Source organism: Dermacentor silvarum, chromosome 5 (genome assembly GCF_013339745.2).
Source record: "Dermacentor silvarum isolate Dsil-2018 chromosome 5, BIME_Dsil_1.4, whole genome shotgun sequence".
NCBI classification, from domain to species: Eukaryota; Metazoa; Arthropoda; class Arachnida; order Ixodida; family Ixodidae; genus Dermacentor; species Dermacentor silvarum.
Genome location: NC_051158.1, coordinates 98,079,998 through 98,152,086, shown reverse-complemented (window position 1 = coordinate 98,152,086; position 72,089 = coordinate 98,079,998). Strand labels below are relative to the sequence as shown.

Genomic DNA, 72,089 nt, shown 5'->3' with positions numbered 1-72,089 from the left:
CTCGTTCCCAGTGCTCTTTCGGTCTAGTTTTTGTTTGTCTATTGCTGATTTGTATCTTTGAAACCGTGGAGAATAGTGCGACGAACTGGACACATGTTCAAAATGTGCACCCAGATGGTTCGCTTGGTCCTCCAGGTTGTCTCGCTGCGTGTGTACCAGGGGAGGTGGATGCGTTTGTCGTCCTCTTTCTCTAATGACCCTGTTCCAAACCTTGGCCTCATCCGTATATGAATTGATACTTGATATGAATTTTTGCCAGCTGTCTCTCCTGGCTTGTCTGCGCGTTCTCCTACCTTGAGACTTAATTTTCTTGAAATTGACAAGGTTTTCAGCAGTAGGAGAATCACGAAGCTGCCTCCATGATTTGTGTTCTGCTGCCTACGTGCGTTCTGACATTGTTCATTCCACCATGGAACACGGTGTTTGCTAGGAAGTCCACTTGTTTGGGGAATGCACTTGGATGCTGCATCAATTAGGAACCTAGGAAAATACTCGACGGCACCGTCAACTCCCGAGCAAAGACATGTCAGCCCACGAGATCGTACTGGTAAGTGTTCGGAATTTCTCCCAGTTCGCTGCATCGCCCTTCCACCGGGGGGGGGGGGGGGGGGGGGGGCATGTGGTGGAGATACGTATTATCTTTGTGCGCTCAGCAGTATCGGGAAAATGGTCGCTCCCATAAGGGTTTTTTATAACTTCCCATTCAAGGTCAGGTAGTATGGATGGAGAAGCTATGCTGAGATAGATGGAGAAAAAGGTTTTGTTTGCGAGACAATAATATGTAGCTTCTTTGTTTAGCAGACACGCACCGGATGAGAAAAGAAAGTCCTTAGTTAGACGGCCTCGTGCATCGATGCGAGTCGCCCCACAGACCGCTGTGCGTATTGAAATCGCCAAGAACAAGATAAGGTTCTGGCAATTCGTCTATTAATGACTGAAATTCATGTTTGTGTAGTTGGTAATAGAGGGGTATGTAAAGCGAGCAAATAGTGATGAGTCTGGGAGACCAAGTCGAACTGCCACTGCTTCAAGGGGCGTTTGTAGCTGCAACGTTGACATGCTATGCTTTTGTGAATTACAATGGCGACACCGCCTGATGATGCGAGCATCACGATCTTTACGAAATGTAACATACTGTCGGAGAAAGTTTGTATGTGTCGATCACGGCCGCTGGATAAAAAAAAGGAGCACCTTTTTTTTTATCCAGCGGCCGTGTGTCGATTTTAAGTGCGTTTCCTGTACACACAGCACTTTTGGATTGTGTTCGTGGAGAAGTTCGAGGTTCTTAAGAAGGCCTCTGATGTTCCAGTGTATGATTTGTGTATCCATACTGAAATTAAATAGGTGCTGTGTGTACTAAAAAAGGAAGTGTTGCCTTAGATTACAGAGCCCTTTCCAGGCGCTGTAACGCAGGATTTGTCCTTTCTGAAGCGGTCGAGGGAACCTCGCCGCTCGGTGCGCCGTCGGGATGGGTGTGGTGTCCATTGCTTCTTGTGAGGCGCCGAACACGCGCTCTTGCCACCCAAAAGTTTCGCGTGAAAGTCTCCCCGCGAAGGACGAGCCATTCGCGCCCACCACCCCTGAGGCTGCCTTTGGGCCTGAGCTGCGCCGGCTGTCGCTAGCGCCAGCAGGGGCCGGTGAGGGTGAGGCAGCCTTGCACTCACCGTGGGAGCTGCTGGCGGGCCCTGCGGGTTCGCTACGCGTAGCGCAGGCTGCCACTGAGGACTGTTGTGGTGCCGGCAACCCTAGGGTAACCTGGCCTGTTTGCTAGTTGGGTGGAGTAGGCTTAGCTCCTTCCACCCTGGGGGCAGGAGCCACAAGCGACAGCTCGCTGTGGGCGGGCTGTGCAGGTGGCAGTAGCCGCTGCGACGCTGCCCCTTGACGTGCCGCATCAGCGTAAGTAGTCGTGTGGAATGCTGAGCACCTTTTGTGTGCTTCCCTTAACGATACGTTTTCACGGACTTTCAGTGTTATTTCTTTTTTCCAGCGTGGACAAGATCGGGAGTACGCTGGATGGTCAATATTGCAATTAACGCAGTGAGGTGTGGCCTCGCAATTGTCTGATGCATGACCTTTTAATCCACTCTGAGCACAGGTGAGACGACCACGGCAGCTCTGCGAGCCATGGCCGAATCTTTGACATTGGTAGCATCGCCTAGTATTATTTATTGTCTTATGGCTACAATGGTTTGTGGCAATACGCTCAATTCAAAGGTAAGTATCAGATGTTTCGTGGGGATTTCTTTGTTGTCCCGTCTCAAAACAATGCGCTGCACATTCGTGACGTTTTGCTGCTTCCATCAGTCCGGTTTCAGATAGGTCGATGAGGTCTGCTTCTGATACTACCCCCCGTACTGTGTGCATGGACCGATGCGGTGAAAAGGTAACTGGGACATCACCAAAAGTAAAAAGTTTGCCGAGTCTATTGTATCGTTCTTTATCACGTAGTTCAAGAAGGTCCCCACTTGGCATTTTGGTGACCTTGTAGCCAGGGCCTAGCGTGTTGGTCAAGCTTTTTGCAACTACAAATGGTGTATATGGTCTCATCGGTGCGTCCCCACTTCTTAGGGAGACGATGAAGCTGTGGAAAAGCGGGTGTTCCCACAACAATTTGGTGTAGTTCGGCGGAAATGGCAGCCACCCACCACGGAGTCAAACAAGGGGACGCTACTTCACGCGTAAGGCTGCAGGCGCCAGCCGTACATTACCGCTATAACCTTATATATAAACCCAAGAGACGGCACCTACACATGGCTAACCCAAGCCGCCTATGAAAAGTGTGGAAGTAACAGAAGAGAAGCGGTGACAGGACAGTGAGGACAGAAAAATGGAGAAGAAAAAGATCGGAGAGGGGGACAGGAAAGGGCGACCGCCGATTTCCCCCGGGTGGGTCAGTCCGGGGGTGCCGTCTATGTGAAGCAGAGGCCAAAGGACACCCGACATTAGCTCAACCTCCAGGATCCCCCTTTCCCCAGACCCGGCTAAGCCGCGCACGGCTACACGCCAGAGGGTCCAACCCTCATGTGCTCGGGTACGTGGTGTCGCAACACACCTAACGCCTGCTTACACAGACGCCCCTGCGGGGCACCAGTTCTTGGCACAGTCGAGTGGGGTATTAGTGGTTTTCAGATACATCGCCACTTCAATGGTGACGCGACCATGCTACGTCATTTCAGCACAACCCTGGTCACCAAAATGATGCCATCGGCTCCGCGTTGCTCTTGCTGCCTGCTCGAGTTACAAGCCTACCACACATAGCGATTGCCCCGTCTCATCCACGCGCAGCAATCGTTCTGCTGGCTCATGTGCTTAAGCTAGGCGGACCTTTAAAAAAATCAAGTTTGCTAAGCTGGGCAATTCGGAACGGTTGCATTCTTCAGATCTGTGCAGTTGCAAACGAAACGAGTGCAAGAGTACTGTGGAGCGCACGGAAAATGATTCATTCAAAACAAACGTGCGCAGTTTTCAAGAATGCTTGGAGAATGCATGAGCTTGTGGACTTCCAAGCCATAAATCACAAGCGAAGGCTGCCTTCACGAGACATCGCAAACCCATCATATATACCGCAGGTGTTACCAAGCAACACGCTAAATTCGCCCGCTGACCCAAGGAGAGATCGGCTAAGCGCGATGTGCGTTCCCGCTCCAATGATCAGAGAGCGTTGTTGCGCCAGCGGAAACGCTGCAATAACATGCCACTTCGCGTCCGTCGCCAAGCGAAAGGCTTGCGCACACTACGCAATATTTCCATTTTCCATGACATTCACGCTATTGCGGGGAAAATAGAGCGTCAGATGTGGAATTTAATGTTGGCAGTAAATTATGTAAGAGTGGTTTGTTGATGATGTGTTAAATGTAGATAGCGAGAGGAGCCTGCTCCTTATAAACAAATTCCTTATAATATTGCATTTCGCAAAAAATTCCCTTAAAAAAAGTACGGACGCAAGGGTGAACAGATTCTCTCAAATGACAACTGGCGATTACAAAGAACCTGTATTTTATAAAGGCCGCAATTGACTTGCTCACGATCTAACGTTGAACGCAACATGAAATTTTTGCCTTGGTTTGGGTTTACATAATACGCAAAACAAGTCAGGCGAATAATCAAAAGTACAAATCAAACGGACCAGGTAGGAAAGACCAAACAAAGGCATACTCATCACAAAGTTTACTAGAAGTCAATCACACAAAAAACCGTACAGCAAATTAGATGAGTCAGTACAACTACACAACCCTACATCTAGAACAAATGAGAAGACCACACAAGCGCGAAATCACTGAAAGTTTATTGAAATTGTATCACATAAAAAAAGACGTTCGAGAAGTTTACATAAAAATGTCAGTTTCGTCCTAAGGGCGAAGCAATGAATGCGATAGCAACACAGCAATGTCATACGAAGTAAGGTGAGCGGCTTTGGTAGCAACACGCAGAACTGTTGTCGACGCCATCGGCGTTTTGCCCGCGTTAGCTCAAAATGCGTGCGGCGTTGGTGACTGTTGCCGGAGCCTCTGATATAAATAGGCACTTTGTGCCGCAGCTAAACGTCGCCTCCCTTCCCTCCCCCACGGCCTCTCGCGCGTCTGAAGAAGGCGCGTTTGCTCTACATATATGGTGATTGTAAAGGAGAAAAGAGACGCCTACTTCAGCAGGCCTTAAGCGAGCACGGCGCAGAACGCGCGTTTGTTCTCCGCCGTGTGTTCACTCCCCGTGAAAGACGCGCCCCTCGCGCCCTTTCACTCGCACATACAGCGTTCCGCGCGGCGACGATTTCATCTCCAAATGACGTCATACGGAACCTCACGGCGACGGCAGAAATCTGCTTTTGAGTGTCCACATAATTGCTATCGCAATAAAACGGAAAGAAAGCACGAAGAATCGGTACAACTGCGCGTGAACGTACAGCGAGAACAAAAACGGAACACGAACACGAAGAGAAAAAACGAGACCACACGAGCACGAAAACACGACTGAAAATTTACTGGTAGTGGATCACATTTTCTGCGGCTTGACACACAACGTATTCTTGAATGCCTCCATGTCCGTGACGTATTTTCAGTGCATTTACAATCTTTACTAGTTTTATACGTGCCTGCACTTCGCCTCTTCCATATCCACAGTGCGTAGCAGCTAAGGCGTTTCGGCAGCGCGGCGTATTCATTCCACTTCAGCACGGCGCAAAACTCTTGCGAATCCCACTCACACGGGCCGACTCCTGCTTGGAAGTCTAGACTACACACGATGAACCTTCGCCGCATCGGCCGCACGTCAAATTCGTTCTCCGACCGATGCGTCCGTCAGTCTCTTCTCAGGGCAACCATTGTGGCAACGGCAGCAGCTACTGCGCACAGCGTCGGTGCAACACCGCCGAACCCAAACGGGGAACTGACGGCGCGGCGAACGCCGTCAGAGCGGGGAGAGCAGAGGCGACCACGCCAGCCGCCGCAGCCAATGGTGACCCGGCGTTCGTCATCACGCCACACCACCGCAGCAAATCGCGAACCACCAACCGCGCTCGCCCAAATCCGGTCGCATCCGGTAAGCGCCGGCGTCGCCCCCCCTCTCGGTGGATTCAGGAAGCTTCCGGATTCGGTTTCGGGCGCTCGCATTTTGAACGTTAACTGGCACGCGGTACGCCTGCTGCGCCCATGGGCCGTATTCTGAAACGTTCGCCTAGGCGAACGTCGCGTTCAATAAGTCTAATTGGCTGCTCACCCGTGACGTCAGCATGCACTACCAAGACGCGCACTCGAACGTCTCGCAAAGCACACGTGAGGGCGCACCGTGCGAGTGCAGAGCTGCTCGGGTGTGTTGTATTGGAATGTATTTGCCGCAGTACGGCTTTGTGCATTGACTATGATTGGCTACGGCTGTTTTAGTTAACATAAATTGAAAAACAAATTGTGAAAAGCAATATTTTAACAAATAAATTGGTCTGCAACTAACGGGGTTACAAATCAATTCGGGTACAAGTGTAAAGCAACACGTTTTGGTTATGCGTCTGCGAATGTCGGGTGTCGGCCATCGGCTACCGCGAGAGGGGCATCGTGTAAACATGGCTCCTTATTTTGAAATGGGGCGGGCTGAGCAGAGACGAAACCAAACGGCGTAGCGTTTGTGCGGGCTTAGTGTGTGCGTTTGCTTTTTGTTTTTTATTGAGAATCAGTGCCTACAATGCTTTCACGGCCCATCAATACATGGAAAAAATTACAAACCCTGAGCCGGGACCTTAAAGAAGAAGCCGTCAAACGTCGCCGTAAAGTCGTCTGCTTTTCTTCTGCTGCCGTCGGAAAATTGGTGAGTTTGCGTTGCATGCGTTGGGTTGTAAACAGACGGCACGAATAGTGATTGTTTTTTTCAACTGAATTGCAGGTTTGTGCAAGAAGAAACACCGTACGACTACTTATTTGTAGGAAATAAAGGCTGTAATGAAAAAAAAAAACAAAAAAAGTGTTCCATTCCTTGGTCATCTTGCTCGCAGACGGCCAGTTTGCGTCCTGTACACATGTACGGAGAGCACCACACCACCATGCCCGGATACCAAATTACAATTCGGCAGGAGGAAATTCTTATAAATTTTATGGAACGGCACCCCCGGCTTGTTAGTAAGTCAGGGGAATTGGATGGGGACTTCACGGTCGCCAAAAGGAATGATTTGTGGGGGGAATTGGCGGCCCTGCTCAATTCAGAAGGGCCGCCAACCAAGACGGAGTCCCAATGGAAGGTGTGGTGGTCGAAGTACCTGTACAAGGTGAGGCGCGAAGCCGCTGTGGTGGCTGGCGAGATGAGGTGAGTGAAAAGAAGCTAATAATGATAAAGTTTCACCTTCTTACGAGACCACTAATGTTTTTTTCTTGTAGGGCGACTGACGGCGGCCGACTGGGCGGCAACAAGGGCAGAGTATTGGCGCTCGTGGGGAGGGGAAGTGGCGGCGGCCTGGGGCCGGCGTACTTTATGTCTGACGATTCCGAAGTGAGTATATATTAATCGCAAGTGTGCTATATTGTTGTTTTTTGTTTGTTTGATGAAGGCAGTGTGAGTGCGCTAAATAAATTGGCAAGTGTATTGTCATAGCAAACAGCAGCAAGTACTGATGAGCTTGAAATGTGAACATAATGCAATCATTGTGGACGGCCTGAGTAGTTCCATCTAGACCCTGAGAATAAATCGAAAAATGAAGTGGTCATGAAAGGATAAAACAACGTGAAGTTGAGCTTCAATTGAAAATGTGGTGGCTTTAACTGTACAGTGTCCAAAAGAAAGTGAAGGTGTGGTGTCATGCAAGGTAATAGCACAACGCATTGTTTGCATATGTTATAACGCCTCGTTGATTATGTCTGCATTTTTGCAGGAAAGCCACTCGGAATCGTCAGGTCAGGCCATCGCAGCCACGTCCGAGCCGGGCACGAGTGGTACAGGTGGGGCAAGTCGCCCAGCCGAGTCACCTGCACCACGTGCCGTGCCGGCTGCCGAACCACGAGTGCAGGCACGTCCAAGGCGAGGCCCGGGTAAGGAACTATGCATTACACTCGTGAGCATTTGTAATGAGTAGAAGAAGCACATGTGCAAGTCTCATTTGTCATGTGATGATATACTTTGCTTGCATGACCGAAGTATGCAAACATCCCAGTACAGGTTGTTGATGCATCTCATACGTTGCATTCAACATTACGGTTAGCTCTTGCAATGTACTTACAGTTTGCCTGTTGTCGATTGAACAATGTCTGCCGGTGCTGCAACTGCATAGGGACCTCAGTTGTCATGAATGTGTGCAATGTCACTATAGAAGGCAAGCAGTGAGATAGTTGGTAAGATAAAGGACTAGTACTCTTGAATCGGGATCATGCTGGGAATGCATAGCAATTGTGTACAAAATGCAGTAATGGTTACTCAGCAATGCAGTGTTATCGCACGGTTTATCGTACAATTTGTTCGAATGCGAAACAAAATATGCGCAGTATACATGTTAGCTGGAGAATTCGGTTGCACACTTTCTCTCAGCACCGATGTGATCCGACAGGTATGCAAACAAGGAAATCAAAAGAGCTCTGGACTGTGGTGGCACATGAGTTAAAATGCCCACTGTCAGCAGATTGACCAAAGTGCAGCGCATCATGTAATGATTTTAGCACGCTGATACATGTGAACACTTTGTATTGCTGTTTTTAATAAGTGTGTGCACCTAGCGTGACAGATGTTGTTATTCCCCGACGACGTATGCCGTGATAATTTTGTGGCAAAGTTTTGTTCAAGGACATCTGCATACATCGTATGTAGGTGTGTTAGCAACACCAGGTAGAAGCTGGCAGTTATGACGGCTTAGAAGTTACACCATCATCCGAGAAGCACAACACAGAAAGAATGTGCACAATCGCATAGTTGAGCAAGCAGTTCTTTATGAAGCTATACATAACCTTTAGCTGCATGCCTTGCAGAGAAAACCTGAAAGGTAGTTATTGTTTAGTAATGAAAATTGTAATGTAGGAACATTTTTGTGTGTAAATGTGATAAGTTATTCTGCAATGGTCCAGAAGTGTAACACACAACCCAAGAATGGTGTCAACATGGAAACTTGAAACCTAAAAAAAATGAAAACTAGCGCAGGCATGATGGTGCAGGCTATGCCGCAACATTCCAGCAAATGCAAAAATGTGCTCTTGGCCGAAGAGTGTATCGCTTTAATGTGGAGTACGTTTTTTAGGAAATTAATGCCATAACATTTACTTCTTTCACATACGCGGTTTAAATTATGTGTATTTACAGAGACACGGTTACACATGTCCTGTCAGTGTGTGTACCTGCCATTTAGCTTGCATGTTTATCGTTCGCTTCTCTGCATACACTGACCGAACATTACCTTATCTGTTACTACAGCCACCTCAAGGAGGCAGCCGCCACGACAGCGGAGCGAGGAAGAGCTGCTTGAGCAGGTAGTGCTGGATGGTGGCCGTTTTGTAAATGTTTTACAGAGCCAAGTCACCATCCAGCGGGACATACTCGCTCAAGTGACAAGGGTATGTGTCTCGCTTGGTTCACAATATATGCAATCTACTGCACTACCAGAACCCATGAACTTGTTGAGTACGTGGGAAAGGCGTGCCAGAAATAAGAAATGTCATCACCTGTCAGCATAGCAGATGTTGTTGGGAATGAGCGGAAGCAGTGCCATGGGAATAAGTTGCTGAAGTGATCCATAGGTTTCAGTGGCAGTGGGTAAGCACTACAACACGATGATAGTAGCTGCATGTGTTGCGATAGTTATAGAGCATAGTACTTTGATGAAATATTTTAAATGTACATGTACTATTGGTGTGTGTAAAGACATTCAAGAGGGGTTGTCAGTAATTAGTGCAATTTGAGGGCAACACTGTTTCGTTGTAACATGTAATGGATGTGTGAGTAGGGCAAAAACTACCAGCATTTCTTTGTGTTCCTTTCTTGTAAGCTGCAAACTGAAGATCTGTAAGAATGTTGTGTACATAGCAGAACATTTATGAATACAGTACCTGTAAGTTGTTTTGCAGTGTAATACTGGCATTTCAATCATTGGAGCATATTTTGAGCGGCATTTTCACCACCGACACAATTGCAGTAACAATAACTGGATGATAGTGTTAGTTCATCATGAAGGTTGATTTTATAAACCGAAAAAATGAACGAAGGATTGCAGACATGCATACAACTAGCATCGACACATTGGGTCTTACATGCGTCTGCACATTTGAAATAGTGAGGTGCAGGTGTGCCTGTGTTTTATGAAAAAACTTGCATGAGAATTGGTAGGTTCACCTACGTACCATATGATGAAATGCATTGGTAGTCGTGGCACAAAAGAACGGCTGCACAAATAGTATAGCCGAAGTGGCAAGTGAACCCAGCAATGCATGTGTAACATAACTGTGTGTCTGCAAGCATGAACAGTGCAAGTTGGTTCTCGTTATGGACGCTACAAATCAGAAATGTGTGTTTTATGTGTAATCTGCATGACACAAAGTTGCTTATGTTCTTCAAGAACATATGTAACTATGCATATGCGCATGCATCATATTTGATATGTCTGTATTGCACTCCTCTAACAGCTGGCCGAAGCCTCCGAGCGGACAGCCAGCGCCCTCGAACACCTTAGCATTTTTTTTCCTGGTAGCATTTTTTTTCGAGAACTCGCAGTACGATGCGTTCAAATATCGAGTGATTTGAGAGGTGAGGAACGCACTCGTACGTGGCCCCAATACTTTACTAGGGCACTGAAGTAAAACTGAAGAGTGTCGCCGCAGGAAGAGTCACTGGCCTGCATTAATTAGGAGTGTTTGTGCGAGCGCAGCCAAATCAGCGGTAAGCAAATTTTTGAGGTCTTAAGGGAGAGAATACCCAATTCTGACAGAGCGTAATGTGTAGTTAGAGGTAAGAGTACGAAGAGATCACTCACCGTATTACAAATTATTATACAAATAAATTTCACTACTTGCTCATTGAGAGATTGTGGAGGAGATATCGGGTTACACAAACCTATATGTAAATCGCTAGTGTTACGCTCAAAACCTAAAGCGACCGCATATTCTAAATACCGAAAGCATGTTTAGAGAAGTTGCATTTGCACACGGCTTAAATATTTGATTGCATCCTTGTATCTGTGTTTCATGCAAAAGACGCAAGCTCAATGTCCCGAGAAAGAGTGAACACACACACGCAAACATCCCAATCCCCAAAAACCCACTCAGAGAGAAGGCAGAAGGATACAGACAAACAGGAGACAGTAGTATGTGTTTGCATGCGTTTCCTTACTGAGTAAATCAAGCGTAAACGAGGCTATCCACAAGCTATTTTAAAGGGCACCTCTGTTCCCTGGTATTTTCTCCATGGCTCGGCGAATGAGACCAATGTCAGATGCTGTCTCAAGCTTCGACTCTTTAGACTTTATGGCACGTCACAACTATGTCTTCCGTACCCACGACACCTTTCGATGGCAAAGATATGAAAAGCCAGGTAACAGATTTCTCATGAACAAATTGACATTCCATCCCCGATACCTCCTCAGCCGGCTATGTTCGCCGATAGCGAGGCAATCGAATATTGCTTTGCCGGATTCGTGCCTTATTTTACAAGTTCAATAAACTAAAATTAGTCTCATGATGTCACAAAGTTGGCGTTCCGACGCACCGCATCCCAGACTGCGAAGGAGTCTTGAAACATTCTCTTATCTAGGTACGTGCACGTGCCTATGCTCACCAAAAAGTAGTTCACCGCGATGCCAAAACAGAGGCGCCGAATAAAGTCCTTGCTGATCACCGCAAGGTCGGAGTTGAAGGACTCTCTTCATATGCTCCGACTCGTGTTGATGGCGTCAGCCAGCAGGTCCACTCCACGGTCGTGCAGAGGGTTTGGGCCCCGCATGCTGTGTTCCAAGTCTACTCGCTGCTTTTTTATGCTGCTTGTGCTTGAAGCGAGCGGGTCGAAAATTTATGTCCATGCTCTGCACGTCTGTGCATGATGTCGGGGACAGTGCAAGAAAATCTGAGCCGCCGACTTTCAAGAACTGAGGCTTTCCTAATGTGTTGTGCGATACCCGACCACAGCTCGGCGTCGCTGGACTCAACGTACAAACCTAGGCTCTTAATTTGGGGGGGGGGGGGGGATGCAGCACAGCAAGGCTAGCACTTCCCCTCGATCAGCATTGGGACGACTGAAGTTGACATCGGCAAATGACTTGGATTCGAGCAAATCCAAGTTAGACATTCTCAAGAGTGCCGAGAGAGACTTTTGTTTCAGCGCCACTTTCCTTAAGCGCTTTGCAGAATCCTGGCAAATACCTGTACTTATAATTATAGTTATTATGTATGTGTGCAGTAAGCCTTTGGAAGCACAGCTTACTCGAAACAGTCCAGAAGAACTGGAACCACTGTGTCGCCTCCAGGAATGATAAAGGAAGCACGAGTCTTTCCAATGTGTCGTTCTTAGTGAGCGCCGTGTGCAAACAGCCAATATCGAGAAGAACTGCTAGTTCTGCGTCATCGCACACCATGGTGAAGTTGCGTATTACGTTGTTTTCTGTGAGCATCTTCGCTTGCTAGCTGGGCAGTGCTGGCATCAAGCGCAATGCCGTTAAGACTGAGGTTCTGAATGGTCTTGCTTACAATAAAGCCGGCCGCCATCCACCTGAAACACTTCCGCCTGCTTCGGGGGCCTGCTTCAACACTTAGTGTGATATGTGATTGGGTAGTCATGGGGTATTCGAAGTTTTCATGGCCAGCGTGACATATGACGGAACCGTGCATGCCCAGCTGTCGGAGAGTTTCATTCTCTTTTAAGGCGTCAACAAATAACCTGGCGCTCTTGTATGAATTCTCAAAGTGCTCAGCCCTAAAAGCATCACAACTGTCGGTGCAAAGTTTCGGCCGGTCATTATGTAGTTGACGCATTCGAACTCTTCCAGGTTTCTGAGGAAGCCTATGATTATGTAGTTGACGCAATTGAACTCTTCCAGGTTTCTGAGGAAGCCCATGGCCGCGTGGAGGTCCATGATCCTCAACTGGAAGATGCCGATCTTCATAGTCTTAATAGACGGGTTGGTTTTCAGACCATCACACAGAAGCGCTCCATACCAATGCAAACCGCAATTTGTATGAAGAGATGTGTAGCAGCCAGTGCATAAGCTGAGTAGCGTGATACAACTCCATGTCTGGAACGACTGGGAAGTAGATCCCCCCCCTTCTTCCAAGCCCCTAAGGTACAGCTGGCCAGATCTTCCTTTCATTTCCTGAAGTTCCAGTTGGGTGTGTGTACTTTGGCATTCAAGTGTCACGTTATGCCTGCATTGGACAAGTTTAGCTGCACAATATATGATGCACCCTCGTTAACTAGTTCACGCCGTGCGGGCGAATCGTAATAACTCATCTCCTGTAGCGCACTGTACTGTAATATATTGTTAAATATTTCTTTACCTTTCGTGTTTTTTACATCAAGCTTCTTGAGGAACCTCCCTACCCTTGCCACAAAGTGCACTCCTCGACGAAAAGACACCAACCATCAGGCGGTTTGCGGAGCAGGTCTCCAGAAGACAATTTCCAGGCGGCCGAAACTAGTAACGACTACTCGCACACCTGATAAAGCGCTTGGTGTCATCCGCACTGCTATCACAGACGAAAGGTTTCAGCTGCTAAATAGCCATGCTAAGCTTAAATAAAAAGGCAAGGACAGTTTGCCCATTGGGTGAAAAAACTTCCACCACAATTTCATTTTCGTGGGTCATTTGCGTGTCGGTATGTCTTCATTTGTAACTTTGCCCACTTACGCTCTATCAGGACGTGGCTCTCTAAGTGAAAACGAAAGCTGGAATAATTCTGGGAATTATGACATCCATCTCATTGGCAACTAGATGGTGGTGTGAGTGTGACCGTGTCCACGAATATTGGACGAAATGATGCTGACAAACTTTGAGCATGATACAACCCAACGTCTTGCACAAAGATTCAGTGACAATGCTGTTGAGCGCACTTCAATCATCGCAGGCCGAGCCGCGGTAGTTCTACTCTATGGGACTGCTATAAGACGGATTCAGCAAGTTGCCTACATAATTGACCATGGATCAACACCATGTCAGCACTGTGCTAACTGATATTATCCGATTTTAAACAGCAAAGGAGATCTATACTTAGCCAAACAGCTGGGGCGTCTGTGGTGCACCGTTTTTCACTGTTGGTGATCTTTTTTTTATCTTTGATGTAGCACATATTGTGAAAACAACACCAAACAGCTGGCTAATGCGCAAGCTGCACATCGAAAATGAGGTTAACTAGGCGCATATAACCGAGTTGTACCATTCGCCACATAAGTTGTGCTTAGGTTGGCGCCAAAGTTAACAGAGACAAATCAGAAACCATTTAACATTATGAAATTGATACAGGCAACGCAGGTCTTGAGCGCATCAGTTTCCATCGCCATTATGGCACAAGCCAAAGTACCGGACACCCCCGCCTTGCACAGCGAAATTGAGTGAAAGAATGGATAAACTTTTCTATGTCTTGAACAGCTCCAGCCCAAACATAATCAAAACTGCGGTATGCAATTCGGGAACGACAATCTGAGGTAGCGGCTTCATGAGGCCGCCATTCCTTGAGCTGCAGCTTCGAAGTTTGAAGAGAGACGGCAATCACAATTACTGGCTGGAAATTGACTATAAAAGCATTCCTTTTGCTATGGGATGAGCTTTCAAAGTACGTTTTAAGCTTCCTCCTTACGAGGCGGCTACAACAGGACCCTTTGGAAAATATCTTTAGTTTTATTAGGTAGTGTGACAGGGTTGACAACACGACTGCTGTCCCCTACTTCGTATTGGTCTAAAGCAAATTACGGAAAAATAATCATGAAACTAAGACAAGACAAATATTAAAGGGGACAAGTATGAACTTCCTCAAGAGTTCTCACTTTCATTGCGGAGGCCTTCGCTCGCCCTTCATGTCCAGCCTTCTTGTCCGGACGACTTTACTTCAGGATAAACACGCACTTGCCTCACTGGAGGAGTCTCACACTGTTGATGATTCGGCTTTGTACTATGTCGCTGAATTCCACGCAACAATGTTTCTTGAAAACCGTGAGAAGGGCCGTAATTTTGCTCATCCGTAAGGATGAGCAAAACAACACAGCACAACCACATATTACGTTTTGTTATTGGAGTATTTCATGTCCGTGGTAAATTGTATGGTAATGTAACTGTTCCATCTGACAGAGACTTTGAAATGTTGGAGATGGAATCTTTTTTAACACACCTGAAAGTGTAAGCACACTAGCATAGCGCTTGCTTTCTATCCTACATAATGTTGCAATTCTGATGATTGCCGACAAAAATATCTAAGCACGTTCTGCCGCATATGTTTGCATGCCTGTTTCATTATAAGCAACCTGGATAAACTTTGATCCTTACTCTCCGGTTTGCAGCTTGACAATTTTGAAGCATAATTCTTGATTACAGGCATTGTGCTTGCACTGCAGTCGTGAGGCAGATTTCTTTCATCATTATTGTTCCGTACGCTGTGCAAATGGGTGTCATACAAGTTGAAAAGCTCCGCTGGCCAACGGTAACTTCACAAAATGTCAGAGTAGAAAAAAAATCCCATGAGCGTCACAGTCTAGGGCGGAATTGCATGCCTGGAGAACACGCTCATTTTTGTGCCTACAGGGGTCAAAGTCAATGCCGATACCTACCACGAGCTGATTTTGGAAGGCACTGGCATTTCCTGTGGTCAAGGGAAAGCAGAAAACTGATTGGTTGCTGCAGCAAACTGGGCCCCTGTGCACAGAGCGATGAGGACTTGACTGTTGTGAGGATGGCCCGATCTCAATTCGATGGATCTCGCTGTTAGATTTATCCTGGAGCAAAAAGCGTGCTCTTTCAAGCACAAACCCATCGAATCGCTGAAACGGGCTCTGGAGAAGGCCTAGGAGGAAATCACTCTAGAAGACGTCATAGCTATTATAACTTTGCGGATCTTCTTCACCGGAGAAGTTTCACATCGTTTGCAATTTTTGTTCTGGGACATGCTAGGTGAAAAGTGCACAACGATGTAAATTTCTTTTTTCCGCAATTGTGCTTGTTCGTATTGTCAGTTGTGATGTTAGCTGTGATCATGACTGTGATATAGCCACAACATAAGGTTGCACGTGTACAAAAAGGTATGGAGTCAGCAAATCGGTTGTGGCAACCACTTTGTCCCACTAGATGCATCTCGACAGGGTCATATTACACACGCAAACACATACGCACAACACTGTTCGTGTGACTTATTTTCTGCCATGGCAAGTTCCTATTACAAAAACTGGCATTGCCCCACCGGAAAGCGTCCAGAGAGAAATGCATTACTGTATTGAGAAAGCTATTAAACATACTTTGTTAAAAAATTGCGCAGTCTGTTCCTTATGTCTATGTTTTTGTAGAAAATCTTGCATGAATCAAGCCCTTGTCATTTCTCTCCATACATCTTAGTTTCCTCATAAACAATGCAACGTTTCATGCCATACACATATGTATTACAACTTTAGCATTAGCGTCTCCGAGTTGTCACCTTTGCTGCCAAGAGAGTTTACAAAATGCAAAGTTGAATGAAATAGGAAGTTCTAATTTTGCGCAACGAACTTTAACGCTTCAGTGAAGCATGCTTTATTGCAGTTGAAGCGGAACGCACAATGGAATGCATTGTTTGTAACGTCCCTGCTGCCATCTTATTTACAACAGCTGTAGTGATTCACTTTTTCTCTTCGTTTCCTCCAATCGTCTTTGTCTGTTTTTGAAGCCACCAGGTGGTACATTACATGGGCGAAATTTTTTTTTTGCAAGCAGCCTTCGATTATGTTGCACAACATTCCGAGCTGAATCATTTCATAGGACATCATTGCGCGTGGTGTACCGAACTGTCTGCAATGTATGTTGCGGTCCGCTTGTATTGACACGCATGCGTTGTCCTACGAAAGCAATCTACTCTTTAACCCCCTGTGTCACACCACACGATGAATTCCGACTTTAGTGGCAGGGGTCGTCGGTCAGTGAATGACGGCGGTCATAGGTAAGTGAATTTAGTAGACAACGTGCACTTCTTCGCCTGCATTAACGTTTACTTCATTTCTTGCAACAGTGCTACTTGCAATACACAAGATCATCCAGCCCTCGTAGTAAATTCCCATGCTGAACAAAATATGCATTGCAGCCCTGCTGCATTACTGGGAAGTTGGTTGTGGTCATATACGTGGCCTGCAATGCGCATTTCCGGTCACCCACAAGGTTTGGGTAACAGACGTTACGAGTACATTTCGTTGATGCTGTTATGGTGCTGTGAATCGTAATGAAATGTTCATTACGTGATGTTGCTTTGGAGTATGTGTATTACGACACAAAAACAAACGCAGGTCTTCCCTTTAGCACTGTGACATGAAGGAGACGAGTTACATATCCATTGAGGCATCCAGCTGCAACGCTGGTTTGCAACGATGCATCCTGGTACAACAAACGTTTGCCAATGTAGCGTGAAGGACTGCGACGTATCAAAGTTATTACACTTGCCTGTGCAGTATTCCGGCTGTACAAGGGACTGTACGTTAAGCACACCAATGCAACATCCACATATATGAACGCTGAGAAAGCGGCACGTTCGCAAGCTTTTGTACACATTTACAGCAACCTATTTCCAATAAAACACCGAAACAGGCACGAGTCAATGCAGCATAAAATTATTAAAAATGGCGGAAGCACTACTGAAGCAAGAGTATCAGTATCACTTACCCAACTCAGTAACGTTGCGACTTGGTTGCGTAGGAATAACATGTTGAAAATAAATACGTTTTTGTGTCGTGTAGCGCAGAATTCTGCGGCACATGTAAAACATAAAACGCCTTTCGCTGTGGTGTCTATCGAACTCTTGGTTTAGCAAAGCGTAAACAGATGCGTGCATTAGCCAACATGCCACAATGTGTTATGCGTGCTACCTGGCTTTGACACAGGTATTACGTGACAGCAGACGACAGTGGGATGACGACGCTGCAAAAACCGGCCACTCACCAGTAAACCGGCAACGTGGCGGGGCGGTCTAGGCACACATCAAGCGCTTTAAGTGGCAAATGATACTTCGCACTCATCAGTTCCCTGTCTCATACGCTCTCGCTATTTGTTCCATGCGTACCTTGTTGCTGGAAGACACAAGAACAATCCTGGGGTGCGATCGCGCAAACAGCTCGCTTTCTGCACGTTCGGTTTGACTGCTACGTCACAAAGTGGAAAATCTGCGGTACCGCCCCGCTGTCTGACGACCGCTGACGCAATCACAATTCTGATCAATCCAGAGAGGGCAAGCGAAGGAACAGAAAGCGAGCTGTTTGCGCGATCGCACCCCTGGCAACTGAGCTAACTACCCAGGTCAGGTGCTTGGATCATTCGCATCACCCACTTCGTAACGAAGCCCCCGGTTAACTAGGTGTGTGTGGGACCGTTGCGGTACGCCTATACAATTTTTGCATGGCTCCACAATTCATGCGACCCCTTGGCGCCATGCGCTACTACTTCCAATTTCATAACTGGGGTTCATTTTGTATGAGAAAAAATTAGCACATCGCATCTGCGACACGCATTGTCAACACAAGTTTCAAACGGCATCTGCGGAAATTCTTCGCAGTTCCTAAAAATATAACCGCCTTTCTATGAATTGTCAGATAAAGTGTCACATTGTCACGTGTACTTATCTTTCACCGGTGGTCGCTTCTCGAACGTTATCCATGCCTCTATCCGTTATGTAATCTGACTGTATAAGCGACGCGAACTGTCTAGTACTTTGCGAAGACACGCAGGCACCAGGGATTACTCTGGAACCTTCGCCGACTCATGTATGAAAGCCGACGCGTTTTGCCGCTGATCAGATTTCGACGATCGTTGTGCGTGAACTGTGTGAAATTCCACGTAGCACAGTTTCGATGGGACTTGACATGATCGTTCGCAATCATTTTTACCAAATAATAAACCGATTCCACAGGAAGACCATGCGCGGTCGGGCAAAAAAAAAAGCGCAGCCGGCGTGCTAGCTAGCGTTCGAACTGCGCTCGTCCAAATCCGAAAGTGATTGATGCAATGGAATTTCGCGTTGTATTTCGGCCGCAAACAAGTATGAGGGGTTGCAATAGCGCAATCTGCAGGTGCAAGTTGGAACCAGCTAGCTGAAGACAGGGGTAATTGGAGATCCCAGGGAGAGGCCTTCGCCCTGCAGTGGACATAAACAGCTGATGATGATGATAAATGGTGAATTGTTTTCAGCAAGCTCGAATGCATCGTTCCGAGAGAGCATTACGTCATACATATCCTCTACAGTGGGGAATAGTGCTCTCAAAATGTGTCATATTCATGCACGTATCATGTGTTCACCAATGCTGTCATCTGCTCACGTTAATCATTTTCTAAATGGGTCGCACGAACTAGTGCAGCTCTTCATGTATCATGGTGGCTTAGGTATGTTACATGCTTTACGAGTCCATGCAATGATTTCCAGTACAAAATTTACGGCGAAATCTGGGAATTCGTCCGCTTCTTTGAAGTTGCGAATGTACAAGTTAGTCCACAAATGCCTGTCAGGGGATGCAGGCCTCGCGTGTTCTATATATGGAAAGTGTAACATTGTGAAATGGAGTGCCAGTCATGTTTCTCCAATCTTCCTTATTTAGAACTTCTTTTAAAATAGAATATGCGCAACCATACGAGTTTTAGTTGGTTCGCAGTAAGTGTAGTAGTAAACCCATCGAATGCTGTTCTAAGTTTTTCCTACCGCACTTGTGCTGTCTGGGCTAGAACAAAACGTCGGGTTACGCCCATTCTCTTGATGTTGCCGAAAACGTATCATGTAATGGCACGTTTCCTTTTCCGCGGTACAGGCAAACTATGCAGAACTACGTAACGTAGTTTTGGTTCGCATGTGACCGCCTTGTCATGGAAACAGAAGCCCATTTGCCAGCTCTCCATGTTGCGTTATGTCTTGGTTGGCTCGTACGTACTCCTTGTAGCGCACCGAGTATTACATGTTTACTCCAAGCAACGATGCCCACATGATTCCCTAATGGAAGCAGCTTTTATCTCGTGAAAGCTGCTGTCTTTTTGTCCGGGATAACTGCCGCTCTGCATTGACTTGATTAGCAGCAGACGCAGTTCTTTACTTAAGTTACGCGCCAAGTTCCTGTGGATCACACACGAGGCAGGTTTCGTGACAACCACGTGTGAAATTGAATTGCTAGCAATGCAAGTTCACCATGAAGTACCCAGAACCCAAGAATTTCGTTTTCCGATGAACTGTGAAAACGTAATTATAGAAATGTGGTAATGCTATATAGTAGTGCTGATGTAACACAGTCGCGTGTTCCGTCACATGCCGCTTGCAAGGCGAATCATCGCTGGTGCTTAAGCGAACAGTACAGTACAACGTAACAGAATGTACGATACAAGAGCTGAGAACGCAGTCTCTACAACCCTTGCGTAATGACGAGCAAATGGTTAAAACTAGTATGACCATTCGTTTTGAAGAATGAGCAAAGGTGAGCATCGCAATTGTTGTAGCGCGCAATCATGGTGTAAGATATATACTCTTTAGGTGAGGACACTCGCCAGACTCGATCGACCAGATAAAGTAGCAAAGGCGCGCGGTGACGGCAGCGGATACCTATCGGCAGTACGACGCAACTTGAACACAGAAAGCTTTTTATTGGTTTAATCTCCCGTTGTTATAGCAACCGGCGGTTCGCGGGAAATCCGAAATGATTGAGTGACGCACGAAAGTAGGTCACCGGGAAGAGGGCATGCACGCGTTCCTTGTCGGCGCACGCTCTCGCCTGCGTTCTAACTGAAGTTGCGTCGTTCCGCCGATAGGTATCCGCTGCCGTCACCGCCCCGATAGACGCGCGCCCTTGCTACTTTATCTGGTCCATCGCGTCTAGCAAGCAAGCCGAGAAGTGTCCCCACCTAAAGAGTATATATGTTACACCGTGCAGGCAATGCAGCACATGAAGCAGCTGTGACCCGACGAAAGGTGCGAAATAGCTGTTGCAGTTGCGCGATATTGTTGCCAGGACCCTGCAGACAACGATATTGCAACGGTGCGATGTAATGCAACGTCCACGACGGCGACATTGCCGAAATCACTACTATCTACTCACACCTACGACACGCTGTGGACGTGACGTGCAAGCATAAACTGAACACCTGCCACAGTGCGCTGCCCCTAGTTTTACTGTATGTTTTTTGGTCCTATGTTGTAGCCAGAGCTAGCAAGAATGCTAGTGGCACCCATGACCTTCATTTGTCCCTTGCATTTGGGAAGGCCTACCCTGCAATACAGCAGGCAGCAGACGCCAATGCCTGGAAAGTGCAAAAGAAGCTTCACTTTAAAGCACGCCCAGCAACATGACGGCATAGCTCTCTCCCATAAGGAAGGATAAGGTGGCAGGTGCGAGCACATGACGGCACCAAGCAGGCAGCATCTCCCACAAAACGGCGTACACATCAAGAACGTGGAAAATGCGGATTCCAAGGTACGGCAGAATCTGCCACAAAACGACACACACCTTTAGCAATAAGCACAAGGCTGCAAGTAAGTGACAGTACTCGCAAAGCAACGTCGCGCACAAAACCACACACACAGCGAAGGTCAAGGCGGCACGTGACACCAGACAGCAGCAGCACATGTATCACAGAAGGGCAAGGCGGCAGGTGTGAGTAAATGGCAGCAGCAAGGAGGCTCGTGGAACCAACGCGAAGGTATCGCCCACCAGTTCTTGGCACAGTCGAGTGGGGTCTTAGTCGTTTTCAGATACATCGCCACTCCAATGGTGACGCGACCATGCTCCGTCGTTTACACCACACCCCAGTCGCCAAATGATGCCATCGGCTCCGCGGTGCTCTTGCTGCCTTCACCAGTTCAGCTCTTACAAGCCTACCACACATAGCGATTGCCCCGTCTCATCCACGCGCAGCAATCGTTCTGCTGGCTCATGTATAAACTTAAGCTAGGCGGAGCTTTAAAAAAGTGGTCGCAGTTTCACCTGAAAGGCGAAGCATCAATTGCGATAGCAAACTTGTAGAGAGCTATACAGAGTAATGATATTAGCTTTATCAGCTGTATAAACTTGGACATGCAGCAGCATCGGCAACACGCAGAACTGTTGTCGACGCCATCGGCGTTTTGCCCGGGTTCGCTCAAAATGCGTGCGGCGTTGGTGACTGTTGCCGATGATAAATGGTTCTTGAGGGAAAGGGCAAGGTTGGCGCTTTCTTCTGCAGCCCTTGAGGGAGCACGGCTCAGCGCCAACTGGGGGGTAGCGACGCTACTCGCTCAACGTAGACGTGCCTTCGCATCGCTCCGGAGGAAAGACCTGAATGCCAAATTATTCAACAAGGTCCAGCTCTCAGACACAGGTCAGCTCGTCTAGTACGTTATCCGAACCTCCTGGCCAATTTCTGTTCTGCTCGGACCAACATATTGTGAGTTTCAGTAGTTTTGTCACGGACCTGGCAGGGCGCCCAGCTAGCCCTAAACGCTGGGAGTGTACGCCTTCCGTCAAGTAAGCCAAAGGCCCGGACTCCTGCAGGCAACAATGGCTCCAAAATTTGTCACCGACGCTGATGGATGACTACCCGAGCATCAAAACGTTCCCAAGGTACGCAGCACGTTGCAACGCTTATTTTGCGTCCACCAACTGGCCTTTTCCTACCTCAATGGAGCCCACGAAACGCTTCACGACGCGCTGAGCGTCTCAGCGGCCCTGACCGCTGCAGAGGCTCGCGCCGCTACAGTAGACATCAAAAATGAAAAGAACTTGGCTATAATAAGCAGTGATGACCCTTCGGCGACGGAAAAGCTCCAGCGTATTAACGAAACCACCCTTAATGGCAAAACGTACCCAGTCCACATCTATATCGCATCGCCCCACAACTCGTGCAGAGGAGTAATTCACAACGTGGAACTGAACACCCCAACCGAAGAACTGATGCGAGAACTCCGAGCCCCCAATTATGAAATTATTGCGGCTCGTATGATGGGTAAAACATCCACTGCAATCATAACTTTCAAGGGCTCGCATGTACCACGCCAGGTCATCTTCGGCGGAGGTGTATACCGCTGCGTCCCTCACCGACCCAAGGCGCAATTTTGCTCAACATGCTTTGCTATAGGCCACAGATCAGACGTCTGCCGTGACAGTGGAAAATCAAGGTGCAGAACATGTGGAAAAACGGTCGGGGATCCTGTAGATGATCATGACTGCAAACCCGGCTGCCCTAATTGTGGCAAGGACCACAAGGCCGACGACCCGACTTGTGAAGTGCGACAAGCAGCTGATAAAGCGGTCAGAGAGGCGGCCTACCTGAAGCGTTTACAACAACGTGAGGACGACAAACAAACGAACACAGTCACCATCGCAAGCCGAAGCCCAAGCCCAAACGGAACTCCGACAACATATCGACAGACAGAAGCCGTCAACAGTCCCGGGGCCGCTGTCCATCCAGGGGCCGCAGTCCATCCAGGGGCCGCAGCCGATCCAGGGGCCGCAGCCGATCCAGGGGCCACGGCCAGTTCGGGGTCCCCAGCCAGTCTGGGAACTACAGCAAGTCCGGGAGCCGCGTCCAGTCCGGGGACCGCAGCAGGCCCGGAGGACGCAACCAGTCTCCGGATCACAGCCAGACCCGAGGCCAACAACAAGAGCAACCCACAATCCAGCAAAACGTGAGTCAGTCATCCGGCACCTTCCCTTCCCTCACCCTCACCTCTGCATCTAAAGTTCAGTCACGAGCTCAGAAAGTAGCCAGGGATTATAAGAACGCCCTACTTCAAACTCGCAGATCAATTCGAACGTCAACACTAGCTTCACAATCACTAGAGCCTACCGAGGAAATGGACATGCAAGCAGAAGCACACCCACCTGAAGCCACACTATTAAGTGACACAGCACAACCCCTTGCACAAGTAGAGCCAGCGTCCCTGCAACCAGCGATGAAAAAGGCTAAATACCATAGCACAGCCTTACAAAACCTTGAAGCCCAATTTCAGCAACTAAAGGACGAAATGAAAGAAATGCAAACCAATCTAGAGGCCAAGATAGCTGAACAGGTTGCTGCCCAAGTTGAAGCGGCGCTAAAAACATATACTCAACAAATAATGAGCCAAATGCGATCCCTGTTCAACGAGCTACTAAGCAACCAGGCTGAGGCAATGGTCTCCAAACAAGTACATGCTGCGATGGCCGCATTACCGCGCCCGGAAGAGTGCGATCGACCCAAAGCACGTCGATCTACCAGCGTAACGCGACCCACTCCTTACCCTACAGCGGGCACTCCGCAGAATCATCAATAGAACAATGGCGCAAAATCTGGTGGTGTGTGCAGTGGAACTGTAGAGGGATTGCTCGAAAACGCGGCCTTCTCACGCAGTACATTGCCGCTAAAGATCGTCGACCAGACATTCTCCTTCTCCAAGAAACTAACCAACCACCTCACGTTACAGGCTATACGACGTATAGCCATAATTCGACACTGGCCATTCTGATTCGCAAAGATATAGCGGCAAATATTGTCCACAGCACGGAACAGAGCCTCACGGTACGCGTCTTCCCAACTAAGATAGACAAGAGGAAGGCACACCCCCAGCTATTTATCACGAATATCTATAGCCCGCCCAAACAGAAAGTAGACTTCTTCAAGGAGGTTGCGAATCTGCGGCCAACGAAATATTTCGATCATCTAATAGCAGGCGATTTCAACGCACCACACACGTCATGGGGATACACAAAAAACTCCCCCAAAGGATCCGCGCTACTACACCACATGCAACAGGCCCAGCTAACTCTCCTTAACGAGACCGACTCCCCAACGCGGCACGGAAACTCCGTAGAAAGAGATACCATGCCCGATCTCGCCTTCATTAAAGGACGACTGTCAGCGCAATGGGTTAACACGCACGATACGTAACGAGTGACCACACCCTCATACAGATATTTCTGCAAGTCAAAGGATTCCCAAAGCGCCAGCGCAAACATCGCCTCACGGACTGGGATGAGTTCCGCAAGCAACATGAAGACTTCCAAGACATGAACCTGAAAGATTGGGTAGAGATGCTCCGGCAACGAATCCAGACTCACACGAAGGAGATCATAGAGAAATGGGAACAACCCAGCACGGATAAACATCTCCTTCATCTCTGGGAAGCACGGCATGCCCTCATTAAGAGATGGAAAAGAAATAAGCTCAATCGGAAACTACGCTCACGCATTAATAAGGTCAACGAGGAGATCGTCGACTACACTGAACACCTCACTCGTGAGCAGTGGCACGATACGTGCAACAAGCTCAACGGCACACTGAATATGAGCTCCACATGGAACCTCATCCGATCACTCATTGACCCAACCCAGACAAAGACGGAAACGTCCCATAAGCTCCGCAAGCTGCTAGAAACATTTGAGCAGACCGACGAACTATTCGACGAGCTTAGAGCAACACACGTTGCGGATCGAGCTCAACCACAATATGCAGACTACGCAAGCGCAGAGCCAGAAAATGAGAGCCTCATTGGCCCCATCACAATGGCGGAATTACAGCGTGCCCTAGCAGAAGCAAAGCCGAATAAAGCACCAGGACCAGATCTAATTACGACAACACAGCTTCGCAACCTTACAGAAGCCGATCATGCGTACTTACTTCAGCAAATGAACAATATATGGGACACGGGCTGCTTGCCAGAAGAATGGAAGACAGCCAGCATCATTTTCATTCCAAAGCCTGGCAAGCCCCAAGCCATAGCGAATCTGCGTCCAATATCGCTAACATCATGCGTCGGTAAGCTGATGGAGCGTATCGTGCTTAACAGACTTCTTAGTCACCTTGAGAAACGCCAACACCTACCCTATAATTTGATTGGATACAGGCATCACTTATCTACTCAAGATGTCCTGCTGCAGCTCCACGAAGAAATCACGAAGGAAACAAGCAGCGCTCAACTTAAAGCCATTCTTGCTATCGATGCTGACCACGATGCTATACTGCAAGAGCTCGAAGCTACTGGCTGCGGGACAAAGCTTTATAATTATATAAGGGACTTCCTACGGAGTCGCACATACACGCTACGAGTAGGCGACACCACCTCACAACAGTATCCCCATCCGCAGAGAGGTATCCCGCAGGGTTCAGTGATCTCGCCCACACTCTTTAATCTTGCCATGTGCGTGATCCATAGAGCACTGCAAGACATCCCCGACATCAAATATGCGATCTACGCAGATGACATTACCATCTGGATCAAGAGGGGCTCGCCAGGACACATCCAAGAAACTCTCCAACAAGCAATGAACAGGGTGCATGAGGCTGCTCAGACCATTGGCCTTAGATGTGCGCCGGAAAATCTCAGTTGCTACTGGTTCACCAAAAAAGATGGCAGCCGCCCACAATACAAATTGTAAACGACGGCGTGTCGATTTCTCAACCGAACTGCATTAAAATACTCGGTCTCCATATCCAGAAAGATGGAGGTCCGGCTGCGACGGTGCAGCACTTGCTCAGGCAGGGAGAGCAGGTGCTGCACATGATGCGTAGGGTCTCCAACCGAACCAATGGAGTGAAGGAGGCTGATATGCTGCAACTACGAAAACGCACTAATTATGTCGCGCCTGCGGTACCATCTGCCCTATACCAATCTCCGCCAACAAGATATCAATCGGCTTGATGCTCTCATCCGAAAGGCGACAAAGCTGGCCATCGGCATACCGTTTAGTGCCAGCACTAAGCTCCTCCTTGACATGGGTGCCCATAACACGGTGGCGGAACTAATCAGTATTCATCGCCGTCGCCAAGAACTCCGTTTGCAGCACACAAGTCAAGGCAGGCACATCCTCCATAGCATCGGTCACCATCCACGAGCTTCGCGTACTGTGGACACGCGCCCAATACCACCAAAACAACTGGAACTCCTTACCATAGCTCCACTGCCTCGTCACATGAATCCCGAACGAGACAAGGAGAGGAGACGCCAGAGAGTTGCCTACTTCAAGAAGTATACGGCAAGATACACTGAGGGCATCTACTTCTACGCTGATGCTAGCGTTGGGGAATATGGCTCCGCTATAGCAGTCGTGAATAATAACCTCCAAACTATACAGACGGCGGTACTTCCAGAGACAGATACGACCTTAGCGGAGCTGACGGCCATCGCAATAGCGATCAAACATATGCCCCCTAGCAACTCAGCCTACCCACGAATCATATTTACCGACTCCATGGCGGCTTGCAGAAAATTGTTGCACAACGATGTCCCGGCGCACATTTCCGCACTTATGCAAGAGCACCTACAGGAGCCTTTAGAAATCATCTGGATACCTGGTCACGACGGGATGCCGGGAAATGAAAGAGCTAATCAGCTCGCCTGCGAGACTTTGAACCAGGCGCCCGACATTCCGCAACCAGCCCAGACGACAAGGTGGGCTCCTCTGCTTCTGCGGCCTTATCAAGATGCAAGGCGAAAGTTTCCTAAGCTTAGCAAAGAGCTCACCCGTGATCAGGGTGTACTCATCCGTCAGGCCCAGAGTGAAACACTCCCTACGCCAGCTCGAATGCACCTCCTCCGCGGGCTATTACCTGAGGATCCCCCACCCTGCCGACACTGTGGCGAACACCCGAACACATCCCATATCCTCTGGTCCTGTGGACCGCCCCCACCTCCCCTGCCTGCCCCTACAAATATTTCCCTTAAACCCCATGCCGGGTGGCTGACAGAAGCCACCAGCACCGACGACCAACGGTACCTTGCGGCGTTTATCGGTGCTGCACTGAAGAATGCCGCAAGCGAGGCTCTGGACTGAGGGCTTTTTCACCACCCCACCCAACATGAAAATAAAGTGTTTCTCTCTCTCTCTCTCAGCGCCAACTGTTGCCGGAGCCTGTGGTGCCGCAGCTAAACGTCGCCTCCCTTCCCTCCCCCTCCCCCACGGCTTCTCGCGCGTCGGAAGAAGGTGCGTTTGCTCTACATATATGGTGATTGTAAAGGAGAAAAGAGACGCCTACTTCTGCCGCCCTTAAGCGAGCACGGCGCAGAACGCGCGTTTGTTCTCCGCCGTGCGTTCACTCCCCGTGAAAGACGCGCCCCTCGCGCCCTTTCACTCGCACATACAGCGTTCGGCGCGCGGCGACGATTTCTTCTCCAAATGACGTCATACGGAACCTCACGGCGACGCCGACGGCAGAAATCTGCTTTTGAGTGTCGATATAATTGCTATCACAATAAAAAATCAAGTTTGCTAAGCTGGGCAAGTCGGTACGGTTGCATTCCTCAGATCTGTGCAGTTACAAACGAAACGAGTGCAAGAGTACTGACAAGGACGAGCGCACGGAAAATGATTCAATCAAAACAAACGTGCGCAGTTTTCAAGAATGCTTAGAATACATGAGCTTGTGGACTTCCAAGTGACAAATCACAAGCGAAGAAGGCTGCCTTCTCCACCAGACATCGCAAACCCATCATATATACTGGAGGTGTTACCAAGCAACACGCTAAATTCGCCCGCTGACCCAAGGAGAGCTCGGCTAAGCGCGATGTGCGTTCCTGCTCCAATGATCAGAGAGCCTTGTTGCGCCAGCGGAAACGCTGCAATAACGCCACTTCGCGTCCGTCGCCAAGCGAAAGGCTTGCGCACACCTACGCAATATTTCCATTTTCCATGACATTCACGCTATTGTGGGGAAAATAGAGCGTCTGATGTAGAATTTGATGTTGGCAGTAAATTATCTCAGAGTGGTTATGGTTGAACATGTGTTAATTTGAGATAGCGAGAGGAACCTGCTCTTTATAGACAAATCCCTTATAACATTCCATTTCGGTAAGACTTTCTTTAAAAAAAAAGTACGGACGCAAGGGTGAACACGTTCTCTCAAACGACAATTGGCGATTACAGAGAACCCGTATTATAGGCCGCAATTGACATACTTAACCTGATATCACGATCTAACGTTTAACGCAAGGGTACTACATAAAATTCTTGCTTTGGTTTGGGTTTACATAATACGCAAAACAAGTCAGGCGAATCGGTAAAATTGCATGTTAACCAAAAGTACAAATCAAACGGACCAGGCAGAAAAGACCAAACGAAGGCATACACATCACAAAGTTCACTAGAAGTCAATCACAGAAAAAACCGTATCGCAAGTTAACGAGTCAGTCCAACTACATAAACCTACATCGAGAACAAATGAGAAGACCACACAAGCGCGAAATCACTGAAAGTTTATTAAAATTGTATCACATAAAAAAAGACGATTGAGGTTTACATAAAACGGAAAGCAAGCACGAAGAATCGGTATAACTGCACGTGAACGTACAGCGAGAACAAATTAAACGGAACACGAAGAGAAAAAACGAGACCACACGAGCACAAAAACACGACTGAAAATTTACTGGTAGTGTATCACATTTTCTGCGGCTTGACACACAACGTATTCTTGAATGCCTCCATGTCCGTGACGTATTTTCAGTGCATTTACAATCTTTACTAGAATCCCACTCACACGGGCCGACTCCTGCTTGGAAGTCTAGACTACACACGATGAGCCTTCGCCGCATCGGCCGCACGTCAAACTCGTTCTCCGACCGATGCGTCCGTCAGTCTCTTCTCAGGGCAACCATTGTGGCAACGGCAGCAGCTACTGCGCACAGCGTCGGTGCAACACCGCCGAACCCAAACGAGGAACTGACGGCGCGGCGAACGCCGTCAGAGCGGGGAGAGCAGAGGCGACCACGCCAGCCGCCGCAGCCAATGGTGACCCGGCGTTCGTCATCACGCCACACCACCGCAGCAAATCGCGAACCACCAACCGCGCTCGCCCAAATCCGGTCGCATCCGGTAAGCGCCGGCGTCGCCCCCCCTCTCGGTGGATTCAGGAATCTTCTGGTTTCGGCTTTGGGCACGCGCGTTTTGAAGGCTAGCAGGCACGCGGTACGTCTAAAGCCCCTCAATTCAGGGCTTTAGGTACGTCGGCTGCGGCCATCTATTTTTTTTTTTTCTTGGCTCTACCGCGCGCGGTTTTTGTGCGGAATCGGTTTGTTATTTGGTAAAAAGGATTGCGAACGATCTTTTCAAGCCCCATCGAGCCACGTGCACTTTCACAAAGTAGACGCAAGACACCTTGTGAAATGAGGAAATGTTTATTTTGCTCTATATAAATGCTCGTTCCGAGCTTTTTGTGCATTCATCCTACGGTGTGGCCCCAGGTAAGCAGTAATAGTTCCCGTACGAAGCTCCACCGGACGGCATGAGCTGAAAAAAAAATTAATTACAAGCCTTAGTCATTTTGGTATTTAGACATAGCCAAGCACCAAGAGCCCAACACGTGAAGTGGAAAATGGAAAAAAATGTCGCAGTTTTGCCCGAAAGGCGAAGCATAAATTTCGATAGCAAATTAGAGAGCTATAAAGAGTAGGGATATTAGTTTTATTGGCTGCACAAACTTGACACATTCGCTTACTAACTTAACAAGCGTGGTGATGGAAATGTGATGGAAAATTCCTTGCCTATGTTTTACTTTTAATGAGGGGGTTCAGACAGGTCAGGGGCCTGGCTGGCCCCACGAGCCAGTGCAGCCAGCAGCAGCTGCAGGAGGCGCTGGGTAGTCTCGTGTGGCCGGCGCTCCTGTTCGAGGCGCTGGCGCTCCACTTCGAGTTGCTGCTGCTGCACACCCCGCATGCTCTCCAGAGCTTCGCTAACTGCCAGCACGCTCGCCATGTGTGCCTCATGGTGCTGTTTGCAAAAACATGTAAAATTAATTTACTTACAGAAACTTATAACAAGGCTTTGTTTGGTATGTTGTTGTATTTGTCCGCATTCGCAGGCTTTGCAGTTACTGCAATAATGCTATTGGCACTCTATATTGAGACACCAAAAATCTATTCTGGCCCATCAAAATTCTGCCGTCCCATTTTCATTTATATGCATTACATGGCTACATGAACTTGACTTTTTTTTCTTTTAGCCACATAAGTGCCTAGATATTGCCAGTTATATCCTGCAAATGAGTGCAAGAAATGATCATCACAGCACTACATGTAAATTTTACGCTTGTTTACTGATCGGTAGAATTAATACAGAGGTCAGCACATGCTGGCACAGTGACTTCGGCAGCGGCGTGTCTTTACCGCTGTTCATTTAGAAGGCCACTATCTCCTCCCACAGCTCGTTTTTTCGAGCAGCACTCATACGTGGCGAGAACTTGGTAGAAGTAGGTATGGATGCTGCTCGATAAAGTGAAACAGAATAGCGGCCTGTTCCTACGACACGCGTGGGCCTTTCGCCGACATTTTTAAGCCTTTCTAAAAACGACAATTTCAGCACGACCGCAACACAGTAAGGCAAGCATTATGTCTAAACTTATCGCCTGCATAAAACGCTCACTTCGATTTGATTATATTGTTTTACCTTTTTATACCTTTAATATAAAAAAACTTAACGTCGCTACTCACATTTACCGTTCCAGCAGCTTCTTTATCGGAGCGGAACCGTCAGTGCAGGGGCGCCTGACCGAGGAAGGGTTACCGACGCTGCGATCACTTTGACGAAGCGATTGTTCTGTCGTGGCAGTGCACTAATGAAAGGTGCTCGATGCCTTGTCAATTCTCGATCCACTATGTTCCAATGTTTTTCCTCCGGTGTTATGAATAATTCTTGTTGGTTCCTAAAAAAAAAAAAAAAGAAAGGATCACACGTCATTCAATACATGCAGCGAAAACCACACAACAATGCAAGCACTACGCGTGAATATTTACTCACCTCTTTCTTCTATCTCACATTTCCCGGAAGCCACGTCTGAAGTTCTTCTCAGACGAAAGTGCACAGTCGTGGGCCGAAATCACTTGTGGAACATTGCGGACTAGCGTAAACGCTCGGTGATGCGACAGTCAGCTGCTCGGCTCCAACAGAGACCGCCATTTTGCATGTGCTCAACGGCATGGATTGGATGTACATTCGACAAATATGGGGCTACGGCTTCAAAAATAGGAACACACTTGCGTTCGATTTTCTTCATGCAACGGCCGCTTTCACGTTGCAAGGTTGCAAAACAAATTTGCCTTACAAAGGATGGACGTGCGCTTTTATTAAATGTCTTCTCACAAAACAAATTTCTATACAGGCCCCGGAAAAAAGAACAGACCAGGAAAGACACATCCGCCCTGAAGTCCCTATATATATATATATATATATATATATATATATATCTATATATATATATATATATATATATATATATATATATATATATATATATATATGTATGTATATATATATTTGCTTTCTAAAAAAAGAGAAGAAAATCTAGGGATTTTAATCCGCCTAACGGAGGGAGCTGTTCATTGGACTATTCAAAAAACGTCGTGCTACGAATACACCATTTGCAAAAGCGGTGACGTCGCGCGAAAAGGCATTGTGACGTTGAAAGTCATTTGTACAAAATAGCACCCCAGTTCGCAGACCATTCTGGCAGTAATTCTGACCCGTTTCCCGTGTCTTCTGGCTTACTTTTTACGGATCTCTGGCTTACTTTTTGTGGATCACAGTGACTCGTCGCATGACGTCCTTGGCAGGTAGAGCACGTAACCTTGCGTCTACAATCACACGCCCTGTGACCTTTTAGTCGTGCATCGAATGCACCTCATGTCTCCTGGTAGAATTTGCTTCTTTTGCGATAGTGGGAGATCAAGGGAGATCTTCCGTGGAATTTTGACTTGATTTCCAAACACACAGTTCTCTGGTACATTTATAGCGTTGTTGTGGAGAACTGAAAACGTGGGTTTTGAGCCACGAAAATGGCGAGATTTGTTTAGCGCACTCCCTTTTCCTGGATTCGCAAAGTGGCTTTTCTCTAAGCTCTCTAACTCGATGGACAGGAAATTTAATAGGCGTTCCAGCTCCGTGATAGACGCCGCATTACTGTTATCACTTGTCACCCGAATGGCGCAAGACCGGTGGTACACTATATCGTGTGGTAAAAGCCCGCACCAACAGGTCGCACAGCATTGTGGAAACGGACGCCTTGCTCACCCCCAGGATCTCCAGTCCGCGGATGTTGATGAGTATCTGGTCGTACAGCTTGCGAAGAGCTGTCAGGTCACTTGAACGGACCGAAGGTAAAGTGCTCGTTCTATCGCCGAAGCATTTCTGCTGTATATCGATGGCGACCTTGTAGCAAGCTTCTGTTGTAGGCAGTCCCACAATAGCTGAGGCTGCGTCGCCTTTTAGGAAGAATCTCAGCTAGTTTAACTTTTCCGTCGCTGTGAGGCTCCCGTTGCGGTGAATCATCTGGCATTTTCCCCAGAAGTCGTTCCATCGACACAAATCACCAACCAATGGGGCGATGATGGTCACCTTGGCTCTAGAGACTCCCGCTCTACTGGCTGCCGATGAAATCCGTAGCTCCGGTGTTGACGACGTGACAACACGGTGTCGCTTGCTGAGCACCTTACTCATGACGCTGGTAGCGTTGTCCTCGTATTGCAGATCAGTGTGGTATTCTTGCTCAAACTCTTCGTCAGCTATGTGGCTCTCTAGCTCCTCATTGATTTTGTTCAGCTCATCGTTATTCACCATGAGACATTAGTAAATAGTGTTGAGCTGATCTACGGTGACTGATTCATCGCTGAGATGAGCTCTTGCCTCGTTGATAAGTCCGGTGTTCAGAGATCATCTCGACTTCCACTTCGATCGCAGCCTCTCCATGATGGTCAGTTACTCGTAGCCTTCCGTGGTCTCTGCTAGTAGATCCTGGGTCTTCGGCACAAAATGTTTAAGATAGCGTACGGTTTACTGACAAGAAGCGAGGTTTAAAGCATCAGGCATTATTATTTGCCGTTGCGGTAGCCTCTGGCTGCACGTGCTCGTGAGCACCGGCTCTCTCCAGGAAGGAGGCGCTTCTTCTTCGATCCGAGACTGTGCTGAGATTGATTAAACAAAGCAATGTGAACTCGTGCTTAAATTCAAGATTTGTAGCCTTTAACTGTATCGTTGCCACAAGAGAATGCAGGTATGATGTCGAGCAAGGTTGTAATAATGCATCGCACTCCTTGCAGATATAATGACGTAGCCTTCCTTATGTGTGCATATTTGCAGGAAAGTCGCTCGGCACAGACTCATGTCCTGTCAGGCACATTAAAGCCGGACACGAGTGGCACAGGGCGGGGAATGTCATCAGACCAAGCTCCCACTTGCCACAAGGGTGCAGGCGCAGTCAAGGCGAGACCAGTGTAATTCACTATGCATAATACACTTGTCGACAGTTATGAGTATAACAAGCACACGTGTAGTAAGTGCCTTCCATCATGTGATATTATGCTTTGCGTGCATAATCAAAGTATGCAAACGTCCCAGTGCAGTTTATTGATGCACCTAAATGTTGTATTCAACCTGAAGGTTCGGTCTTGCAACGTATTCAAAATTCATCTGTTGTCGATTCAACAGTGTTCATTGGGGTCCAAGTTGTCATGAATGTGCACAGCTACGATTAAAGCAAGAAGTGAGGCAGCCAGCAGGAAGTAGTTGGCAGTTGCGAACTGCCCAAAGTGAAATGCACCAACGAGCAACAGTCAGCCAGCGTCAAATATGCCAGAAAAAACAAGGGCCACAGCTCCGTTTGTTTTTAGGAAGCGCAAGTGCACTCCAGCTTTAGAGAAAATGGCAATACGAAGTTTTCTAAAGGGTGCTGAGGCTGTGTCAGACGAGACTGGCAAAGACATCTGTAGTGAATGTGACAATGGTTACTGCAAGCAACCATACACAGGCCAGTCATTCAAAAGAACCTTGGGGTGACTCCTGGAACTGTTCCCACGTGAAATTTCAAGTGATAAGTGGCTTAACGCTGAAAGCCAAAGCACAGCAGCAAGGAACGGTCCTTATAAACAGACAAAGGCTATGGTGTCTCAATAAAGTAACTCTAATACTAGAATATTTGAAATCACTTTATGACAGCGGTATTTTTCTTCAACTGCGGGGGCTTATGATAACTGAGTACAGCGCCACTTTTATGGTGACGCGACCACGATCACTGTCGTTTCACCGCACCCCCTCGCCAAATGATGCAATTGGCTCCACTATACAGTGTAAAAAATTCCGTAATTTAACGTAGAAAACACGTAAAAATGAGAGATAGTGTCATGTTTTATCGAAAACGGTAGGAGTCTACGTAAAAAAAAACGGACGACACTTCTGTTTTGTGGAAAACGGAGGGAAGGTACGTCAGAAAGAAGTTAAGAACATGTATCTTCCGTGTTTTCAAAAACGAAGAGCTTGCGTAACTTGTGCCGGACATAGGACTTCGTTAAAACTGCAGGTGCACATGTTTCTTCTTGAGGCGACGACAGTACGCTATGAATAGAAACCGGAAAATAATGTGCGGTCGTGGTGGCGCGCTGGTTTCCTCGCGTCCTCACTAGCTAGGACTTATTAGTTACCCAGTGGGCAAGCGCAAGTGTGCGCAACGTTACTTGGCTCGCTGCTCCTGTGGCCGCCTGGTTGTCCGGTTTTCGTCAGCGCCGTGTGACCCGTCTTGTGCCAAGTATTACTGCTGGACTTCTGAGTGAAAATCAGGTAAGCTTTATTTTGCTTCGTTCATCAACGCTCTTATGCGCAGCAGTTGCAAGCGACACGCGAAAGCCCTACAGGCCCATACTGTGGCAAGTTGTACGCGCGAGCCCTATGTATGTATGTATATATATATGAGCATTATTCATACGCTTTATATTCTCATCTGTACATACTCTCGCTTCAGAGAATAAAAAAAGTGACGGCCTAAAGTCTCAAGTGGTGAAGTGTGCTGTCCGGTACGCGTATTTCTATTTGCTAGTAGGTACAGCGTTTGACCGCTGGCGCCACGCTGCGCCGCTCGCGCGTACCATGTTTCGAGCCGCCGCCGTTGGAACGGAGGAGGCGTTGACGGAGAAAACGCTGGGCTGGTGGTGATTTAGCCTGCTGTTGGGATCGGTGGTATTATAAACGCATCACTGTTTTGATGATCCAAATATAATCTCACTATCGGGGAGGGAGCAGTCTACCTGACTGGAGCAGTATTTTTTTTATTTGGGGTGTTGCTACGCTGCGCTCCGCAACACCCCAACGACCGCCGCTTCGCGTCGGCCCCCGGCACCACGGCTGCCGCCGTGGCGCCGGGGTTCAAGCGACCGCGCTGGCAAACAGAGAGAGAAAAAAAAGGGAAAAGCGTGATATCAAGAAAAAAATGTGGTTGATCCCTCTTATATAGGAATCGGTATAGAACACGAAAGTGAAACGTGTCTTCAATGACATGCGGAGGCACCACATGCTACTTGCTCGAAAGCTACAACGCGCCGCAACCGACTGCGCTTACGAACGCGCATCCAAAGTGCATCCGAAGCGCAAGCGACGCGCGATGCGCCGCTCGGTTAGCACGGTCCCAAACAGTGTCGCCGTCTGGTGGCCTCCGGCGGAAGGCATCACCGGCGGTGCCAGCGTCTCCCATTAGAAACGCCCGGCGGTCGGCACACTAGTAAGTATATTCTAGGCACTATAGTCGTAGTGCTGAGACCACCGAAGCGTTCACTGTCGGTGCGCGTTAGTGTCATAATGCAGTACTTCTCTTTTCTGCTCGTAGGCGGCGGCACCGCCCCGAGCAAGAGCGCGGGTACACGGAGGAGTGTTAGATATATAAGGCGCGTCTGTGTAGCTCTCTGCAAATGCGTTTGTGGCGCAATGGGTTAAACGCTCGGCGATCTATCGTCGCGGACCGAGAGGTCGTGGGTTCGATTTCCAAATTTTGCATGTTTGTGGAACTTTTTCTTCTGGTTTCTTTCTTTGTATTATGTTCGTGTACATTGTAAGCTGACGTATTTCCGTGACGGAAATACGTCACTGAAGTCTTGGTGGACCCCGGCATAAAACACTTTCGTGTTAAAAATGTAGCCAAAGCGGGTCTCGAACCCACGTACGCAAGATCCCGAAGCGAGCGCCGTAACCACTCGGTCATACAGCCACGCTTCTATTTGTGCATTCGTGCAAACCATGTGATTGCGTTCGAGCGCCCTCGGTGAACGGAACCACCTAGAAACGCGGTACGCGCGAGCGGCGCAGCGTGGCGCCAGCGGTCAAACGCTGTACCTACTAGCAAATGGAGTGTTGCGTCCGGTACCGCGGTCCTCTCGGCCCCCCAGTCTCGCTTCAGCTTCACCTACGCTACACCACTGGAGCTCCGCTCGGGTCACCGCCTCTTCCAACTGCAGTCGACCATGTCCCAAGACCAGCAGGCCAATACCGCGACATCCACCTTGCCTGCTCTGGCGGCAACCCCTTCTTGCAGTCACCACCCCTCAAAAGAATTCACCAGTGTTGGCTGGAATTCCCGGTGACGACGTTGAAGACTGGTTGGAGCAATACGAGCGCGTGAGTGACTTTAATCACTGGGACGAATCTGCACAACTGCGGCACGTCGCCTTCGATCTCACCGGCGTCGCAAAAACTTGGCTTTTAAACAATGAGCTCGATCTTGTGAACTGGAGCACGTTTAAACTTCAAGTACGACAGATTTTCGCGAACTCTTCTGTCCGCTCAGATATCGCCAAGAAGAAGCTTGCTGAGAGTGTTCAGCAAACGGGAGAATCGTACACTTCGTACATAGAGGACGTGCTCGCCCTCTGCCGCCGCTTGATCAGCTCGATGGCGGAGAGTGACCATGTACGATACGCCACCTGCTCAAAAGTATTGCGACTGTGGCATTCAATGCTCTTGTCGTGCTGAACCCCACTGCCGTCGCAGGCATCATCACTACGTCTCAGCGCCTGGATGAGTTTACTATGATCCGCTTATACCGTGACACGTCTGATTTCAGGGCGTCCAAGGATAGCGAGCTACGTGCTCTGATTCGCTCCATATTCCGTGAGGAACTGCAGGCCCAAGCTTCGTCAACCCCTCCTGAAGTTCATATGACACCTCCTGGTGGCGGCCTACGCCACATCGTGAGAGAAGAGACAGCTGCCGTGACGTGCCCGCCAATCCCGAACCCGCACCCCATCCCTACGCCAACTTCTGCTCAGGTTGCCTCCGTGGTGCCACTCTTGCAGCAGCCACCAGAGCAGGCACCTGCACTGCATGGGTCCCTGAATCCTATCAGTGCGCGACCACCACCTCTTGAGTCTTACAACGCATGGAGCCCACCTCGACCTGTTTGCTACTACTGCGGCATCCGTGGCCACATTTCAAGGTTTTGCCGAAGCCGTCAGCAAGATGAAAAACGTGGCTATGACGGTTTTGAAAGGGATGAGTTTTCTGCGCCTGTACCACAACGTCGGCGTTCGTACTACAACTATCCTCGACGTTCCCCATCTCCGCAGGAATTCAACGCTGCCGGTTCATTACGCTTCCCGCGTCGTCGCTCCTCTTCCCCTCTTCGGCCGGCTACCTCGTCCGATCACCGCCCGGAGAACTAAATAGTGCAGCTTCAGGAGGGAAAGCTGCATCCTTTGGACAACTTGAAGCTCCTCCGGAGTGCCCGTCAAATGTACTTGTGGTGTTTGTTGAAGGTTTACGGACTGAAGCCTTGGTTGACACGGGTGCATCACTTTGTGTTATTAGTACTGACTTGTGTTCTCGCTTGAGAAGTGAAGACACCGTATAATGGCCCTGCCCTTCGTTGTGCTAATGCAGTTCTTGTTCAGCCCTCCGGTGTTTGCACTGCACGTGTTTTCATTGATGGCATCCTTCACGACATTCAGTTTGCCGTGCTATCTTCGTGTACCTACGCAATGGTTTAGGGATGGGAATTCCTGTCCTCAGCGTCAGCTTTAATTTCTTGCCGTCAGCGAACTATTCATATGACGGACACTGAATCTTCGTCCGCTGTCGATGCTCACATCGTGCGCTCCGTCGCGTGTACCGACTCTTTCATTCCCCCGGGCAGTGAGCGCATTCTAACACTCACTTCCGCCACGATGTTAAATGGTGATGTGTTCCTTGCACCGAGCGGTCGCTGCATATCTGGCGGCCTTAACATTGCTCCTAGCCTGGTGCGGTTTCAGGACGGTAGAGCGTTGATCGCTGTTCGTAACCCTACTTCTTCCCCAGTTGTGCTCTCCCAGGGCACCGCTGTGACTTGCTTTACTGACACCGAACCTCTTTCGCTAGTACCCTTTCACACCGAGTCACCACCTTTGTCTACCACTGCTTTAACGGCCGCGATAAATCCCTATCTGACTGCTGCACAGAAAGAAGACCTTATGACGCTACTGCAAAAACACAGCGCTTTATTTGACGTTTACTCCAAGCATCTGGGGCGCACTTCCGTTGCTGTGCATCGCATCGAAACCGAAAGCAGCTCGATTGTAAGCCGCCGCCCGTATCGCGTGTCTTCCGCAGAACGAAAAATCATTGCAGCCAACGTTGATGACATGCTTACAAGAGACATCATTCGGCCATCGTCCAGTTCTTGGTCGTCTCCTGTTGTGTTGGTGCGCTCTGTGTAAGATTTTGCGTCGATTATCGAGCACTTAATAACATCATGCGCAAAGACGTATATCCGATGCCAAGAATCGACGATGCCATTGACTCCCTTCAGGGCGCTGAATATTTCTCAAGTCTAGACCTTCGATCCGGGTACTGGCAAATACCCATGCACGAAGCGGACAAGGATAAGACAGCCTTTGCAATACCAGATGGACTTTAAGAATTCAACGTGATGCCCTTCGGTTTATGTAATGCTCCTGCAACATTTGAACGCATGATCGACACAGTTTTACGCGGCCTTAAGTGGAAGACCTGTCTGTTATTTAGATGACATCGTTATTTTTTCTACAACTTTTCGTCAGCACCTTGAGCGTTTGGACGACGTTTTAACATGCCTTTCTAACGCTGGACTTCAACCCAACACAATGAAATGTCATTTTGCCCGAAAGATCATCAAAGTGTTGGGCCACCTTATCAGTAAAGATGGCGTTCGACCAGATCCTGACAAGGTTGCTGCTGCCGTGATTCGCTTACCTCGCCCTGAAAATCAAAAACGGTTAGGTTGCTTGGGCCTGGCTTCCTACTTCCGCCGCTTCATCAGTCATTTTGCTGTCATGACGTCGCCGCTGCACAAGTTTCTGACGTCGGGCACTGCTCTCACTTGGACAGACGCCTACGAACGTTCTAACTTTCAAGCCCTCAAGCAAGCCTTGACATCCGACCCCGTCCTGTGTCACTTCGATGACAACGCACCAACTTGTTTGCACACCGACGCTAGTGGCCATGATATCGGTGCTATCCTTCTAGAGCGTGATGCCACTGCACGAGAGCGAGTTGTTGCTTATGGCAGTCGCGCATTAACGGCTGCCGAACAGAACTCGATCACAGAACAGGAACACCTTGCAGTAGTTTGGGCCATACAAAAGTTTCGACCATATCTTTATGGACGCCACTTCACAGTCATAACCGACCACCATGCCTTATGCTGGTTGTCGTCAATGAAAAATTTGTCTGGACGCCTGGGCCGCTGGGTGGTCCGATTACAAGCGTACGATTTTGACGTTGTCTACAAGTCTGGGAAAAAACATCAAGATGCCGACGCTCTGTCTCGCTGCCCCCTGCCACCGTTATCTTCGAGCACGTCTCTCCATTCCGCGCCACTTGATGATGAGACAATGTCTCCCTTTACGTCATTACCCGCTAGCTGTTACTGACACGCCATCTTCTAATCGCAGCACTCAGTTCGCCTCGTGTCAACGTTCTGATCCCTACTGCAGCAGCATCATTGAACGGCTGTGCGGTACTATTTCTGCACCGAATGCCCGATTACGTCGACAACTGCGACTATTTAAGCTCGAGAACGATGTGCTGCACCGCTACATTTACAACACTTACGGACACCGTTGGGTACCTGTTCTTCCACGTTCGCTGCGCACACATATCCTTGAAGCCTTTCACGACAACCCATCTGCTGGCCACTTGGGTTTCCACAAAACGTACACCAGGCGACAAAATAGGCCGTGACATGAAGTCTGAGAAAAAACTGAATATATCCGCAGCCTCAATGTAGCCTGGTATTTGCATTTTGGGCTTCGACTAGAATATGCTAACAATATTGTCGTATACAGTTTTACTTGCTACTGCTACAGGCTACGAAGTTATTCAGCTTTTTCTCAGACTTCATGTCCCGGCTTATTTGGTCGCCGGGTGTACCATCGCGTTAGGAGCCGTTTCTTTTGGCCAGACATGTCTACCTTTGTGGCCAAGTACGTCGCTTCTTGCGTTCAGTGTCAACGGCGGAAACGACCGACTTCGCCTCCTGTTGGCCTTTTCAATGTCCCGAGAAACATTTTGCCATCGTTGGAATAGACTTGGTCGGACCTCTGCCCATAACGCCGGATCGATAACCGATCGTGACAGCTGTCGACAACCTCACACGATACGCAGAGACCGCGCCTCTACGCTCTAGTTCGGCCTCAGACGTTGCTGACTTCTTTCTTGATGCCATTGTGCTGCGTCATGGTGCACCTCGTGTACTTTTGAGTGATCGCGGCAAGACCTTCATGTAAACAATGAAGGAAGATGTACTCAGAGCTTGTGGCACAGTTCATAAGACGACATCCGCATACCACCCTCAAACAAATGGCTTAACAGATGGCAAAGCCACGACAACTGAGACAAACTTGTACCGTTTGCGACGTTTGCTTACACTGTTGTCCAGCGAGCTACAGGCTACTCACCCTTCTACCTCGTTTACGGCCGTTCGCCGACATTCACCATCGACGCCGCCTTTTTAACTGCCCCAAATAACACCTCGGCCAGTATACCCGAACAGTTCGTCTCGAAACTTCAGTAATGTCGTGACCGTGCTCGAGTTAATACACAGAAGTCAGTCAACTAGACCGCAAGCAACGTTACATTTCTCGTCGAGACGTCTCCTTTCTTCCGGGAGATGTGAAGTGCTCCTTTGGATGCCCATTCGTACACCCGGTTTGTGTGAGAAGCTAGAATCGCGCTTCCTTGGCCCCTACATTGTTAATGAACAAACACCCCCGGCGAGCTATCGTGTTGCCCCTGTCGAGGTTTCTTCGGACCATAGTTATCGTTGAGATCGTTCACGTTTCGCATCTAAAACGATTGGTTCGCCGTTTCCCTCCTGGCTAAGTCGCGGCCTGGCTGGACGCTTGCGCGCGCGGGGAAATTAGTGTGAGCATTATTCATACGCTTCATATTCTCATCTGTACACTCATCATCACCATTCTGGGCCTAGTGGAGGGGCTGTCGCTTCAGACAATAAAGACGAGAGTGACGGCCTAAACGTTGTCTCACAATATGTAAGGAATTCCGTTAGCGAGGGCAGACAAAGAGATCATGCGTTCGGTGTTTTCAGTGCTTATGGGAGATATATAGACTAACACAAAAGCAGCTGCAGAAAGCTGATGTGCTAACAACTGTCGTTTCGCTGCGCGTGCTTGTGACAGATCGTTGGACTGGCCTTTGTTGCTGTGACGCTAGGACTACAATCTCAATTTTTTGCAATTTTGTGCTTGCATTTCGTATGTATACTGTGTTGCTTGTTTTCTTCAGGAAATTGTGAAAAAAGTTACTGCCAGTGTTAGCGCGCTTCAGAATCGAAGGACACGTTGTTTACACGTGTACATTTGCGGGAATTCTCGCTTCCCTTTACGACATTACATAGCTGTCTAGCAGTGAAACCATTATGGAATGCATGTAAGACCGTTGCCCCGGAACCTTTATATGTAGAGTCGTCTAAGCTGCGCAGTCTCAGCGCTTCAAATTAGCTAATTTTTACCTATGGTGGGGCCTCTGCATTGCACGCGACGAAGCATTGTGAAGACGTCATGAGAGTCCGTGGGTTTACTTGTTGAATATCGGTGTCAGTTTTGATTGGGATTGACAATGTTCGGTGCTACCCGGTCCAACGATCCGGAGCCACTCTGGGTGAGCTCAAGCGCACGAGTTGTCGTAAGCGGGTCCGAGGCACTTATCAAATTTGTATAAAATTGTAATATAAAGCTCATTTTCTTTTTTCTCAAGAAAAGATTATTTCGTTTGCCATTGGGGGTAAGGAGGTCTGCTGATCGTCTGCAACTCAAACTACATGGTCGTCAACCTACTGTCACGATCAGGCCCGATCGCGATGCACACGGAACGAGCTCTATCCCTATTGGTCCCTATCGCGATCGAAATTGAACGTGTGACAGCGGTATTAAAGCTGACAATGTACTTCAGGACGTGCTGACATTTTTTTTCTAATGTACGAACCATTAGCGGTTTATGTTGCTACTCATTCCTTTGCTGAAGCTCCTTTTGTGACTCAATCACGCTCGATAATACACCCGACTAAGTGTGCAGCGGCCTTCACATATCCTCAAAATGTGAACTTATATCGTCATTAATGGCAAACATGGACTGCATTACTTCATCGGTTCATGCGCTAATATTACATTTGTCAATGTATAAGCCAGATCAATGTAACGCTCACATTTGGTGGTATTTGCAGGAAGAAGTTACTGCTTTGAGAAAACAAACTACCACAACAACAAACAAACAAACTACTATTTTGGATAAAATGGAAAGAAAATTAACATTAGCTGACATGCACATAAACCATCGGAACTAATGTACTGGTGTGGAATCCGTTATAGTCTACTGATGCGGTTCCGTTATAGTACAATTGGAATAACGTTATGTTATTCAATGGTTCTTAAAAAACAGGGGGCACGAGGAAGAGCATGGACCTCAGAAGAAATAATTGTTTGATTTTATTGCAGCTGTAGCACCAATGAAGAATGGCTGCTTGCCGTACTTGTGCACAGCCGTTTTCAACGTTGCTCGACTACTTCGAGCACTACCATTATCACTGCTGTGTTCTGGGTGGTGCACTTTGCCCTAGTGAGCCATGCTCCGCTTTGTTTAAAAACTATGAAAGCCTTAAAAGCCACCTCTTCAGACATCACAGGAAACAGCGCCGCAAATAAGATGATGCGGCATTTGTCTGCTCTGTTGCTGCCCATGTTGCTGAACATTTGGAAATGGGAATAGACGCTGTCATGTGCCCTTTTGTGGGGTTTTCCAGTGTTCTGAAGTCAGCAGAGTCATTCAGAACGCACGTGTCAAGGTATCATCGTGACACTACAGCAACACAGCTGTTAGAAGAGCGAGATGCCAACTTTGAAGCCAAACCAGCTACTCTGGATGGGGAGCATAGTCGCGCCCAGATTGCTGCTGCTGGGGAGGACACCTGTGAAACAAACTAGGGGGGTAGCCATTTGGAGTGCAATCCTTTTACTGACAATTTCGCACATTTTATTGCGATAGTAATTATATGGACACTCAAAAGCAGATTTCTGCCGTCGGCGTCGCCGTCGCCGTGAGGTTCCGTATGACGTCATTTGGAGAAGAAATCGTCGCCGCGCGCCGAATGCTGTATGTGCGAGTGAAAGGGCGCGAGGGGCGCGTCTTTCACGGGGAGTGAACGCACGGCGGAGAACAAACGCGCGTTCTGCGCCGTGCTCGCTTAAGGTATGTCACCACCTTTTTCAAAAAAAGTTTTAGTTTTGGCCATTAAATTTTTATTTCACATTGACCTTATAAAGGACCATTTTAAATGATATTCAAAAGCAAGAAAGAGTGAAAAAAAATTATACTGGCATTTGTTATTGACAAAACATTGCCCAAACTTGGCTGTTACGCGAACATTCATAACTAGCGAATGGAGTGCAGGAATCGTAAACTTTTTGGCACAGAGGTAGCCAACTAACCAGACTGTGCAACGAACTAGGATCTTTGCCATCCGATGATTGGGAATCAAGATATAGTAAAAATACCAAAGAAAACAAAAAAATGTGTCATTTTTGTCTGCATTGCTTGGAATAAAACTTCAGAACATCAAAACTTATCATTCGTTTTCATTAATCCTAGTTCATTGCACAGTCTAGTAATAAAGGAACGAGCGTGCAAAGTTTCGTTGAAAACTATTCATTGATTTGGAAGTTACAACTGTTTGCGCAACAGGAAAGTGCAAGAAATCAAGTTTTGAGAAAAACAAGATTAAAGTTTTTCAATCCTTGCACAAACAAGATCATCACGCCATAATAAGTTAAAATCCACTAGGTTCATAGCTAGGGCCCTTCTTAGCTGCCACGAGATCTGTTTTGGCTTTTGTTGCAGCCCACATTTTCTTGCGGAGATATTTTGCCTCACCCGTTGATTGACGCTGGGCCTTCCTTACATGGTACTGGTCACTGGTGCAACATGCTACGAGCGTGTGATGGCCAGGTTCAAATGACTGCTTGCCTCAGAATATCTGTTGTACTTCTGTCGCTATCTTTGAAGTGGCACACAGCATCATATAAACCAAAAAGGAGGATGGGCAGGCCACATAATAAAGGGCAGGCTCACGCGGACGTCTTTGGCACCCGTTGCCATATCATACCGTTGAAACTCTCGTTACATTTTGGGATTTTCCTTGCAGGCACTTCTTTAAATCCGTACAAAGGTTAGCATAAACCGGCTTCACTTTCGTTTGAATCTTTGTTCGAATGCTTTCTATTTTTTCGAAAGTTTTGATTGAAGCTTTTGTTTCAATCGCCTTTTTGCCTTGAACTTGGCCATGCCCTCCTATAAAAACGTTCAGCCTATATTATTACTGTTGCTACTAAAAATAATAGCTATAAAAACGACGATCCCGGTAGCATTCACAGCGGCAGCATAAAGCGCGCGCAACGTGAACAACAGAGACGCACTTTTAACGCTTGTAGCGTCAGGCATCCCCCTTATGGAAATTTGGGCAATGTTTAAAAAAAAGGAAGCCTTACAAATTGTCTTTGAAGAATATTTTACGTATCAATCTAAAACATAACAGAAAAATCTCAATATACGCCGTTGATTTTCGCTGAGTTATCAGTTTCTGTTACCGCACCACATTCGTTTCGGTTTCAGAACTGTTCGCCAGCTGTTAGTAAGTTGGCTATAACTTTTGAACTAAATAAGATAAGAACATAATTCTTTCTGCAGAACATTTTTGAATGTTTGGGAATTCTCGAAATCTAATAAAGAGAAAATGTATATTTTTCTTAAAAAGTGCCTTTTCAAAGGTGGTGACATACCTTAAGGGCTGCAGAAGTAGGCGTCTCTGTTCTCCTTCACAATCACCATGTATGTAGAGCAAACGCGCCTTCTTCCAACGAGCGAGAGGCCGTGGGGGAGGGGGAGGGAAGGGAGGCGACGTTTAGCTGCGGCACGCAGTGCCTATTTATATCAGAGGCTCCGGCAACAGTCACCAACGCCGCACGCATTTTGAGCGAACGCGGGCAAAACGCCGATGGCGTCGACAACAGTTCTGCGTGTTGTTGCTACCAAAGCCGCTCACCTTACTTCGTATGACATTGCTGTGTTGCTATCGCATTCATTGCTTCGCCCTTAGGGCGAAACTGTGACATTTTTCTTTTACAGCTTGAGTCTCAGCATCATGTGCCAGCAAGCACAGTGCAATACATTGTTAAAGAGCTGCAGAATCTTCACAATCTAAACCGAAACATGTCATTACACCAGGCTGACAAGACAGTTTCCAGTGACACACTTTCTTCAGTACGTTCTGCATTTTGTAAAGATGCCTTTGAAGGTCGGTGCATCTGCCATACTGAGATCGTCGTACTCCCGTAATATTATAAAAAAAGTTTTGTTTTGTGCCACCAGTGGAAATCATTTTAGGCATGAACAAGCAAAATGTTGCGTCTACTTACCATTATGTGCCCATTGAGCATCTGATATATTTCCTTCACTCTTGCTCTCATAGTAGTCAGTAGAGCACATTAGGATACTACTACCAAGATATTTTGTGCCAGCCTCTCAGACAATCCACAGAGAATGTGATACATGTAATTTGTATCAGGATGCATTTGAAATAGTGAATCGGTTAGGCTCGTCAAAGGGCAATTTCAGGTTACTTGCAGTGTACATGACACTTGGAAATTTGCCGCTGCGTTGCAGACCACGGGTTGAAAGCATGCAGTTCGCCATGCTTTGCCGCCAGAAGGACGTGAAAGAGTTTGGCCTTGAGAGAGTTCTGCAGCCTTTGACTGAAGATTTACTTCTACTTGAAACCAAAGGTTTACTTATTAATGGGGTGAATCACACTGTACAACTAGATTTCATAGCGGGTGAAAATCTGGGAAGCCACATGGTTGGCGGTTTCACTCAGAATTTTAGTACGTCTACTAACACGTACCCAATTTCATCAGACCCCATATGTAGTAGCAGGAAGGCGAACCCCAGATAACTACACAGTCACTTGAGCATGTTGCGAACACTGGATGACATGATGACTGCGGCAGAGTGACGAACTGATCGTTTCATGTACTGAAGCATTTTCATGTGCGCCAGTCTGGTTTGCCCCCATGTATTGGGCATGATCTTTTTGAAGGAGTGGTTCGTTATATATCATTATACATTCGGTACGTTGCCACTGAGAAAGGCTGGATCACATATGAATATCTTAACAGGATTTCTACTATGAAGTACAGTGCCCATGATTTGCGACATAAGCCAGCCAATGTGTCTAGTGAAAGTCACAAACTTGGAGGCCATGCTTTGTAGAATTGGACATTACTGAGACTGCTTCCTGTTTTTGTAGGTATGAAAGTAGCCACCACAAGTGATCCAGTCTGGGAAATGTTTGTGAATTTCATGGAGATGACTGACCTCCTCATGGCATCTACTATAACTCCTGATCAAGTAGCATACTTGAAAGTTTTGATTGAAGACTACATAGCATCCCGAAGTGTTATTTTTCTACTAACAAACTTCGGCCAAAGAATCATTATTTGTTGCATTACAGTCAGCTAATTTACGAGTTTGGACCACTATGTCATGTGTGGACCATGAGATTCGAAGGAAAGCACCAGTATTTTAAACAGTGCATGCGAAGTGTCAGAAACTTCACAAATGTTACAAAGACGCGAAGTGACCAGCATCAGCTGTATCAGTCATTCCTCGAAGCACGAGGTTTATTTCACATTCGTGCGATGTACAAAAATATGAGCCAGAATCAGGAGTCCAGAGTTTTAAACAATCTGAGGCATGTTCAAATACCTGACAACAGTGTTCTCCTAAAGAAAGCTACTATGGATGGCTATTTGTATGCAGTTAATGACTACACTCTTTGTGTCAGGAACACGGTTTGATGCAATGTTTGGCTCAATACTTGCCAGTGTTAAAGCTGGCTGTGAAGTTTATTTTTTTTTTTCTGGTGCAGTGTGTTCGGGCCACTCTCGCTCCAGCTTTTGCGTTGCATGAATTAGAAAATGCATTTTGCGAAACAGTGCTTCTGTGCCCCTTTCAGTTACTGGACAGAACGCCGTACCAGCCCTATTTACTTGGTCAAGCCTCTGTGATAAAGTTGAACTGTTCTTTTCCAGAACTGTGAGTTTTAAACCAAGCCCTGCATATTGAGGCTTTTTCAACATAAATGTCATTGTTTAAAGGTAGTGGACCTTTCCCAATTCAGTTATGCGCATGCGCATACCCTCGCTCCAGTTGCATTGCACGCCGCGCCGCCATTATCGCAGGGCAGGTGTGCGAAATGAGTGCGTGAACCCTTGCATGATCCGCGGCAATTTCCCGAGTTTGAGAGGCTGAACAATAACTTTTCTCGTGTTCTGGGCGCGAATGTTGCTTAAAGGAAAAGCATAAGAGTTCGTGGAAAATGCTGCAAGTATTTTGTCGATGAAAACGACTCCATGAACTAACGCTCGAGCGATTAGTGCAGCGTTTGCGACGAATCTCATGCTGGGCACTTGCTTTACTGTCGATTGCACAAAGCGTCATGGAATGGTGAACGTAAATTAATGGAGTAGAGCGCTTGGTCAAATTTTAAAAAATTACGTCATGTTATCAATGAGTTATCACGCGATTCTTGCTGAGGCGCAGGCAAGCCTGCGTTCTGGTAACGCATCACACTAGCGCTGTGATTATTGCACTTCTCGCCCTACGACTGACTAAAAGTCACGGCGATGTTTTCATCTACGGGTATGTATACCGACGAATCAAAGTACTGACCAAACTGTTGAAGAACAAAGGCCGGTGCATCTCTCAAATCTTGGTTACAAACCACCTGCACGTCGCATCAGCATGTTGCCGTCGCGTCGGTAAATGTAAAATGTATTATTGCTACACGTCAGCAAATACGCGCGCGCTAGAGCAGGACGACGAGAAGCTACTTCAACAACACAGGCGACAAAAGAAAAAAAAAAAGCAGGGACGGCCGCCGCGAGAGACTGCTTCGTCAAACGCTACCCTATAGGCACCGTGCACTGCTGTTTGCGCGCGATCTGTGCGCCACTACAAGTGAAGCTTTGGGACGGCCAGTGTCAAAACCAGCAAAACTAGAGAAACGCTGTATACATTCGCCGTAATGTTTTCGATCGCTTATCACGAAAGAAGACTGTCCGAGTTGTGAAAATACCAAAGTGCGCATGCTCTGCATATGATAGCATGCGTTCGCAATCAATATGAGCAGCGGGAACAATTGTGAGCTTGATATCGTCAAAGCGCAGGGCATACCTCTCAAACGAGCGACGATAAGGAAGCCGTTGTCGTTCGGAATGGCGTATCATCTTCATCGCCTCTCTAGCGGCCGGCGTCGGCACTACTGGAGCGAAACATAAAACGTCGTAGCGCCATCTGAACAGTGGACGGTGCCCATGCTCTGCGTAGAGGCGAGAAGCAGCGGGAGCGCTTGTCTTGCCTGTCAAATTTGAAGTGGCGACCGCTAGAGGGGTCGCTTATTGGAAAAAGGTCCATTGTTAAGTGCACACATGATGCGCCTATACCAAATCGTAATGCAGTATTGTTTTGTACGGCCTTTTCATTGTACTTCAATGCAACATTGATTTTTTTTAAATTCAGCCTCTGTGAAGTGTTTGCTTGCATCAGGGTTAGAAACTAGTCACTCTATGACCACTGTTTTATAGCAAATTATGATGATGTGATTGCATTTTGTGAATAACTACTGCTTCCATGTTGTAATTGTTGTAATTTAGTTGTGGGTGAAGTTGTCTACTGTTAGGTAAATTTAAAGGCTAGAAAGTTGATGTTTTGATTTTATGCTTTTTATAGCCATGAATCTGCTTCATAATGCTCACATTGCATCAGCTCTGAAAGCCTGAAGAATGGTTGTCTGGAAGAGATTGCAGACTTGTTGCCCTGAATATAATGCACCACATTATTTAACATGCAGACACAAAGGTCTGTCTATATAAAATTAATTTGTTCACGTTTTATGTTTGATCAGGCATCCGTATTGCAAACCCCATTATCCAGTGCCCAGTGCCATGACTGATTATGGGCCCAGCCAGTGTCGCACGCTGAATGCTGGGACGCTGGCAAGGCGCGGCATACTGGGAGGCGCTGGGCGCGGGGTACTGGTGCGAAACGCAGCTGTAGAGCCAGAAATACGTGGTGGCGGGGTACCTTATATATTTTTTGAAATACAAAAAGGAACAGAGAGCGTTGTAATGCAATAAAAAAAGAAAAACAATGAAAACCAAATCGATTGGATTCGATCCTCCAACTTACATATCGCAATAATTTACGCCTCTATCAGGTCGAAAATGTTGTACGTATTGAATAGTTTGCCTGGAAGTGTTGCAACACTGATTGCTTTTGCGATTGCTGTATTAACCCCGAAAAAAAGTCTTAAATGAACCGCCGACCCGGGAATGCTGTACGAGCTGTTACAACCGAGTTTGACTGCCGTTTCTTGTTTTTCGCGCAAGGGAAATGCAACATTTCCTTAGCTCGACAATGCATTTCAGTCGACACGTATGTATAGTCACATATCTCCGTCACAGAAGCGGTCGGTTAATGCGGTTGGCAGCCTTCGGCGACAGCGCATATAGGTATGTTGATAACGCGTCACATCGGCGCTCATCGCTTGTTGTGTTGACACTGTAGACACGAAAGAATGGTCTGTTTAAAAACACCGATGGGAAAGCTGAACTACAGAGTGGTTTATCCTCGTTAGACTTGTTGGTTCCCGAGCCTAGACGGGCCGGTACAGTGTAGACGGACTCGACGGGTACGGTAGGCCTAACATTCGGTCGAAGCCAACGATCTCGGATCGGGTACCTGATCCTTTTAGTGCACTAGGGAAAGTAGAAGCGCACGAATCGCCTCAGCTTTGTTGTCGGTGCGATAATATCAATCAGCGGCAGGCTTCCTGAGGCCCCCGTTCGAGCGCGTCTGAACGGCTGCTGGGTTTCGTGCGGACTGCACAACACTGCGACAACTCGCAGTCATCGGTTGAGTACGAACTACTAGAGAACGAGGCATTATCTGCGTTTGCGTAATTTCGTTCACGAATACAGCTATCCACACAGTCAAACGGAAATGCACAAAACTAAAGTGATGTGTGTCGCATATACATGGGCAGCTCACGCACCTTCATTCCGTGCTGCAACACCGCCGACACGAAACGGACATTTATGACCCCAAAATATAACGTTCTTTAGCACAGGAGACTAGTACCTGCTCATGAAATTGTATCAAGCATTTAATATTAAGCAGCGTCTATACTTCAGCAGTGCGGCATAAACGAAACCAGCGCAGTTTCCAGTACGAGCCAGCCAACTCCAGCGACAACCAGCGCGTGTACAGTAAAATCCCTATATAAGAAAAGTACCGCCATCTACTCTTTCCTCCGCCGCCTCCTCTCCTAAAGCGCTTGCTTTTTTCTTTACTTTTTGCTTGCGAAAGCCAAGTGGACGGTGGCGCACCTAGAAAGTCCACGTTGAAGCTTTCAGGCCGGGCGCGCGCCGCCGCCGCCGCCGGCGACTGCGGCTGCGCAGAGGACTTTCAACATGGCTCTGAGGCGGAAAAAAAGAAAATATAAAAAAGTGAAAAGCGCGCGCTATCATCGTTCAATCGGAGATACAGGAGAGAGAGAAGCGGCGTTTATCAAAGGATGGCGGTACTTTTCTTATATAGGGACTTTAGTGTACAGCGCACACCAGTGCGCCCCAGCGTCTCGTCCAGTGTGACCCAGCTCTTGTGCAGTGATCTCACTAGTGTCACAGTGACTGCCAGCGTGCGCCAGCGTCCCCAGTGCCATCCAGTGTCAAAAAACGCGCTGGTTTTACACGGGAAGGCACTGGAAGATGCCGTTTTTCAATAGCGGTGATGACTTCATAACCCAATTATTTGATATGTGGGGCTTACATTGCGCACCTAGTGGGGCAGCTGTCGCAAGGCATTCTTATTGTGTCCACTTGCAGCTTGCTTTGAAGTTTTGACATACTAAGCAGGATTCTGCCAACGCTTTTCATGTACGCAGACAGTGCTGACCTACGTTTGCATTCCATATCTTAGAAGCACCTATAGGAACCACCGCATACTGGAAAATTAATATTCAATTTGAACTTGTGAATGCCTACTGATCTTACACAGTTTATTAAACTTGAATTCACAGGAGGGGACTGTGTATGCAATAGCGAGTATCACTATTGCAAAAAAAATTTTAACAATGACCTCTTATTTTTTCCCTGTGAGAAAAGTGTGGTGTATTATTTTCGTAAGAACCATCATGGATAACATGTTTTAATTTATGTTTCTTGAAGTGCAAGAACCCTTACAGAGCAGGAAAATTTATTCGTATCAATGACAATAAACAGGTTTTATGCTTGATTGGACCACAGCCTTAGTTCACGTGCATTAACAAAATTAAGCTAGTGAAGCTGAAGTTGCTCAAACAATACATACTTTGACCTGAAATGTTATCATTATATAAAGACTGAAAATAATGCCCTTTGGATGCCTTGTGTGGCATTAACCTTGTTATCCTTAACTTTCTTTCTAGCATTTATTCAGCTCTTAAGCATTTAATAGTTGCTTGCTAAAAATTGGTCGAAAGCTTTGTTTTTGTATGTTTGTAATGTGGTGTAATATTAGTTGTCATGGAGAGCTACGCTATTCTAACAGGGGTGTTACCGCTGCGCTACTTGCATTATATTGATAAGTGTGAATTTCTGCACCATATGCCAATAGGAAAAGGTGGCATAAATTAGGCCATGCTACAATTCATATATATTTGGTAACGCTTGCCTTAAAGTGATACTTCAACGCAAGAGACTGAGGAAGGCGGCCTATTCCTCTTGCACACATGCTATTAAGAAATGGCACTTGCGCTGCCGAAAGGTACAACTTCGTAGTGCTGGTCCCATATGTTTAATATGACCCTCTTACAAAGTGTGTCTTACAATATGACCCTTTTAAAAAGAGACAAAGTGTGTGCCAGAAGTATCCTCATTGAGCATTTACCTGTTCTTTGAGTCATTATGTGCATTTTTCATTGGCCACACTGCAATCTAAAATGTCCCACATAATGGACTGCCAGGCACAGGAACGAGCCACAGCTAAACAGCTTCACTTGGCAATTTGTTTGGAGCACTTGAGCTCTTCCCTGTAAATGCACAGATGCTGGCCATTCGCCTGCAGCATGTGCTATAGTGCAATATTTGAACGTACAATATAGTCTGCACCCCGTGTAGAGTCCACAGGGGCGAATGAGGGTCTAAATTAATGTGTTCTAGATAGTCCGCGCCTGCTGTATAGTTCGTAGAAATGAGAGAAGCAGTCAACCATTACAACTCGTGGTAGTAGTCGATCAGTAATCAAAGTAGTGAGTCCGAAAACCCATCAAAACCCCTCTTACCAGGGCTGTCAGAACAAAGCGTCAAGCATGTCAGGTTCGATATGCGCCTCGTCAATGTTTTCATTGCTTTCAGAAGTATTCGTCACCTTCAGTTTTCAGTCTGATTTTCATGAAACCTTTCGGAACACATTGAAATGGGACAGCATGCTACAAATCAGCGGCCCACTTGCACACTTACGCACAAAATTCTATATGTGCACAAGATCCACTTTTTTTCAATGTATGCGGCCCCTTCTTGCATCCAGACCTCACAGTTCATTTGAACACAGCCCTTGGAAGTTCACTGAGATATCCAGAGGCTGAAGGTGTTTAGTCATGCCTTGTTGAATGAGAGCAGTTGCAGTAGCTGTCAAAGATTTCCGTTCAGTGTCTACAACAAGTGCATGCATGGAGTTCATTATCAAAAGATACTTTGGCCAGGGTCCTGCACTCCTGTGCCTCTGGACATAGTTTAGTTTGGGTGAAATTCATACGTGCAGTTTCTGTTTTCTTCAAGCGTGCTTCCAACCTTAAAAACAAAATCACGTGTAGTCCGCACTCCGCAAAATTTCAACTTTTAAACTTGCATCGTCCACAGACTATAGTCTATAAAATAGGGTAAGCTGGCAGTTTTGCTAATGTGGCAGAATCGTGCTGTGTCAAGAAATCTCGTAGGTATTTGCAGACTTAAGAGCACAGAACAGTCACAGCCGAAAACATATTTTGTCATTTCACACTGACATTACAGTATCCTAGCCTTATTAAAAAGCAGCACCCCGCATACAGTTTCTAAATCATGAACGACAGACCCGCAGATATGCGGCTGTACTTTCCGTGCTAAGTACTAGTGTGCTGGCTACCGGCATTAAAAGTGATCAAGTACAATCGGCGCATAGCATCATTGCATGCAAGAAGTGTACGTGTTACGCTGCTACAGCAATTTTGCCACACTGGTTGTTGAACATTGCTGATGTCGCATAAAATGTGTATTGGTGATGCAGTGCAAAGCTTTTCTGCAAAGCGTAGGCCACCCTTAGCCATGACGTGCAAGTGTTGCTGGTGAGAACGTACTGCTGACCACACATTTTGCCGCTGTTAGAAGTTCTAACAGCGGAAAAATGTTCTATTCTATTCATTCTATTCTCAGCCATTGTGCCATGTGGCTGATAGTGGCAATGATGATGGTGTAGCAGCGTGTGAGCGATGATAGGTCAGAAAGTAGAGATAAGATAAAAAAGGATCTATAGAGAAGTAGGGATCTAAATTATAGTTCTGGTTACCTACTTTGCACAGGGGCTATGCATAGAGGAAGGGTTAAAGGCGATAAGATTCCTACAGTATATTTACTTAGACCTGATATGTACACTCAGATGCGTTTGATTCGAGGTGTATAAAATGCTTGTACGTGGTTCAGAAATGTTATCACTCTAATATCCTAGATGTAGGATAATTTTTTGCTGCCACATTAGCCAATGTGGAAGCGAAAAACTAAAATCTTTACTTACCTAAATTTAACATTTCTCTTTGCCAAACTAGACCAAAATGATAATTGACGTTTGACGGAACCGTGTATCCTCAGCTGTCGGAGAGTTTCATTCTCTTTTAAGGCATCAACAAATAACCTGGCGCTCTTGTGATTCATACAGGCTTTGGAAACATTTAGATTTCTCAATGTGCTCAGCCCTAAAAGCATCACAACTGTCGGTGCAAAGTTTCGGCCGGTCATTATGTAGTTGACGCATTCGAAATCTGCCAGGTTTCTGAGGAAGCCTATGATTATGTAACTGACGCATTCGAACTCTTCCAGGTTACTGAAGGAGCCTATAGCCGCGTGGAGGTCCATGATGCTCAACTGGAAGATGCCGATCTTCATAATCTTAATACACGGATTTCTTTTCAGGCCATCGCACAGAAGCGCTCCATACCAATGCTAACCGCAATTTGTATGAAGAGATGTGTAGCAGCCAGTGCATAAGCTAAGTAGCTTGATGCAACTCCATGTCTGGAACGACTGGGAAGTAGATCCCCCCTTCTTCCAAGCCCCTAAGGTACAGCTGGCCAGATCTTCCTGTCATTTCCCGAAGTTCCAGTTGGGTGTGTGTACTTTGGCATTCAAGTGTCACGTTGCGCCTGCATTGGACAAGTTTAGCTGCACAATTTATGATGCACCGTCGTTAACTAGTTCACGCCGTGCGGGCGAATCGTAATAACTCATCTCCAGTAGCGCACTGTACTGTAATATATTGTTAAATATTTCTTTACCTTTCGTGTTTTTTTACATCAAGCTTCTTGAGGAACCTCCCTACCCTTGCCACAAAGTGCACTCCTCGACGAAAAGACAGGCGGTTTGCGGAGCAGGTCTCCAGAAGACAATTTCCAGGCGGCCGAAACAAGTAACGACTACTCGCACACCTGATAAAGTGCTTGGTGTCATCCGCACTGCTATCTCAGACGAAAGGTTTCAGCTGCTGAAAAGCCATGGTAAGCTTAAATGAAAATGCAAGGGAGCAGTTTGCCCAGTGGGTAAAAAAATTCCACTACAATTTCATTATCGTGGGTCACTGGGTGCCGGTATTTGTGTTCATCTTTAACTTTGCCCCCTCTATCAGGAGGTGTCTCTCTACCGTGAAAAAGAAAGCTGATTACGGCAATTGACATCCATCTCATCGGCAACTAGATGGTGGTGTGAGCGTGACTGTGTCTGTTCACGGATATTTGACGGAATGATGCTGAAAAAATTTCAGCTATGATGCAACCCAAGGTCTTGCACAAGGATTCAGTGACAATGCTGTTCAGGCCGAGCCGTGGCAGTTCTGCTGTCTGGGACTGCTAAGAGATGGATGCAGCAAGTTGCCTACATAATTAGCCACACATCAACACCATGTCAGCACTGTGCTAACTGATATTGTCCGTTTTCAAGCAGCTAAAGGCGATTCGAACCACTGCCAAAGCCCTCATATGCGAAGACGGAGCCTCCAATCTGTACTTAGCCAAACAGCTGGGGCGTCTGTGGTGCTACCGTTCTTCACTGTTGGTGCAGATTTATTTTTTCCAAATTTGATGTACTACATCTTGTGAAGACAACACAAAACAGCCGGCATATGCGCAAGCTGCACATTGAAAATGAGGTTATCTGGGTGCACATAAGCGAGTTGTACCATTCGACAAATAAGCTGCGGCTTATTTTGGCGCTAAAGTTAACAGAGACATATCAGAAGCCATTTTTAACATTATGAAATTGACACAGGCAACGCCGGTCTTGAGTGCATCAGTTTTCATCGCCGTTACGGCACTTGTCAAAGTGCCGGACACACCGCCTTGCACAGCGAAATTGAGTGAAAGAATGGAGAAACTTATCTTTTGAACAGCTCCAGCCCAAACATAACTTCTCAGAACTGCGGTATGCAATTCGGGAACGACAATATGAGGTAGCACTCTCATGAGGCCGCCATTCATTGGGTTGCAGCTTCGAAGTTTGAAGAGAGCAGTTGTTGGGCCTAAGTGTCTATCCTGACTGCAAGAGGAAGCCCCAAACTGCGGCACCTTGCTGCGTTGCCAACAAAGAGGTAGTGGATCCAAAAGCGGCTGCGACCGACGCCGTGCTTGCTGGGGGCCCTACCTCGGAGACAGTTGGAACGCCCGTTTCTGCAACCCCTGTGGTGTCCCCTGGGAGATCTCGCTGCTTCCAAGGCAGCCGAGAACACCAAACAAACTCAGCCACCACCACAGGCAACCCTAGGGAACACACCTGGCGTAAAGGTGTCAAAACTGCCTCACAGTGCCGCGGCATTCTCGAAGGAGCCACCGAGCCCCGAGTCAACTCGCCATACCACTACAAAGAAGAAGGGCCAGGGGCAACCCCGCGCCATACCTGGAAACTCCCTGCCCTCGGATCGTGCACCAAGTGGTACCACAGGCCCAGCGGTCGCACCACAAAAGCAGGCAGGTCCGGAAGACTGCCACCAGTACCCAGCCTGTGGATCCTCCCTCAACCGGGAGCGTTGAGCCAGCACTTGAAGGGTTTGTAGCAGCAACAGGAACGCGCAGAACTGTTGTCGACGCCGTCGACGTTTTGCCCGCGTGTGCGAGCGCGCGCGGCATCCGTGACTGTTGCCGGTGCCTCCGACGGCGGCTTTCGACCAGATCAGAACTACACACTCGTCGAGCAGCGTCGGAAGTCTTTGCCACCTTCTCGACTCGCAACGTTTCTATATATGTTTCTGTTTGTAGATGTGTTCTTACCACGACCTACTGTATTCCTGACCTGCCCAGCGAGCGCAACGCCAGCGCGCCGGTGCTAGCGCATCTTTCTGCCGCTATGAACACCGTGGCGCTGCTAGTTACCTCATCCTAAAGCTTCTCTTTCCCATCCGCCGCGGCCGCTAACGCTCCTCGCCGCGCTTTTGCTGTCGTCTGCTCGTGCGGAGCCGCCACACAAGCTGTGATGTTTACGCCGACATGAATTCTGTACGATAAAGAAATGAGAAAACTTGAGTTTTGTTCAATAAAATTGACAATTATGGTGTATTCCTGCGTATGATTTTACACCGATCTTTTGCTGTCGTCTGCTTGCGCTGAGCCGATCGAGACACAAGCTGTGGCGTTTGAGGGGCACATGCACTGTACGTGTACGAGAAGAAATATGAGAAAAGGTACGTTAATTGAATCAAATCAACAACAATGGTGATCTGCTGCGTTCCTTTATGCAAATCAAGGCAAGGGAAGACACCTGCCGTAAGCTTTCACAAGTTCCCAGTTTCGAAAGTGCGTGATAAGTGGATCAAGGCGATTTCCAGAAAAGGTGAGTTTGCTCAAGCGTTATTTGGCACTGAGAAAATGCAACTGTATGTACAGTATAAAATTGTGATTAACAATTAAGAGAGACTCAAAAATTTAGCTTTAATGTGTGGTCTTCTTTGGCGAAGATGGTGTCATATTACAATACGTTCATATACCGGGCAAGAGTTGCATGAAATACTTCTATAACTAATTCCCACGTAATAATTGTACCGCAGAAGATACAAATGTCTGTTTAATTAACATTATTTATTACTTGCACGTGCTTTTTCTTTGTTTCCTTAAAGGCCCCAACAATGAATTTTGGTTCCCAAAGGACAGATCCAAGGTGTGCAGTCTTCATTTTACTGCAGATAATTTCCGTCCGGGACTGCGGATAAAGAAACTGAAGTCTGATGCAGTGCCTTCAGTATTTCCGTTGTATCCGAGCTACCTGGTGTCTCCCGTACCAAAAGCGCGCCCCACTTTGAAACGCACAAATGCTCAGGAGCATGCAGAAAGCCAAAAGAAAAAAAAAAATGTGGTTGATCCCTCTTATATAGGAATCGGTATAGAACACGAAAGTGAAACGTGTCTTCACAGAAGTAGTGTAATGTTTATTGCACATTGATATATAATGTCTATTGGTGTTTTGTGGCTAAAGCGCCCTTAGGCGTTGATGCACCCACGCTGACGCCTGGTGGCACGTCTCCTCCATCACGACTACCAACGTCGATGACCATGAGCAACCGTCGTGCATATGGAAGCTGCACTACGCTGCACACGCTAGCACAACGCGAAAGACGAAGCACGTAACTGACACACTAATACAACGCGCAAGACAAAGCACGTAACTGAATCGTCACCGAGTCAAATCAGCGCGTACAGCGCGTCGTAATTGCAGCCTCCGCGATCAACTTCAGAAACATTTTCAGAGCTAATTGCGGAGGCCACGCTCCGCTGTGCTGAGTACGGTGAACGCCTAGGTGGCGTTGGTAGTGCTTCTTGATGCCAGCGTCCCTTCGAATGCTGGCATCGAGGCGTCGTAGTGCTTATATAGTGCCTAGAATATACATACTAGTGTGCCGACCGCGGGCTTTTCGGTGGCACGGAGAATGATGCCTTCCAACGGCGGCCACCAGACGGCGATAGCCGTACGGACCGTGCTATGCCGAGCGGCGTCTCTAGCCAACGCGCGCGTGTGCGACAGACGCCAATGGGCTGTCCCAGCCCGTTTCGTTCTGCGGAGCGTTGGTTGAGGTGCAAAGCGTAATCGAAAGAATATGATTTCGTTGCACTTACAAACGACCGTATGCACAGTTATCATTATAACGCTACACGATACGGGGTGTTTCAGCGAAAAATACCAATAAATACGTGGTTTCCGAAGTGTAAATTTTTTCCACAGTAAACTATTATATGCGAGACATGTCCACAAATGCTAAATTCGCACCAAGTTGTATCTAATTACCATAAATTAAATTAATTACCATAAATGACGGTAATTAAACAGGGCACATTTTCATGGGCGACACGCCGTCGACTAATTTTGAAGGAGCGCTCAATGTAGCAATTATTAAAGTGTTTCTCACAAGCGACAGCCGCCAGAGTTAGCCTTCGATCAGCCCTCTTATATTCTTCTCCACCTCGCCAAAACGTTCTGGCCAGTCAACAGGCGCTGAATAATGAGACTTGCTCGTTGTTTGAGCGGTATCCAGTTGTACAATATGGGACAAAACAGGTGCTGTGTTTACGCCTCGTTTTCTGCGACATCTCGGTTCCGTCCGTGAACAGACACAAGTGCGAACCACGCGCACAGAAAGAAACCCAGCAATGACATGCGGAGGCACCACATGCTACTTGCTCGAAAGCTACAACGCGCCGCAACCGACTGCGCTTACGAACGCGCATCCGAAGTGCACCCGAAGCGCAAGTGACGCGTGATGCGCCGCTCGGTTAGCACGGTCCCAAACAGTGTCGCCGTCTGGGGGCCTCCGGCGGAAGGCATCACTGGCGGTGCCAGCGTCTCCCATTGTAAACGCCCGGCGGTCGGCACACTAGTAAGTATATTCTAGGCACTATAGTGCTTAGACCACCGAAGCGTTCACTGTCGGTGCGCGTTAGTGTCATAATGCAGTACTTCTCTTTTCTGCTCGTAGGCGGCGGCACCGCCCCGAGCAAGAGCGCGGGTACACGGAGGAGTGTTAGATATATAAGGCGCGTCTGTGTAGCTCTCTGCAAATGCGTTTGTGGCGCAATGGGTTAAACGCTCGGCGATCTATCGTCGCGGACCGAGAGGTCGTGGGTTCGATTTCCAAATTTTGCATGTTTGTGGAACTTTTTCTTCTGGTTTCTTTCTTTGTATTATGTTCTATGACGTATTTCCGTGACGGAAATGACGGAAATACGTCAGTGAAGTCTTGGTGGACCCCGGCATAAAACACTTTCGTGTTAAAAAAGGTGAGAGTTAACAACATAGAAGGCTTCATGCCGCACCATATCTAGCCGACAGACTCAGTTAATAAAAGAAAGTGGAACGAAGTACAATATGGCTATAATTTTTCTGCACGAAAAAAGTGCCTTCGGCTGTGGTACCGTTGGAATAGAGCCTGTCACCAAGCGACGGCCCATCGGCTGAAAACACCATTCCCGCACAATCTCCAGAGGCTTTGCTTCTTCCATCACAATCAGAATTTTCAGAACTTTCTGCGACCTTACCTGACGACACGCAAAGGAACGTGTGACGCTCTCTGATAGCACAAACAAATATAACGATAAGAAAGCTGTGACTCATGGTCACTTCAACAAAAACATTGCGGCGGAAATGCCTAAGACTGACGAAAAAGAATGCAGCTTTAAGAGCGCAGGTTGCTCAGCTAAAACATGAAGTTGCGGACGTAAAGTTACTTTCTGAAATGGCCAACGCTGCAGTACTTCAGGTACACTTGGCAATGTGTGAACGAATTTGTCAATGTGTGGACCGATACGCGCGCTGCTTGCAATTTCCGTGAGATCGTTGGTATTCATTATTCCTGTTTCCAGGACAAGCTGAAGGAAAACGACACCAAAGCGCTGTTTCTCAGCGAACAACTTTCATGTCTAGACACAAAGCACCACAAGTGGTCTGAGGACACAATACGACAAGCCGTGTTATGACACGCAAAGTCTCCCTGTGGCTACGAGATACTGCGTGAGTCTGGAAGCCTGACACTCCCCAGCCAATCAACCTTAAAGATGTATATAGGAGCTTGCAGCGGGGAGGTTGTTTCCTCGCTGATGAAACAACGGCTACATCAAGAGTCGACCTCCTTGACTGATCGCGTACGTAAAATTTCTGGCTATACCCTTTCAGAATGCTCCAGTATCAATCACTGCAGCCTTTGCCGTGACTGTATTTCACTTTTAGGAGAAAAAGGATCTCTTGTTGTCGACGAGATGTCCATCAAACAAGTAGCAACATACGAAAAAAAAAAAAAGCCGACCGCGTGCACGGTCTTGTGGAAATGGGAGAGCTAGAAAAGGCGTTGGGAATGGAAAATGAACTCGCCACCCATCTACTCGCCTTCGTGTTCGTTAGGCTGTCCACCCACTACACGTAAGATATTCCGCCATAGATTTCTCTCGATTATGAGAAAACTGCTGAGTTGGTGTTCATGATCGTAATTTAGGTGTTTAACATTATGCACTCAGGCAATCTTTAGCATTCCAGTTGGCTACTACTTCACGAGGTCGACGACAGGAGAACAGCTTCATCATTTGACGATGCATCTTATTAGGTCCGTTGAAGATGCTGGCTTTGAGGTCGTCAGACTTGTAGCGGATAATCACTCTTCCAACTGCAGAATGTTCTCAATACTGAGCAACGGGGCAATACAACCAGTGGTGTCCTCTCGTTCTTTTAAATCTGTTGAAGCTAAGCTACATATGCTAAGTCGGTAATTCCGGAAGGCAGCTTTCCCATACACATAAGTTCAAGCTGGGATTGTGCTTTCGAAGAAACTTTGTTTCCGTTGATTGACCTTTAATTCAGTTGCGAGGTTTTTCACTCATTGCAGGCACCCCATGAACGACAACAGGAGGCTGTTCCTGGCTTTTGACCACTGTCACATACTGAAAAACGAGCGTAATCAGCTCCTGGCACCAAACCTTTTCCTTTGCAATGGAGGGGAATATTATAGCCCCAAGTATCTGAGGATGTTGGTTGACATTATTGAAAGACAACGCGTTCAAGCTAGTCCGGCGCCTCACAAGGAAGCACGTGTTTCCTACGAACTTCGAGAAGATGAACGTCAGGAGAGCTCTCGACGTGTTTTCGCCAGAGGTCTGTATTAATGCATCACATAACGCGAACAATAATTGAACTAGCGAGATATCATAAAGTCAGTATTTTGTCGACGTAAAACGTACGTTAACGGAAGCCACGCTGGCCCTTTTATTTATTTTTCTTCAGGTCACAGCTACACTGCGTTATCTGCAACAGTATGGAAGGAGATTCGGCGTTTTAGGGTTCGAGGACAGCCTGCCGACGATCCATTTCATGGAAATGATACACAAGTGGTTCACAATCCATAACATAAGGAGCACCACTTTCTATGTGATCACCAGAGACCCTGATCGGATGCCATTCAGCTCATGTGATGACGACAGGTAGCTAAAGTTATATTAGGAAACAGTGTCGTTTTATGCATTGTTAACCTTAATTATTTCAGGTTATCCTGGCTGGAGAACGAGTTTCTGCCGTTTTTTGCGGCCTGGAAAGAAACAGCGCCTGACAAGCGTGCCTTCATTTCACTGGAAACGTATGAAGCACTCCAAATAACGACACGGTCAACTGTGGAGTCGACAAAGTTCCTCCTTCGTTCGGGCTTCATATACGTCCTCACAGCGAAGTTCTCGAGCGATCCTGTAGAAGCCCTGTTCTCCACTGTCCGCCAGCTAAATGGATCGAATGATCAAACGGATGCTCGTGCAGCGCTGTCATCACTGCAGAAAGTGCTAGCCATGGGCATCATACATTCATTGAAAGCGGTAGCACAGAACGAACTGTAGGCCTTCTTGGCTCGTGCCATCTTACACTGAGCTTACAGACAGCCCAAACGCAAGGGACCACTCCACCTTCCTTGCCATCACCAAATTCATTAGAAATGCAGCCACAACAGCAAATAAGACAGCTAGGAACACTGCCACATCGTGAAGAAAACATGCCTATAGCACACTATCAGGTTGAAGAAGAAGAAACTTCGGCAACCGTCGCCACAACAGGCCCAAGCACATCATATAACAGCCTTCAGTTGGAAGTGGCAACATCGAGCACAGAGCACGTAAAGGCTTCTGTTAAGGACATCCAAATCGCCATGCGTCCTCACCTTGCAGCTCTACAGAGTTCAGCCGGTGCGTGACGTAAACGCACAGCCTCTCGTACTTTTAACTATATCGCGCGAGAACACTACAATATGGTCGCTCGCCGTCCTGAAGGGAACATCGCATTAGACGACTCTTGCACAGGAAAGTGCTTAGTGCGCTTGAGAGTACTCCTGCCGGTCTCGCTGATTATCGCCGCTTAAAGGCGCTACAATGACGCGTGATGGACGCTCCCGCGATATAGTTAAAAATGCGGGAGGCTGTACCTGCAAGCGCGTTGCAACTGTGTGCTGTGTAGGTCTTTTCAACTACGCGCCTTAATCAAGCGGCGCCTGGCAGCTCAAGCGTTCTTGTCTGACCACGCAAATGTGCTTTGATAAAATAACTTCGGCAAAGCGCAATGCCTATAGTCGGGTACAACTTTAGAAGACAGGAGGAGGACCCGCCCAGTTGACCGAAGCGCAGCAGCCAATTCCTTCGCGACTAAAATAGTCCCACTCAAAAAATTGTCACTGCTTCTAAAACGCGTATTTGTCGGTATAAATAAGATTTCTGTATCTTGACGAGTGGTTTGGTAAAACTATCATGATGGAAATGCTACCGCACATGCCGGATCGCGAGATAAAAATACCTCCGTGCCTTCTACAACGCTGTGCGTCGTCTGCTACAGAGCAAGATCGACGGCACCGGGCGTAGCAGTCGCTGGCTTAATAGCATAAGATTCATATATACTTTTTGTGTGTTTGCACAACCTTATTATCTAATGTGTTGGGCTTACTTTTAATTAACATTTTTTTTTTCTTTTTTTTCGCGGTTGCGAACCTGCGATCTCGTGAGTTCGCGAACGATCGCGCGCGGCGTTCCGTGCCAGTTTTCCGCCATGGAGCCCAGCGAGGTGAGATCGGAACGCGATACTTTGTTGCCGAACGAGCCTTGTGTCGCCTCGATGACCACACCACCAAGGAGCCTCGGCAAGAACAAGAGCGGCCACATCCTGAACAGCGATTCCGCAACATGATCTCCCACTGCTACACGTTTTGGCTTAACAGGCAGCCTGTACGCAGCGTGGAGGACACGAGCAAGTTTGTCGCCGACATGCTTGGTGTAAGCGAAAGAACTGTGTTCAGGGTGAGGCAGGAAGTTAAATCTTCGCATTTTTCGGGTGGCAAACTGACGACGCCCTCGCGAAAGCGCCCACGCAATGCAGAGAAGAGGAGACGCAGCGCGAAGTTTGACAGCTTCACGTTGTGCGCGCTGAGATCATGTGTGCACGATTTCTTTCGCCGCAACGAGATACCGACGGTCGAGAAGGTAACTACCGAGTTCTCGGAGCGTATGGAACTACCATCACTAAGGCGGTGTACTGTGCGTCGCCTGCTTGCCGAGATCGGCTTCAAACACCTATCGACCGGGATGACATCACCGATTGGCGGAATCGCTACCTCCGTGACGTGGAGCGCTACCGGGCGGAAGGCTGAAAGATCTTCTACCTGGACAAGACATGGGTGACGGCGGGACACACTCGGTCGATCGTGGGACAGACATCGTGGTGCAGAAGCGCGGACGCCTGTTCGCTCGAGCAAATGGCCTGACGACGGGTCTAAAAGAACATCTGGGAAAGGTCAGCGCCTGATCGTGACGCACATCGGCAGCGAGGATGGTTTCGTCGACGGCTGCTTGGATATATTCCGAGGCCAAAAGACAGGTGACTACCACGAGGAAATGGACGGCAATCGCTTTGAGGGCTGGTTCAATGACGTTCTGCAGAAGTTGCCAGCTGGTAGCGTCATTGTTTTAGACAATGCACCTTACCATAGCCGGCGAGAAGAGAAATTGCCAACGACGGCCTGGAAGAAGGAAAAGGCACAGGAGTGGCTCACAAGCAAGAACATCACCTACGGTGAAAGGATGATAAAGAAGCAGCTGCTTGAGCTGGTGGCATCTGTAAAGTCACGCTTTCTGAGCTACATCGTAGACAACACAGCTGTAAGGGCCGGTTGCATTGTACTCAGGCTCCCGCCCTACCACTGCGAATTTAATCCCATTGAGCTTGTGTGGGCCAAGGTCAAAAATGGCATCGCTGCGGACAACAGAGACTTCAAGCTGTCCACGGTCGACATCATCTTGAGGGAGAAAATCAAGCAGGTAACGGCGGAAGACTGGAGGAAGAGCATTCAGCATGTGATGGACTTGGAGGAAAAGTTCAGACTTGACACGTCTGGGAGTGAGCTCATTCAACCCATAATCATCCAGCTGGGTGAAGATGAAACTGAAGAAAGTGACTCCGACTGCGAGCTGTCTGGCATTGAGCCACTCGACTAAGCATAAACGCTTCTTATTAACAAAAGAACAGCCCTTATTAGGGCTACCAAAATTTTGCCGGTGGGTTTGCAACAGCCAACCATCCATTCCGTGACCTCTCAAATAAATAAGCAGTTCCATTTATGGCATATTCCTTATAATAGAAGCTCAATTCTGATAAGCAACGCCCTGCACACATTGTGCTCGATTTAAGAAGTGGCATAGAAACACATTTAAATGCTGGCATATCTGAATTGAAACACTATTGCTAACCCTGATTATCGTTGGAGGGCTCAAAATGCTCATTCGGGCAGCCATTCATGTGGTTGCATTGATTATTTTGTTATCTGGCTCACACAAGTAATGCAATTAAGAGAACAAATATAAAACATCATTAGCTTAGTGAGGCCCAAACTGCTCATTCAGGCAGCCACCGTCGAGTTTGACGCGCCCCGTAGTGAATTAGTCGGAGCACGCTTTATGGCTCCGTTAGCAGTCTGCACTGAAAATTGAAGTGTTGTCATAGCCAATTTTCAATTTATTAATCTGACTCGAGCAGTAATGCGAATGCAAACACAATTATTAACGTGACTAACTTTGCTAGCATTTTTTGTCATATTTACGTACCGGAAATGCACAGTAAAGTTGAACGTGCTTTTTTAGTGAGTCACGTGTTCATTACAAGCCGTAGGCAAAGTGACGGACAGATTCAGACGGTGATATTGGGGAAGTAATAAATGGTGAAAGTTGCAAAAGCTCTCACAGCACTGCTTTGCTGGACTCCATTCACAAGAAAACTGCATTGTAATGATGAAAGCGTCATGACAGGACATGATACCCCACTGCACAATGTTATATATGTGTACCACTACATGTGACGGGCAGCAAACCCATCTGTTTATTAAGACTGAATGCAACAACATAGCAAGGTGCTGTTTCACAATATGGCACCTTTTCATGTGCACTTCTGGTAAGCTACCGTATGCACTGATGCATAAACATATTAACAGTGGAAAAAGACGAAGTAACTGTGCAAGCCACGTGATGCTTTTAACATTTTGTATCTGTCAATGTTTCTGTTGTCACAGCTGATAGAACTTTCTTTGGTGCAAGTTGATTAATCACGTTGCGGCAACAGCACAAGAAGCAAGGTCAGAATAGTAGGAGAAAACAAAGCAAGGTGGCAGACTGAGGAGGCAAGGTAGACAAGAGAGAATGGCTTTACTGACATCGAAGAGACCAGCCCTGCTATTCACAGGACTTGGTGCTTTGAATGATACGAGTTAATGGAATTGTCGAAAGTCGTGGCTGCAGCATGCTTACAAGAACAAATGCAAAAATAAAAGGATAGAAATAGGAACAAAACATACACGCACGAAAGAACTCACATATTCACACACATGAACACACACGCGAGCGCGAAAACTAAGATATAAAATACAAAAAAGGCAAAATAAGCAATATACACAAACACACAAGAAAACTAGCACACACATTTAACGCAGACGCGAGTAGAACTATTAGGAGTCACTTCACAAGCAGCTGTGCCTACTTTGTCGTACTTTTTTTTTTAATGTACACATTGGCTCTGTTGCCTTCACTGTCATAGGAAGTTTTTAGTAGCGACATATCACGACAAAGCGCAAAGTTGTGTTGTGGGAAAGCAAGTCGAGCGCTGACAGCACAGCTTATGCGCGATTGTGTCACAGCAGGCTTTCTACAGCTGGCGCGTGCAGTGAGCGAAGAGTTCCAAGCCACACAGCGACGCGAATTCATGCCAAGCTCCCTTGCAACGGCACCAGTGTATCAGTCATAATTTTATATTGGCATTCAGGCTGACATTAAGGAAACAAACACTGCTTCCAAACGCCTGACCGTTAACAATCCAATGACATTCGCTCAAACAGCGCGTGTTAGTCCAACGCCTCCTATAGTCTTTATAGGAGGCGTTGGTTAGTCACTGATTGTTAGCATTGGTGGAAAGCAATCAATCGACGGTGCTACACAACACTCGAACGACGCTGCTAGACGCTCGGCTATCTTATCACACTGCTGCGAACGATCGGTCGTTTGCACGCTGAGCTGGCAGCAACGAATCTTTGCGTTGGAGGTTGCTTTCACAAATCTTTTCTGTTGAGAAACTCGCTGGTTGGTTTCATCCGCGCACGCTTTTCTCATTTATCCTGATAATGGTTTTGCTCCATCACTTCACCACGTCCGACGAGAAACGCAGGGGCACAGTACACCAAACACACCCGCCGCTAACAGTAGGTACCAGACTTTGGCGAACTCTCCTCGTCGTAACTTCACTTTGGAGCAAAACAAAACACCACGGAACAAACACGTACAATGTTTGTTTGCAGCGGTATGCCGCCGCGGGATCTTGTTTCCACACGAAGCGCAGCGCAGCGCCACCGATGTTCGCTGCAATCTTTCTTCGCTGGCTCACGGCTCAGAACAAACGCACGCGGCACAAATTGTGCATCGTAAGCTCACAATAATATTTCCGGCATGACAGATCACTCTGACGAAGGGAGACGCACAGAGCTGACGCAACTAGGCCCAGTTCGAAGCGAGGGCGGCCATGTTAGGCATGTTCTCCGTCGGCGGGGACACCGGCCGTCCGGCTCATGACGTCACCTGAAGTGCGCGCCTATTGGTGCCGGCTCCTATGCATCCGCCTTTGAGGGGCAAATGCCGCTGTCTTCTAAAGTTTATATCCGACTATAGCGGCATCTTGACAGGAAACTGTGCAAAAGCATTCCTGTACTAGCTGTGGTCAGGGCGCGCGCGTTAGAAACACGTATATACGGCGTCGTTCGTAGAGCCCCTGCACGTGCTCACTAGCTGGGTCGTAAGAGAGTATCAGCAATATTTTATGCAGTAAGCGACAAGGTGCAAATAATATGTTCTCCACAAGAATGTATACAGTGCGACAGGCGAGGAAACAAAGGAATGCATATTGTACTATGTTTCATTAATATTGCCTTTTAAAAACTCAAATGTTGGCTAGTCAGACGCGCGCAACATGACCTTTATTCACTGTTCATTCCGATATGCAACCTTTCCCTGCTCTTACTTTTTTTTGTTCAGGTCCCCCGCTCCAGGCATCAAGACTAGCACGCTGGGTCTAATCGCCGGCTTCTTAGTAAAAGCTACAGAAGACTCACTGACATGCCAGCAGTGCGTGCAAAACATCAAGGCTCCACGCTCTTCTAGTCCAGCGACTGCAGTGATCTTTAATGTGGACAGAGGTGGACTCTCGTACCCGCGACAGGAATTCCTTTCCTTTATATGCGCGCTTGAAGAAGCCGCTGAAGCTTTTGCCCCACTGTCAATTCACCAAAAGAAACCAATGTCACTAGTTGTGACAACTGTCCTCCCAGCAACTACGCAGAATAGGCTGTTCAAACACGAAGGCTCTACGGAAGAGCCCACAAAATGTTTCCAAAGCTCGTCCTCGAGAAATTCAGCAGGCTATTTTCACTAACTATATGGCCAACAAGACGGAACCAAACTCCCGAAAGGTGCTTAAAGTTTAGCACGCCACGTTTACTAGACGCTGGTTTTGTAAATAAACACATTCAAATGTTAACTAAAGTGTTAATGAGCATTTTCGAAATAACAATCATTAGAATAAGTCAAAATACGCCCACATATAAGCACGACGTGCTCGATGAAGCACTCAACGCCCTATCGCAACCATGCATTCTCCGGCACTCCGATGGGGTAACTCGAGCGCCCCCTTAGCGGCGGAGTCTGGAACGAGACCGGGCGCAAGCGGCTCCATAGAGAGCCGCCAGCTGAGCAGGTCAGTATTTCAGTAGGTCGTGGTTCTTACTCGTGCTTAAGCAACTTCTTTATGTGCAACACATGCACGATACATATACAATATTGATGACCACGGATTTTGAAAACTTTGCGACTTTGGTCTGACTACAGTGAGAATGGAATCCACCGGCGCCTCCCACCGTAGCGTCCCAGGCATTCTCGGCGTTCTCGTTCCGCCTTCCGAACTTCTGGCCAGCTGATCCCTCCCTCTGGTTAGTGCAAGTCAACAGCGATTTCGTGGTAGCATGGGTAACATCGTCGCTGCTACTAGGTGATTCAGCCACGACGCTCACCAGGCCACGGCGCTCTCACCAAGCCCCGGTACAGCACCGGGGCTTGGTGACACCTGGTATGACACCAGTTTCGAGATATTAATTCCCGAACTTTGAATAGAAATGCATTGGCGTTCCAGTTAGTTTCTTAACAAAACGTCGCTTTATCCATTGAAGCACAAAATTAACTGGAACGCCAATGCATTTCTCCGCAAAGTTGGGGAATTAATATCTCGAAACTGGTGTCACCCTGAGAATTAATTCTAAATGGATCCGCCTTGCGAACTCCACGGCTACAATTCGTAAATTGCAATATGGCCGATCTGGTAATTAGTTAAAAACTTAATTAGTGAATTTTTGTTGATAAGTCGATTATGCATTTCAATTTTTTGTGGAAGTAATGTCCGCCTCTTCGAGTAGACTAGATCATTAATTAGAATTGGGCTATCTGCCACAGGCAACCTTAAATAAATGTTGGAAGTGTTCGCTGAAACACCCTGTATACTGCAGTACGTAACGCAGCCGCGTAGCCCCCCCCCCGGCTAACATTAAATACCTTGTTCGAGTACAGTTGTTTGTTTCATAACAAAATTGAACGCTAAAATTTTGTGTGGCAAGCAAAAGCTATCGAAACTATCCGCTAATAGCAAGCGTGTGCTTCTACCTGCTTGAGCACATTATGTGAGGCAGAAAGCCCCTGATAACCAAAAACATATATGCAACTGGACCAGGCACTATGGTTCCTTTCCTGGAAATGCAAGCCAGCATCCCAGTCTGTTGAACTAGTTAGCACGTTTCTGTCATTACGTAGTAGGTTATGAAGCGCTGTTAACTAAAAGCACGAATGGAGCATTGAAAGCAAACAAGTAGATTATTCGCATGCACAGGGCTCTTCAGAGAGTGCGGATGATCTCTGTACAGCCTGTAAACTATGGCAATACTTAAGGGGCGTAGCCTGTTCCACTACGCAAGTACCGATGTTAGAGCATGCTAATTGGAGCCATTGCAAACTAGAATATTTGACCAAGGGCGCTATTACTTAAAATGATTCCAACTGTTCTGATTCCAAACTCCTGACGTCAAATTTACGTAACCACCGACCCAAGCATCGGGCGCTGACCCGCAGCGTTGTCTGAACAACCCAATCAAACAATCTGCTCGTTTATAGGAGGTCACCTTTGTTGGCTTTCAAAACCAATAACATTGTCTACGCCCAGCGGTTTTTCTTATCTAATTGGGTGACAAGAGGCAAGGAGCACGCTCTAGTGGAGAGGGTTTCGATGGGGCCGAACCAGTATAGTGAAAATAGATAACCGCATCAACAGGGTGGTGCCGCCTTCTCCGATTGGTCCGCTTCACCTTACTTAGCTTGCGGTGGCTGGTCGAAAATCGCGGCGGCGTGCAACGGAAGGATAAGAATGCCGCTAAAACGGATCCTCACGAAGGAAGAGTTGGCAGAGCGATGTCCTATGCATGCCGAAAGGGCTCGACAAAGTTTTACTGCCACGCAAAAAGGTTTATCATGCGCAAATAAATACAGGCTCACCGGCAGGTGCGAGTAGCGAGGGCCTGAGCGATCGGCGGGCAGCCATCTTCTATTCCTTTCGGAACGGGGCAGTCTGTGGCTATTCAGAAAAATTTTCAGTTTTGTTCGGCATATTAATGCATTTTTTGCGTACACGTCACTTTGACGCGGTGAGTTTTCGCGGTTTTGAGAGGTCGCGTGACAGACAGGCAAGTGGGCTTAGCCAGAAAACATTGGACTAATAAAGGGCTAATGGTGAAAAGGTGTCTAATCAGGAATGATTATTTTTCTTTTGCGCGTTTTAATCATGCATAATCAGTGTGTACACGTTATATCAGATCGGGAGCTATCGCGGTTTACGTGACGTCGCGTGACAGACAGGCGAAGTTGGGAGTGGCCCGAAAATGTTTTGACCAATCGTGGAGGCTGATTGCATCAATTGAAATCAAAACAGTTTGGAATCATTTCACATTATAGCGCCCCAAATAAGAAAGTGCAAGGAAAGCGTCAAGGTACAATCTAATCTGGTATTCCTGAACCAATTGTATTACCAAAACTTTGTCTCCCTGAATTGTCTGCGTTCACAAAATGCTGAAAACAAGGGAATCTGATTCCCTTTCTTGCTGTTGAAAAGCTGCTCGAATGTCAAGAACAGACTACATATGTTCTGAGGGAAAGTGAGGGGCACTGACAATATCTCTAAGCTTGTGTAAGAGCTTTCACCTTGAACAAGGATGGAATAAAAATATTTACCTTTGGGAGCCTCACAATCCAAAGATTCTCAAATTTTACAGGACACCACATTATTTTTTTTAGATAT

General features: G+C 47.4%; 1 pseudogene; it reads left to right on the top strand.

The window, feature by feature from the left end:
* The first annotated feature begins 37,346 nt into the window (after positions 1 to 37,346).
* On the top strand, positions 37,347 to 63,028 carry LOC119454259 (uncharacterized; annotated as a pseudogene).
* The last annotated feature ends 9,061 nt before the right edge of the window (positions 63,029 to 72,089 follow it).